At 46.5% G+C, this 71,772-nt stretch overlaps 5 protein-coding genes across 5 annotated transcripts; all 5 read right to left on the reverse strand.

The window, feature by feature from the left end:
• Nucleotides 1-5,381: 5,381 nt before the first annotated feature.
• Nucleotides 5,382-6,347, reverse strand: LOC135873518 (olfactory receptor 51G2-like). The gene has a single exon (XM_065398073.1). The coding sequence runs from the start codon at nucleotides 6,345-6,347 to the stop codon at nucleotides 5,382-5,384; it is 966 nt and encodes a 321-aa protein (XP_065254145.1).
• A 19,360-nt stretch (nucleotides 6,348-25,707) lies between these two features.
• LOC135873519 (olfactory receptor 51G2-like) lies at nucleotides 25,708-26,673 on the reverse strand. Its single transcript, XM_065398090.1, has one exon. It carries the CDS (start codon nucleotides 26,671-26,673, stop codon nucleotides 25,708-25,710), a length of 966 nt encoding a protein of 321 aa, XP_065254162.1.
• A 10,906-nt stretch (nucleotides 26,674-37,579) lies between these two features.
• On the reverse strand, nucleotides 37,580-38,545 carry LOC135873520 (olfactory receptor 51G2-like). Its single transcript, XM_065398106.1, has one exon. It carries the CDS (start codon nucleotides 38,543-38,545, stop codon nucleotides 37,580-37,582), a length of 966 nt encoding a protein of 321 aa, XP_065254178.1.
• Nucleotides 38,546-46,909: 8,364 nt separating this feature from the next.
• LOC135873070 (olfactory receptor 52D1-like) lies at nucleotides 46,910-47,848 on the reverse strand. Its single transcript, XM_065397543.1, has one exon. It carries the CDS (start codon nucleotides 47,846-47,848, stop codon nucleotides 46,910-46,912), a length of 939 nt encoding a protein of 312 aa, XP_065253615.1.
• Nucleotides 47,849-57,064: 9,216 nt separating this feature from the next.
• LOC135882691 (olfactory receptor 52P1-like) lies at nucleotides 57,065-58,039 on the reverse strand. The gene has a single exon (XM_065409680.1). The coding sequence runs from the start codon at nucleotides 58,001-58,003 to the stop codon at nucleotides 57,065-57,067; it is 939 nt and encodes a 312-aa protein (XP_065265752.1). The 5' UTR covers nucleotides 58,004-58,039.
• Nucleotides 58,040-71,772: the final 13,733 nt, after the last annotated feature.

A 71,772-nucleotide genomic window follows, 5' to 3' on the forward strand; every position in this document is an offset into this window, starting at 1 on the left:
GAGTTTCTGGTAATCTCAGCATGCTGAGCTGCCAGCTGCCCCCTCTGCAGCCACTAGCCCGAGAGAAGAAGGATGGTTCAGATGTTAAAGTGCTAACCTGGGACTCAGAAGAACTGGCTTCAATTCCAGGAGCTTCCACAGAGTTCTTCTGTGACCTTGGTCAACTCACTTAGTTCCTCGATGCCTTAGCAACATGTATTTTAATACGGCTCAATGTAGAGGTTTACATCTAGGAACAAGGGGTGCAGGCCATCCTTACCGGATGGGGGACCCAATCCTGGGAATCAGTGACTCTGAAAAAGACTTGGGGGTCATAATCGGCTGAACATGAGCTCCCAGTGTGGCACTACTGACGAGAAAGCTAGAGCAATCCGGGATGTTCAACCAGGGAAATCTCGAGCAGGAGCAGGGAGGTTATTTTACCTCTGTCTTTGGCCCTGGTGCGACCACTGCTGGGATTCTGTGTCCAGTTCTGGTGGCTACAGTTCAAGAAGGATGATGATGAATTGTAGAGGGGTCAGAGAAGAGCCCAGAGAATGATTAAATGCTTAGAAAACCTGCCTCATAGTGATAGACTCATGGATCTCAATCTATTTAGCTTAACGAAGAGAAGGTTAAGGGGTGACTTCATCGCAGTCTGTAAGTACCTGAATGGGGAACAAAAGTTTAACAATGGGCCCTTTGGTCTAGCAGAGAATGTTATAACAGGATCCAATGGTTGGAAGCTGAAGCTAGATAAATTCAGACTGGAAGTAAGGTGGAATTTTTTGGACAATGAGGGTAATTAACCACTGGAACAATTTACCAAGGGCCGTGGTAGATTTTCCAGCACTGACAATTGTTAAATTAAGGCAGGATGTTGTTCTAACAGCTCTGCTATAGGAGTTATTGTGGGGCAGGTCTCTGGCCTATGCTATACAGGGGGTCAGACTAGATGATCACAATGGTGCCTTCTGGTCTTGGGATCTGCCCAGTGGTGTTAGTAGCACGGCCCTGCCGCACGGGGTGTTCTACTGATAAACATGTTACAGATTGTGAGGCGCTCGGATGCTGCAATAACTGGGGCCAGAGCTAAGTGCCTCAGAGAGATTTCAACTCTGTGTTCCTCATAAGGGTGATTTGGGGCACTGGGTGGAGAACCTGAACTCCTCCCCCACCCAGCTGAAGTAACTGATGTGCTGGGACTACCTCTGAGCCCATTTTCCCTGGCAGCTTGGGACTTCAGTACCCTGCCTTGTTGAGCCAGACACACTAGCCTGCTGCAAACCCAGACCGAGGTCTGAACCACATCCCCCAAAGCTGCAGGCTTAACTGAAAACAGATACCCAGTTTCCAATGGGGTCCAAACCCCAAATAAATCCATTTTACTCTGTATAAAGCATATACAGGGTAAACTCATAAGTTGTTCGCCCTCTATAACACTGATAGAGAGATATGTACAGCTGTTTGCTACCCAGGAATTAATTACTTGCTCTGGGTTAATTAATAACTAAAAAGTGATTGTATTAAATATAAAAAGTAGAATTTAAGTGCTTCCAAGTAATAAGAGACAGAATGAAGTAAGTTACCAAGCAAAATAAAATAAAACATGCAAGTCTAAGCCTAATACAGTAGGAAACTAAATGCAGGTAAATATCACCCTCAGAGATCTTCTAATAAGCTTCTTTTACAGACTAAACTTCCTCCTCGTCTGCGTCCAGCAATCACTTACACCCCCATAGTTACTGTCCATTGTTCCAGTTTCTTTCAGGCATCTCTTTGGGGTGGAGAGGGTATCTTTTGAGCCTGCTGAAGAAAAAATGGAGGTTTTTTTCACGGCCTTTTATATTCTCTTTCTTGTGCAACATCCCAGCCACAAGATGGGGTCTCTAGCCACCGGCGCAAGTCACATGTGTATTAAAGATTCGGCTTTTTGCAGGCCAACACCATTGTTTACATGTTAGTTTGAATGTTCCCAGGAAAGCTCAGATGTGGATTGGTGTCTCCCAAAGTCCATTGTTAGTTAAGTATTCCCAATTACTTGAATAACCCCTTCACACTATGTTGACCAAATTTGTCTTATATGTTTCTTACAGCAAACACTTTAAATACAAGCATAGAGCCAACACTCATAACTTCAAATATAAAAATGATGAATGCATACAAATAGGATGAATATATTCAGTTGATAATAACCTTTGCAAAGATATGTTACATGGCATATCTAGCAAAAACATATTCCAGTTATGTCATATTTACACTCATAAGCATATTTCTATAAAGCATTATGGGGTGCAATGTAACACCATCAGAACAATGCAGCGACCCTGTTTGCTAAGCAGCATATGTGGTGTTGAGCAACCAACAGCAGTGATCTGAGATCTGATCTAGCTGCCCATCTCCTTCTGGGTGGAATTTAAGGTATTGGTACTGACCTCCGTAGGACCTGGTAGCTACGAGATCATCTGTCTTTCTCTCCCTCCCCAGGCGATATTCTCCTTGTGATCGGAAGGAGTGCTTGAGTTGGAGACCCCTCTGTTTAAAAGTTGAAGGGTTTCCAACTCAACTTTGGAATCCAAATGGTCCCTCTGTTGCAAAGGAGCTGGAACAAGGCTGGGTACCTGGCCCACTGCCACCAGACCTTGGAGATAGGTCTCATTCCTAGACAGGCACCCAAACTGCAAAATACATGGGCACTAATCAGCACTCTCAGGAGAGAGAGAGCGAGAGCAAGAGAGGGCATTATTAGTCATTTTGATAGTCAGCCAATCAATGATTAGAAGCTATGCCATGTGGACTTATATGACCATTCGCTCAATAATCCTTTTGGCTAACAAATGCACTTGTAGGTTGGTTTCCAAACAAACAAAAGGATTCACTCTGCCTGAGAAGTGTTTGGAACTAGTTATTCACCTAGCCTGGCAAGAATGGGCTCTCAGTGGAAAGACGAAACCATACAGATCTAACATTCTCTGGGTAACCGGGGAGGGCTGGAAAGGACCACAGCAATGGACATATGACAGTGGTGACTTCAATGGGTCTTTCTAACAAATCTGTTATATTTCAACCACAAGTTATTGAGCTTGAGGCAGGAATTGCTAGATGTAATTCAACGACCTGTTACACAGGAGGTTAGCTTAGATCATTACGTCACTTCTAGCCTTTTAATCTATAAAGATGAGGATGGCAGACTGTGCAGAACAGATTAACAGAAGGCTTCATGGTATGCAGATTTCATTAATGAAGGGCATATTAAGGAAGGATTTCAACAAATAAGTAAATATTAATAACAATTATTTACAATTAAAAGCAAGGTAAAAATGCTGAAAAATTCTATTTTATTATGGTGGCATCAATAGTGAAGCCATAGTTAAAGTTGAGTCAAGTTTTGCCCTTAGAGCAAGGATTCAACTTCTGTATCTATGAAAAATATGGTGTAGCGTCAGTCAACACCAAGGGGAGTGATAGCTCAGTGGTTTGAGCATTGGCCTCCTAAACCCAGGGTTGTGAGTTCAATCCTTGAGGGGGCTACTTAGGGATGTGGGGCAAAATCAGTACTTGGTCCTGATTGTGAAGGCAGGGGGCTGGACTCGATGACCTTTCAAGGTCCCTTCCAGTTCTAGGAGATATCTCCATTAATTTAAAACACTTATTCTCTGAGTGCAGAATGAGTTTTCAGAGAATTTACAAGTCAACCTGCTAAGTAGTTTAGGAATGAATGCATGTAGTCTTCCTCCCTTAAAACTCCTTCTTCCTTATATGTATTCCACTGAACAACCTAATTCCCTGTATAAAACAGGATACACTTTATTCATGAAGGAGAAGCTTTAAGGGTACAGGACTGCAGTTTTGCTACCTGGGATTTTTTTTGGCGAACAATAAAATATTTCCTTTTGGGGGGCTGTGACCATGGTCGCTGGAGGAGATAAACTGAGAATGCTCAATCAGGGCAAACTGCAAGGAATAGGGCAGACAATTCCCAAAACTGATGGCTTATTCTTATAAATGATTCACCAAAACAGTAACCAAACAGCTTCTATAATACCTTACTGGATACCAAGAAGTCAAAATACAGTTCTCTTTAATCAATCTAGCCTTTGGTTCCCTCCGAGACAGCCAAGACCATCTAGTGAGGGTTATTTAAAATCTCATTCACCATCTGTAAAGTTCTACCACTCTCAAGAGATTGGACACATTACACACCAGGTCAAATACACACTTACAGCCAATTATTATTAACTAATCTAAGATTTATTTAAAAGGAAAAGGAAGAGAGTTATTGTGTTAAAAGATCATTATACATACACATATGAATCCAGTTCATATGTCAGTTTCAAAGCAGAGATGGTGAGGCTGCCTATTTGTAGAAATTCTTCTGGAATTAATGGAAAAAGTCATAGTCTAATAGGCAGTCCATATGCAGAGTTTTTTCAAATTCTTCCATAAGAATTGCAGGGCTAATCCAGAAGTCCTCCATCTTGTCACTTGAATTTCCCCTGACAAAGTTTAAGCGGATCTGAGATAGTAAGGATCAAGCCCCAAAGTCCCTTTATAACTGAAGTTCAGCTGATTAGCCTCTTGTCCGCAAATGATCACAGAGGGCCTTCCTTGCATGAAGAATAGGTAATGTACATTCTTGCTTTGAAATAAATCTCTATTTCCTATGTATACACTGATAACTATTAGCATTGATTAGCATAAGGCAATTAACCATTGAAGAGATTCACAGGTAGTTTATTACAAACTTCAAAGAGAAATAAAAACAATGATATTATTACACCATAAGTTTCATCTAAATGTTTATATCCCCTTTTGACCTCTGAATCAAGAGAATAGGTAATGAAACATTACTGATAGAAACTGAAATTTAGCACCTACAAGCTAATTTGGTCACATTGTTGAACTTCTAATAAGATATAGGTAAACCAAAACAAATACAATTTGTATCTACTTCTGATTCTCTAACAATACAGGCCTATATTTCAAGAACTCTAGTTTATTTACCATGGCTTTGCTAGCTATCTACAAGGAATGGCTCTGTTTACCATTTCAATACTTTTCTCTGTCCTTAACGGTTGCTTTTAGTTCAACTGGACTGCTGGTTGCTTAACCAGGGGGGAGAGATAGCTCTGTGGTTTGAGCATTGGTTTGCTCAACCCAGGGTTGTAAGTTCAATCTTTGAGGGGGCCACTTAGGGATGTGGGGCAAAATCAGTACTTTGTCCTGCTACTGAAGGCAGGGGGCTGGACTTGATAACCGTTCAAGGTCCTTTCCAGTTCTAGGAGATAGGATATCTCCATTAATTTTCTTTTTTTTTTAAATCCTCGCTGGCTCAGCGTGACAGAGGCATTTGGACACCATGGGCCATATTGTTCCTAGATATACAGATTAGACAGACCAAATCAGTGCCCCCATTGAAGTCTGTTAGTGGAATAGTTTTGAAAGATATTCATGATCCGTTTACGAATCTCTTTGGTTTTTATGCTGTATACAATGGGATTTAGCACTGGGGGGAAGAGGAGGTGGAGATAAGACAGAAGAATTTCAGTCTGAGGAAGAGCCTTTTTCTTGAACCTGTGAATCATAGACAAACTGATCAGCGGGGTGTAGAAAAGCAGGGTGACACAGATGTGGGAGACACAGGTGTTCAGAGCCTTGAGACGCTCTTGCCAGGATGTGATACTCAGTACGGTCTGAAGGATCATGATGTAAGACAGGACAATGAGCACTGAGTCTAATCCCAGAGAAGAAAGGACAATAAACAAACCATAGAAGCTGCTGGGCGTAGTATCTGCACAGGCCATTTTCATCACATCTGGATGCAAACAATACGAAAAAGAGAGAGGTTGGATCTTACTGTACGGCAACCTCTTGAGAAGAATGACAGATGGGATATGCAGACCACCACCCCTGATTATTATCACCAGCCCTATGTTTCCTATCCTAGCACTGGTTAAAGTCGAAGCATATCTCAGCGGGTGGCGTATTGCAACAAAGCGGTCAAATGCCATGGCTAATAGTACAGAAGATTCCATGAGGAGGAAAGTGTGAATAAAGAAAAGTTGGGCCAGGCAGACATCAATGCCAATTTCTCTGGTGTTAAACACGAAGACGCTGAGCATTGTTGGCAAGGTGGAAACAGATAAGCCAAGGTCGGTGACAGACAACATAGAAAGGAACAAGTACATGGGCTGATGGAGATTCTTCTGTGTCTTTATCACAAACAGAATCAGACCGTTTCCTAAAATTGCAGTGAGGTACATGGAACAGAAAGGGATGGAGATCCAGGGGCCATCAGCTTCCAGCCCTGGGATACCTGCCAGGAGGAATGTTGCAGGACTCATGTTGGTTTCATTGCAGGTTGGCATGATGCACGGGGGAGGTTCTGGTCAGTTTATTAAACCACATTCCCTACAATTAAAAACAACATTATTAAAAATACGTGACACCATGTCAGAAAATATGGCCCATCCTGCCACTGCTCTTCAGACATGTTGGAGTCAGTACTTTGATTAAAAACCCTTGCGGTACTCACAGATCCCCAGATCAGTTATAAAATTCCATTACTAATAATAGCCTGTTCTTATATAGAGCTTTGCATTCATAAATCTCAAAGTGATTTACAAAAGAGCACAAGTATCAATGGGTCTGATTCAAAGCCCATTGACACTCCTAGGAAGGAGGATGTAGATCCTCATTTAACTGAGGGGGAAACTAAAGCACAGAACAGGTAAGCAACTTGTGCAAGGCCACACAGGAGATCAATGACAGAATTCAGGTCTCCCAGCTCTCAGCTGAATGCCCCTTCACTAGACTAGACCACACCGTCTCCTCTAGATGGAGCTTGGCATATGAAGACTTGTATGAACTCATTATTAAAGGGAACATCAGAAAAGCAGAGTGGACCTGAACCCAAACCTTGGATCAGAACACCCGTGCATTCTGGAACAAGGTTTCAGTCTGGATCCAGATCTCAACTGTTTAGCTTGGGTCCACCATAAAAAAATTAATGGGTTACCTATTTGACAGGAGAAAAATTATGTGCCTTGTGAATGGCCCATGGGCTGAGAAGTGTTCATACAAACTACTCAGTGATGACTGACAGTGAGTGTCCAAAGACACACAAGGAGGCTGTGTCAGAACAGGGAACAAAATCCAGCTTTGCTTTGTTTTAGCTATAAACGCCAGCCTGCCCCTGCTGTTGTACATTATGTTAGTATTGGAGGGGAAGGGGACCAAAAGAAAAGGAGCCTCTGAAGACTGTGAATGTTAGCTGTGTACTATCTTCATTCTAGATGCAACGGAGGCACATGACTTAACGAGGAGAGGCTGAGGGAACTTGGGTTATTTAGTCTGCAGAAGAGAAGAGTGAGGGGGGACTTGATAGCAGCCTTTCACTACCTGAAGGGGGGTTCCAAAGAGGATGGAGCTAGGTTGTTTTCAGTGGTGGCAGATGACAGAACAAGAAGCAATGGTCTCAAGTTGCAGTGGGGGAGGTCTAGGCTGGATATTAGGAAACACTATTTCACTCTGAGGGTGGTGAAACACTGGAATGGGTCCCCTAGGGAGGTGGTGGAATCTCCTTCCTTGGAGGTTTTTAAGGCCCGGCTTGACAAAGCCCTGTCAGGGATGATTTAGTTGGTGTTGGTCCTGCTTTGAGCCGGGGGTTGGACTAGATGACCTCCTGAAGTCCCTTCCAACCCTAATCCTCTATGATTCTATGCCTCCTTTGCTCACACTGGGTGAAATCCACCCCTGTGCAGACAGCCAGCATTCCTCAAACTGGAATTTTGCCATATGCAAAGTTTACTGTGAAAAACCCTATCCTCAGTTATGTGCAGGACTCGTAGGGACATCAACTGGCTCAACTGGCCCTTACCCAGAAAAACCCTCATTGAAGTGAAGTTTTGTTGGAACAAAGACAAAGAGCTCAATTTTCCCGCATATGGTATCCAAGCAGACACTCCAGGGAGTGTTATATTATAAGCAAGCACCATGCCCCCAGAAGCTGCAGGAAATGCAGAGAGTGCAAGTCACCCTTTCAGCGGTTACAGCACACTGTCCCATTAGCTAGAAACTACAGGCAGGTCAGTCAGTATTTACCACTCCAGGGTTAATTGCACCCCTTCCAGTTAAATGTCTGGTGCTAGTGACTGTCAGTCAAGTTATGCGTCTAAATAGACCTCAGTTTGGATGTGCTATGGCCATTCCTAGGTTTCTTGTTACCATACACTGCCCCAGGCAAGTCAATGGTACTTACAAAAAGAAGCCACAGGGAGTTAAAAACACAAGCTGGCTTCCACTGGAATTTGTGTTCCTCACTCATGGAAAATTCCACGCTACATGGGCAATTTTTGCACCACTGGGCCCTCAGATTGCAAGCACCACAAGGCAGGGACCTGTCCTCCTAGGGCTTTGGGTCTTCTATAAAATAACTAATAATGATGCTGATAATAAAAATGTGCAATTCTCATTGTTTAGAGATTAAACATTTCAAGCAGTTGAGACTGCCTATTAATATAAGTGAAATCGATGCAATATGAACAGCGCACTTACCAAAGCCACGAAAATAGAAGCTGGAGAGTGTTCATCATCTACTCCTGAGGAAGCAGAGCTTGAACGCTCTGCTCAGAAACATTCCCTCTTTCTGTCAGGCACGCAGTGTGGAAACATTTATAGTGCAGCGGGTAAAAGCCCTTGAGGATCAGTTAATCAATTGGGAATCTCCATTGATCTTATTGTTACAAGTTTTAGCTCGACCAGCACAAATGGAAAATACCTAAAAGGTAAACGATTTGAAGTATTTCTGCACCGACTGGTGCAGTTTCCGGGATTAAGGGGTGTCATAACTATAAAGGGAAGGGTAACAGCTCTCCTGTGTACAGTTCTATAAAATTCCTCCTGGCCAGAGACTCCAAAATCCTTTTACCTGTAAAGGGTTAAGAAGCTCAGGTAACCTGGCTGACACCTGACCCAAAGGACCAATAAGGGGACAAAATACTTTCAAATCTTGGGGAGGGGGGGAAGGCTTTTGTTTGTGCTCTTTGTTTTGGGGGTTGTTCGCTCTTGGGACTAAGAGGGACCAGACATCAATCCAGGCTCTCCACATCTTTCTGAACAAGTCTCTCATATTTCAAACTTGTAAGTGTAAGCAGAGTCAGGATGAGCTCTACCCTGACATCTGGTGGTGAATGATGGCGAGTGTGGAAAAGAACTCCAGGGGCTGATCTTGTTTGAATAGGCACACCCACTCGCCTGGCATGAAACAACAGCAACTGAAAGTGGTTACTTTGGCTGGTGTGGGATCCCCAGTTTCTCTGTTATTGGGGCAGGAAGAATAACGTTTTGTTACCCTGATTCTGTGAATCAAGGCCAGTGGAACTGTTGTATGACAGAAGGACTGAGTGAGTCCTTCACCATTACCTAAGTAGCACTTGCTTGACAAGGGGCATGGGTTACAAAACCCAGTGAATGGAGAGAGGATGGGGACAGGTATTTGTACCTGATGGTATGGGCCCACCTCTGAGGGTTTGAAACACCAAGTGCACTACCTTTTCTCTCCACTGTTGAATGTCAGAGCTAACTTTGATTCCATTAGGAGTCTAGTTACAGGCTGCTGAGCTGAATTCACTTTGGGCCAATGGTGCACTAGCAGTGGGGCTCCCCTACTATGAGCTGAAATCACAAAAGAGCTAAAGTTATTAAGAGCCGAGATCACTGTGTGCTGTGTTAACTAGTGGGGGGAGCCTGAAGCTATATTGCTAAGCAGATGGCGGAGCAATTTGTGGGGACGACTGGAGGAACAGCGAGCGGTGTGGAGCCTTGTGGGGCCAGTTGGGCAGCCCAAGGAATGGCGAGCAGAGCTGTTTGTGGGGATGGCTGGAGCGGCTCACAGGTTGGTGAGCGGAGCAGCTTGTAGAGCGAAGCAGTTTGTGGGACGGCAGGAAGTGGACTGGCTCGTGGTGAAGGCTGCGGCGGAACCCCATGGAGAGACGGCCGGCTGGCCTCGGATCACGTAAGGTGCCCCTTAACACTCTGCATGCCCCCCCCCTTTTACTCTGGGGCTGCACTGACCAAGGACAGAGACTTTGGGGTTTGTTGGACTTTTGGGACTTTGGGTGGGTGCTGGACCCAAGAGACTTTGGGGGTGTTGGACTTTGGGGACTCTGGGTGATTTTTGGGATGCTGGATTCAAGAACCAAAGGGAAAGGACACAACCCAATTTGCTGGGGTGGGTTTTTTGCTCCTGGTTTGTGTTAGGAATCCTGTTTGTGGTGTTTTTTAAATTTAATGCTGATGTCGTTTACCTCATGTTATTAAACATTTTCTGCTACACTCAGACTCCGTGCTTGTGAGAGGGGAAGTATTGCCTCCTAGAGGCGCCCGGGGAGTGGTAGGTAATTGTCCCAGGTCACTGGGTGGGGGCTCGAGCCGGTTTTGCGTTGCGTTATTGAAACGGATCCCCTAGATACAGAACCCGGCCCTTGTTGCTGCCAACTTAGATGGTAAACAGCCAGGCAAGGCGTGTTAGTTTATCTTTGTTTTCTCAACTTGTAAATGTACCTTTTGCTAGAGTGTTTATCTCTGTTTGCTGTACTTTGAACCTAAGGCTAGAGGGGGGTCCTCTGAGCTCTTTAAGTTTGATTACCCTGTAAAGTTATTTTCCATCCTGATTTTACAGAGATGATTTTTACCTTTTTCTTTAATTAATAGCCTTCTTTTTAAGAACCTGATTGATTTTCCCTTGTTTTTAGATCCAAGGGGGTTGGATCTTGATCCACCAAGAGTTGGTGAAGAGTCTCTCAAGGCTACCCAGGGAAGGGAATTAGCTTTGGGAGTGGTGGCAGTGGACCAGATCTAAGCTGGTAGTTAAGCTTAGAAGTTTTCATGCAGGCCCCCACATCTGTACCCTAAAGTTCAGAGTGGGGAAGCAGCCTTGACAAGGGGTAACCCAATTCACAAGATGTTTCGCAATATTCAGCAATCGTCCATCCCAAAGCTGGTGTAAATGGTATAACTGCATGTGTCAGGGGACTGGCGCTGACTTGCTTTTGGTCAGGATTTGACCCTGATTTTTGTTTCCTCAAAGAGAATTTAATTCTTGGGAAAGGTGCCAGACTGACAGACCTGGAGATGCCTGTGCTTTAATCAGCCAAAATTCCACACGTACTATTGTGGATTGACACCACCAAGTGTGGACCATATGGCACATGGGCGAGTGAACTTGTAATCTTTCCATTAACTGGATTTGAAACAATTTATTGTATTGTGCAATTTAAACAAAGCAGCCAGATCTCCCCACAGTTCCAGGGAATCTCCCACAGCCCCCGGTGTATTGTGCAGCCACAACATACATCCCCTTAGGAACCCACAATGCAAACCGCACATCCATCCATTCTCCTCCATAGTCCATCAAGCCCCCCTCCGACCATGAAGTCATTATGCAGCCCCTTCTCCAGCCCAGTAATCCTCTCTCCTCATCAATGCCATTCCTCCCCACAGGATCCCCTCCTCACCTTGTCACCCATTTCCCCACTCCAGGCCCCAAAGACTTCATCCTGCCCTCCCAGCCCCTCGGTTCTGCCCTGCTGCCCCCCGTCCTCCTTTGTCTCTGTGTTGTCACCTTCCCGGAAGGTTCCATTCCGGCCACCAGTTCTCCTACTTCTGGCCTCTTCTACCTCTTCCCTGTCCTGACTCCAACTCCTCCCGCCGCATCTTTCCCCCAGATCCCCATGACCAGCTCCCCTCAACTTATCATCAGCCCTGTCCCCCATATCACCTTCATTGAGGGTACAAGGGGGTCTTCCCCCCACCCTGCCCCTCACACACCATCAGCCCCTCCATATTCCCTGCCCTGAGAAGACAATGGGGCCTGCCATTTTCCCTGCCCCTCACAGGCCATCGGCCCTTCCATTTCACCCCGGTATAGATGTTCGGGCTCAGGCTGCAGACTGATCTCTGGGACTCTGCAACTTCCCAGGGTCCTAGAGCCCAGGCTCCAGCCCAAGCCTGAACGTCTATACCACAATTAAATGGCTACCTAGGCTAAGCCCTGCAAGCCAGAGTCAGTTGACATGGGCCAGCCAGGGGTATCTAACTGCAGTGTGGACAGACCATTAGCCCTGGTCTACACTATGAGTTTATGTCGAATTTAGCAGAGTTAGATCGATTTAACCCTGCACCTGTCCACACAACAAATCCATTTTTGTCGACTTAAAGGGCTCTTAAAATCGATTTCTGTACTCCTCCCTGACGAGGGAATTAGCGCTGAAATTGACTTTGCTGGGTTGAATTTGGGGTAGTGTGGACGCAATTCGATGGTATTGATCTCCGGGTGCTATCCCAGAGTGCTCCATTGTGACCGCTCTGGCCAGCACTCTCAACTCAGATGCACTGGCCAAGTAGACAGGAAAAGCCCCGAGAACTTTTGAATCTCATTTACTGTTTGGCCAGTGTGGCGAGATGATCAGCACAGGTGACCATGGAGTCCCAGAATCGCAAAAGAGCTCCAGCATGGACCGAATGGGACATACTGGATCTGATCTCTGTATGGGGAGACGAATCCATGCAATCAGAACTCCGTTCCAAAAGATGAAATTCCTGAATATTTGAAAAAATCTCCAAGGGCATGAAGGACAGAGGCTATAACAGGGACGCACAGCAGTGCCGCGTGAAACTTAAGGAGCTCAGGCAAGCCTACCAAAGAACCAGAGAGGCAAACGGCCACTCCGGGTCAGAGCCCCAGACATGCCGCTTCTATGATGAGCTGCATGCCATTCTAGGGGGTGCCCCTACAACTACCCCATCCCTATACGTGGACTCCGTCAATGGATTCTCACGCAACAGGGATGCAGATTTTGGGGATGAGGAAGATGATGAGGAGGAGGAGGTTGAAGATAGCGCACAGCAAGCAAGTGGAGAAATCATTTTCCCCAACAGCCAGGAACTGTTTATCACCCTGGAGCCAGTACCCTCCCAACCCACCCAAGGCGGGCTCCTGGACCTTGAAGGCAGAGAAGGGACCTCTGGTGAGTGTACCTTTGTAAATATAATACATGGTTTAAAAGCAAGCGTGTTTAATGATTAATTTGCCCTGAAGACTTGGGATGCATTGGTGGCCAGTAACAGACTACTGGAAAAGTCTGTTAATGTGTATGGGGATGGAGCGGAAATCCTCTAGGGACATCTCAATGAAGCTGTCCTGCATGTACTCCCAAAAGCTTTGCAAAAGGTTTCTGGGCAGTGCAGCCTTATTCCATCCTCCATGGTAGGATACTTTACCACGCCAGGCCAGTAGCACGTAGTTTGGAATCATTGCATGACAAAGCCTGGCAGCAAATGGTCCCGGTGTTTGCTGGCATTCAAGCAACATCCGTTCTTTATCTCTCTGTGTTATCCTCAGGAGAGTGATATCATTCATGGTCACCTGGTTGAAATAGGGGAATTTTATTAAGGGGACATTCAGAGGTGGCCGTTCCTGCTGGGCTGTTTGCCTGTGGCTGAACAGAAATCATCACCGCTGTTAGCCATGTCACCGGTGGGGAGGGGGTGAAGTGATCATCCCAAAGAATTGTGTGTGTGTGGGGGGGGGTTAGTTGGATTTGTGCTGCATGTTAACCCCAAAACCACAGCCCCTTCTTTTAAATGGCCAACCCATTTTAAATAGCCAACCCAATGGGTGCTTTGTATGGGAAATGAGGGTGCTGCTGTTTGAAACCATTCCCACATGTTATGAAGCTTAAAGAAGCCAAAAGATTGTGGCTTACCATGTCTGCTTGCAAGCTGAATTATGTTGCCCGCCAGCCCTGCATGTGTGATCTCTCACACCAAACCGGCAGGCCCTCAATATAAGAGGCAAAATGCGACCTTGTAAAGAAAGCACCCATGCTATGTAATGTTAACAGCTTGGTTCACCATGAAAGAGTCTATCCATTATTCTCTAAAATGTACATGTAAATGGCCATGTACATTGGCCAAACCGGACAGTCTCTACGCAAAAGAATTAATGGACACAAATCTGACATCAGGAATCATAATACTCAAAAACCAGTGGGAGAACACTTTAACCTGTCTGGCCATTCTTTGACAGACCTGCGGGTGGCTATCTTAAAACAGAAAAACTTCAAAAACAGACTCCAACGAGAGACTGCTGAGCTGGAATTGATATGCAAACTAGACACAATCAACTCAGGGCTAAATAGGGATTGGGAATGGCTGAGCCATTACAAACATTGAATCTATCTCCCCTTGTAAGTATTTTCACACTTGCTTCTTATCAAACTGTCTGTACTGAACCATCTTGATTATCACTTCAAAAGTTTTTTTTCTCTTACTTAATTGGCCTCTCAGAGTTGGTAAGACAACTCCCACCTGTTCATGCTCTCTGTATGTGTGTGTATATATATCTCCTCAATATATGGTTCACTCTATATGCATCCGAAGAAGTGGGTTGTAGCCCACGAAAGCTTATGCTCTAATAAATTTGTTAGTCTCTAAGGTGCCACAAGTACTCCTGTTATTTTTTCTCTAAAATGTGTCTTTTTAAATACTACTCTCCCTTTTTTTTCCTCCTGTGGCTGCAAATGTTTCAGTGCTCCCCGTATCATCTCCATCCCAGAGGCTAGTGAAGATTAGAAGGCGAAAAAACCGCACTCGTGACGAAATGTTCTCTGAGCTCATGCAGTCCTCCCACACTGAAAGAGCCCGAACGGGAGGTACTGGATCTGATCGCTGTATGGGGAGATGAATCTGTGCTATCAGAGTGCAGGAAAGCACAAAATGAACGTGAGGACAGGTGACGGGAGCAAGAGGAGAGATGGCAGGATCAAGATGATTGGTGGCTTCAGCGTGATGAGAGTAGGTAGGAAGCAATGCTTAGGCTACTGGAGGATCAAACTGATATTCTCTGGCATATTGCTGAGGTGCAGGAAAGGCAGCAGTACCACAGACTGCCGCTGCAGCCCCTGTGTAACCAACTGCCCTCCTACCCAAGTTCCATAGCCTCCTCACCCAGACGCCCAAGAACGCAGTGGGGGAGCCTCCGGCCACCCAACCACTCCACCCCAGAGGACTGATTAAGCAACAGAAAGCTGGCATTCAATAAGTTTTGAAGTGCAGTGTGGCCTTGTCCTTCCCTCCTCCACCACCCCACCCGGTGCTTCTCTCCTCCCCCACCCACCCGGGCTACCTTGTCAGTTATACCCCCATTTGTGAATTTGAAACAACAATGACTTTATTGCCTCTGCAAGTGGTGATCAAAGGCGGGAAGGGAGGGCAGATGGCTTACAGGGAAGTAGAGTGAACCAAGGGGGTGGGTTTTCATCAAGGAGAAACAAACAGAACTTTCACACCGTAGCCTGGCCAGTCATGAAACTGGTTTTCAAAGCTTCTCTGATGTGCAGCATGCCCTGCTGTGCTCTTCTAATCGCCCTGGTGTCTGGCTGAGCGTAATCAGCAGCCAGGCGATTTGCCTCAACCTCCAACCCCGCCATAAACGTCTCCCCCTTACTCTCACAGATATTGTGGATCACACAGCAAGCAGTAATAACGATGGGAATATTGGTTTCGCTGAGGTCTAACCGAGTCAATAAACTGTGCCAGCGCACTTTTAAATGTCCAAATGCACATTCTACCACCATTCTGCACTTGCTCAGCCTATAGTTTTTTGCCTCTGTCTTCACAAACAAGGTCAGCTCCCAGACTGCTGCACTGGGCAGCACAATCTGGGGAGAAGGTGACCAGCCCTCTGTGGAGAAAGAAGGGTTCATGACTATTTAGAAAAACTGGACGTGCACAAGTCCATGGGGCCGGATGCGCTGCATCCGAGGGTGCTAAAGGAGTTGGCGGATGAGATTGCAGAGCCATTAGCCATTATTTTTGAAAACTCATGGCGACCGGGGGAGGTCCCGGATGACTGGAAAAAGGCTAATGTAGTGCCCATCTTTAAAAAAGGGAAGAAGGAGGATCCGGGGAACTACAGGCCAGTCAGCCTCACCTCAGTCCCTGGAAAAATCATGGAGCAGGTCCTCAAGGAATCAATTATGAAACACTTAGAGTAGAGGAAAGTGATCAGGAACAGTCAGCATGGATTCACCAAGGGGAAGTCGTGCCTGACTAACCTGATTGCCTTCTATGATGAGATAACTGGCTCTGTGAATGAGGGGAAAGCAGTGGATGTGTTATTCCTTGACTTCAGCAAAGCTTTTGATACGGTCTCCCACAGTATTCTTGCTGCCAAGTTAAAGAAGTATGGGCTGGATGAATGGACTGTAAGGTGGATAGAAAGCTGGCTAGATTGTCGGGCTCAACGGGTACTGATCAATGGCTCCATGTCTAGTTGGCAGCCAGTTTCAAGCGGAGTGCCCCAAGGGTCGGTCCTGGGGCCGGTTTTGTTTAATATCTTTATTAATGATCTGGAGGATGGTGTGGACTGCACTCTCAGCAAGTTTGCCGATGACACTAAACTAGGAGGCATGGTAGATACACTAGAGGGTAGGGATCGGATACAGAGGGACCTAGACAAATTAGAGGATTGGGCCAAAAGAAACCTGATGAGGTTCAACAAGGACAAGTGCAGAGTCCTGCACCTAGGACGGAAGAATCCCATGCACAGCTACAGACTAGGGACCGAATGGCTAGGTAGCAGTTCTGCAGAAAAGGACCTAGGGGTCACAGTGGACGAGAAGCTGGATATGAGTCAACAGTGTGCTCTTGTTGCCAAGAAGGCTAACGGCATTTTGGGCTGTATAAGTAGGGGCATTGCCAGCAGATCGAGGGACGTGATCATTCCCCTTTATTCGACATTGGTGAGGCCTCATCTGGAGTACTGTGTCCAGTTTTGGGCCCCACACTACAAGAAGGATGTGGAAAAATTGGAAAGAGTCCAGCGGAGGGCAACAAAAATGATTAGGGGTCTGGAGCGCATGACTTATGAGGAGAGGCTGAGGGAACTGGGATTGTTTAGTCTCTAGAAGAGAAGAATGAGGGGGGATTTGATAGCAGCCTTCAACTACTTGAAGGGGGGTTCCAAAGAGGATGGAACTCGGCTGTTCTCAATGGTGGCAGATGACAGAACAAGGAGCAATGGTCTCAAGTTGCAGTGGGGGAGGTCTAGGTTGGATATTAGGAAACACTATTTCACTAGGAGGGTGGTGAAGCACTGGAATGCGTTACCTAGGGAGGTGGTGGAGTCTCCTTCCTTGGAGGTTTTTAAGGCCCGGCTTGACAAAGCCCTGGCTGGGATGATTTAGTTGGGAATTGGTCCTGCTTTGAGCAGGGGGTTGGACTAGATGACCTCCTGAGGTCCCTTCCAACCCTGATATTCTATGATTCTATGATTCTACTGTCCAGACTGCCTGTGTATGGCTTCATGAGCCATGGCATTAAGGGGTCGGCTGGGTCCCCAAGGATAACTATATGCATTTCAACATCCCCAACGGTTATTTTCTGGTCTGGAAAGTAAGTCCCTTACTGCAGCTGTTCACACAGACCAGAGTTCCTAAAGATGCACGTGTTATGTACCTTTCCCGGCCATCTCACGCTGATGTTGGTGAAACGTCCCCTTGTGATCCACCAGTGCTTGCAGCACCATTGAAAAGTACCCCTTTCAGTTTATGTATTGGCTGCCTTGGTGCTTCGGTCCCAAGACAGGGATATGCGTTCCGTCTATCGCCCCACCACAGTTAGGGAATCCCATTGCAGCAAAGCCATCCACTATGACCTGCACATTTCCCAGAGTCACTACCCTTAATAGAAGCAGCTCAGTGATCGTGTAGGCTACTTGGATCACAGCAGCCCCCACAGTAGATTTGCCCACTCCAAATTGATTCCCGACTGACCGGTAGCTGTCTGGCATTGCAAACTTCCAGAGGGCTATCGCCACTCACTTGTGAACTGTGAGGGCTGCTTTCTTGCGCTTCAGGGTTGGGGAAAAGCAACTCACAAAGTTCCATAAAAGTGCCCTTACGCATGCGAAAGTTTCACAGCCACTGGGAATCATCCCAGACCTGCACCACTATGCGATCCCACCAGTCTGTGCTTGTTTCCCGGGCCCAGAATCAGTGTTCCATGGCATGAACCTGCCCCATTACCACCATGCTGTCCAAATTGCCAGGGCCCATGCTTTGAGAGAAGTCTGTGTCCATGTCCTCATCACTCTCGTCACCGCGCTGCCATCGCCTCCTCGCCTGCTTTTGAAGCTTCCGGTGCTGCATACACTGCAGGATAATGCGCATGGTGTTTACAGTGCTCATAACTGCTGCGGTGATCTGAGTGGGCTCCATGCTTACTGTCGTATGGTGTTTGCGGAAAAAAGGCGCGAAACGATTGTCTGCCGTTGCTCTCGTGGAGGGAGGGGCAACTCATGACATGGCTTACAGGGTTGGCTTACAGGGAATTAAAATCAACAAAGGGGGCGGGTTTGCATCAAGGAGAAACACACACAACCATCACACAGAAGCCTGGCCAGTCATGAAACTGGTTTTCAAAGCCTCTTCTAATCTAATCGCAAACAGCCTAGTCAGCAAACAGTGCCAGCAAGCTTTTAAACATCCAAAGGCACATTCTGCCACCATTCTGCACTTTTTCAGCCTATAGTTGAACTGCTCCTTACTACTGTCCAGGCTTCATGAGCCATGGGAGCAAGGGCTAGGCTGGGGTAGGTGCGACCACGCTGTGCTGCCAGCTGGGAGAGCAGCCTGATGCAGAAGCCTCCAGCTCGCATGATATTCCAGGCAGGACTGAATCTCCATTAGATGGAACTTAAAGAGGAGAATGACCTGGAGTAATTCCCATTTTTGTCCAGGTGCCCCTGACCAACCTCACCGACGTCAGCCAGGAGCACCCAGGAGACGACGACGACGGTTAGCAGTCGTACTGCACCATCTGCTGCTGCAAAGGCAAGGAGCTGCTGCTGCTGCTGGGTAGCAATGCAGTACCGCGTCTGTCAGCAGCACCCAGGAGACATACGGTGATGGTGAGCTGAGCAGGCTCCATGTTTGCCATGGTATGTTGTCTGCACAGGTAACCCAGGAAAAAAGGTGAGAAACTATTTTTTGCCATTGCTTTCATGGAGGGAGGGGGGCCTGACAACATGTACCCAGAACCAACCGCGACAATGTTTTTGCCCCATCAGGCATTGTGAGCTCAACCCAGAATTCCAATGGGCGGTGGAGACTGCGGGAACTGTGGGATAGCTACCACAGTGCAACGCTCTGAAAGTCAACGCTAGCCTTGGTACTGTGGATGCAATCCGCCGACTTAATGTGCTTAGTGGGGACACACACAATTGACTGTATAAAATCAATTTCTAAAAAATCGACTTCTATAAAATCGACCTAATTTCGTAGTGTAGACATACCCTTAGAGGAGCTGGACTCCGCCTTGCCAGTGACCTAGCAGCTATCCCTCAGCTGGTCCTAATCTGACCACTTAATTATAATGAAGGTGAAGATTATGCCACAGAAGTCATGGAATCTGTGACTTCCGTGACCTCCATGACATTTTCCACTTCAGGCCCAGGATGGCAGGGCTGGAGCTGTCAGCCGGCAGGGGCCCTGGATCTCTGAGGCATCACAGACAATGGGAGCCCCCAGCTCTAAGCTGCCATGGGGGGACCTGGAGCTCTGAGCTTCTGCAGCAGTAGGGGGACCCAGAGCTCTGAGATGCTAGACCCAGAGGCTCTCAGACACTGTAGGAGGCCCCAGAGAGCTTAGCCACCGGCCCTGGAGTTCTGAGCCACGACATCAGGGAGGTGATATCCCCATAGATCTGAGCAGCCACGGTCTCTGGGGGACCCTGGAGCTACCAGCTACCAGGGACCCTGGAGCTGTCAGCCGTAATGGAAGTGGGTGTTGGACAATGTTCCCTCTAATTTTTTCCACCCATGTGTGGAATAAATTTTGTTATGTGCACCAAGGTAAGGTGCAGATGTGCGCCACCAGTAGAAAAATAAAACCTAGATATAATATATATTTTTTAAAAGTTACCAGTAGGGATAATTACTCCAGCCAGGACAAGTTGGGCATTTTCGAACTCGCTACTCAAAGAATTAAATTTAAGTGTAAGAGAGAAATAAAAATGATGAAATGCATAGACCAGTAAAAAAACTAAAATAACACACTTTGAAAGAATAAAATTACAGAGAATATATGTGCATTGCAGGAAGTCCCAAGAAGTAACAACAACAACAGTGTTGGGAGGGGTGTGACACAGAAAGTGTGTGTGAGTGTGAGAGAGAGGGAGAGAGACAGAGACAGAGACTGAGTGTGTGTGTCTGTGAGACACACAGAGACTGTGTGTGTGTGACACTGAGACAGTGTGTGTGTGTGACACACAGCCTGCATGTGAGACAGACCCTGTGTGTGTGACACAGAAACTGTATGTGTGTGTGTGTCTGTGAGACACACAGAGACTGTGTGTGTGTGTGACTCAGAAACAGTGTGTGTGTGTGTGTGTGACACAGAGACTGTGTGTGTGCTGGCTGCTGGGGGACACAGGTGCTGGACCCCTCTCCCTCCCCTCCTGCAGCAGGGCTCGGGCTCAGCCCCATTTTGTCACAGTTACTTTTAGTGAAAGTCAGGGACAGGTAACGGGCTTGCGTAATTTTTTTGTTGTTGCCCGTGATCCATCCATGACTTTTACTAAAAATAACCATGACAAAATCTTAGCCTTAATTACAATTAGTGATCTCAGCTGTGAGCGGCCCGAGAGGACTACACAGGGAGACAAGAGAACTCAGGCAGCTGACCCAGTAGTGAGAAGCAAGAGGAACTCCTTCACTCTGGGAAGGGCTGGGCAAAGGCAGGCTGGAGTGAACCACAAGGAGCAGGTCAGGTTAGTGTACGCAGAGACAGTGCCTATAAGAAGCAGGGAGATCCATGAGAGAAGCTGCCCAAGTCGCCAGGGAGGGAAGGCAGTGGGGAAACTGCTGGTAAGAAGCAACATAGAAAAATTTGGAAGGGGCTTGGAGTAGGGGCAAAGAATAAAGACGTTTCTTATAGGAACTGTATAGGAAGTGATGTGTAGGGAAGTGAAGCCAGAAATGAGGGGTTCACTGTGCGGGTGGGTGCTCCAGGCTGGGGTAGGGGGTTGGGGTGTGTGTGGGGGTGAGGGGTCTGACTGGGGGTGCAGACTTTGGGGTGAGGCTGGGGATGAGGAGTTTGGGGTGTAGGAGCATGCTCCAGGCTGGGACTGAGGGGTACAGGGGTGAGCGGTGCAGGCTCTGGGAGACGCTTACCTCAGGTGGCTACAGGAAGCAGCAGCATGTCCCTCTGCTGGCTCCTAAAGGGAGGTGCAACCAGGCATCTGTGCGCGCTGCCCCGTCCGCAGACACCACCTCTGCAGCTCCCATTGGCCGTGGTTCGCTTGGGGTGGGGGTAGCATGTGGAGCTCCAGGCTGCCCTTATGCATAGGAGCCGGAGACGGGACATGCCACTGTTTTCGGGAGTCGCGCAGCATGGAGGCTAGTAGGGAGCCTGCCAGCACTCCTGTGCGGCACCGCCAACCGAACAGTCAACGGCCCAGTTGGCGGTGCTGACCGGAGCCACCAGGATCCCTTTTTGACCAGGCGTTCTGGTAAAAAATTGGACACCTGGTCAGAGATAGCACGTACACAATGGAGGCTGACTCACCGCACAGCAAAGAATCTTTTCAGTAAGCTACAAGAAGTTATAAAAGGGGGAAGTGACATCATCTCTTTGTCTTCACTCCCCTCACAACTCAACACCTGGAAACATATTTAGAGAACAAAGACTGAACTGGGGAGATGGTCCCAGGTTGAAGAGAATTTCCAGCCTGAGAATGGAAGATCTGTGACCTGCTTGTATTATTTATCAGAGTGAGACACTGCTTGATTCAAATCCTGTCTAGTGTATAGAACTCAGATTGTGTTTTTACTTTTATTTCTTAGGTAATCAGCTTTGATCTCTTCTTATAATCACTTAAAATCTATCTCTCTGTAGTTAATAAATCTGTTTTATATTTTATCTAAACCAGTGTATTTTGCGTGAAGAGCTTGGGGAAATCTGCTCAGGAACAGGGGCTGGTGCATTGTCCTCTCCACATTGAGGGAAGGTTGGACTAGGTAATAAACTTACAATGCTCAGGCGTCTGACCACAGCAAGACGGTACAACTCTGAGGTCCTAGGCTGGGGAACTGGGGGAATTGGCTGGAGTCTCTCTATTGTTCATGAGTGGCTGGCAAAAGAATTCATGTAACTCAGCTGGGTGTGTCCCTGGCTGTGGAGAAGTTTGCAGCTTGTCACAGCATCACAGTGTGAGAAGGTTGGTAAGACAGAGGGCTCAGTGGTATCCCAGTTCCAGGTGGCATCCTGAGCAAGTCTGTCACATCCGTTCGAGGGAACCCATCACAACAATGCAGCGATTTGTTTGCTAAGCAGTATATATGGTGTTGAGCAACCAACATCAGTGATCTGAGATCTGCTCTAGCTGCCGATCTGCTTCTGGGTGGAATTTAAGGTATTGGTATTGATCTACGTAACTCATGGTAGCTACAAGATCATCTGTCTTTCTCTCTCTCTCCCCAGGTGATATTCTCCTTGTGATTGGCAGAAGTGCTTGAGTTGGAGACCCCTCTGTTTAAAAGTTGAAGGGTTCCAACTTGACTTTGGAACCCAAATGCCCCCTCTGTTGCAAAGGAACTGGAACAAGGCTGTGTACCTGGCCCACTGCCTCCAGAACTTGGAGATAGGTCTCGTTCCTAGACAGGCTCCCAAACTCCAAAATACATGTGCACTAATCAGCACTCTCAGGAGAGAGAGTGAGAGCAAGAGAGGGCATTATTAGTCATTTTGATAGTCAACCAATCAATGATTAGAAGCTAAGCCATGTGGGCTTATATGACCAGTCGTTTACTGTAGTGGGGCGACGACTCTCAGGCACGGCGCCTCCTTCTGATCAACTGGGAATTAGCTCTTTTCCAGCATATGGAGTGCCCTCTGCAGGCCGGTGTCTCAACTGCCGCTGGCCCCGTGTCCCTCCCAGACCCCAGTGCCCTTTTCCGTGGGGTTCTGCCCCACCGCAGTACCCCCACGCTCTGGGTCTCCTCTCCTAGGGGAACCCCCAATACTCTAAATCCACCTTGCCTCACTGGCTACTGCCAGTCATCATCTAGCCCCCGCTCACTTGGGCAGACTGCAGTCTGCAGTCTGTAATGGCCACTCATCATTGGCAAGGGGTTAGGACCACCTGCTTTTGCCTATTCCCAGGCTGTATCTCTGCAGCCCGAGTACCTTTGTAGGCCTTCACCAAGGCCTGCATCCTGGGGGTTTACCAGGCTGGAGCTCCCCAGCTCCCTTGCCCTATTCCCCAGCCCTGCTCCACCTTAGGTACCTTGCTCCCAGGCAGCTAGCCCTTCCCACTCCAGGGCCAGAGTGAGACTCCTTCACCTCCTGGCCCCCAGCCCTCTTATAAGGCCAGCTGGGCCCTGATTGAGCTGGCCACAGCTGTGGCTGCTTCCCGAATCAGCCTAACTTGGCTGCTTTTCCCCTGTTCTCCAGGAGTGGGGCAGATGCCCCACTACATTCACCAAATACTTTTGGCTAACAAATACACTTGTAGGTTGGTTTCCAAACAAACAAAAGGGTTCACTCTGCTGGAGAAGTGTTTGGAACTAGTTTTTCACCTAGCCTGGCAGGAATGGGCTCTCAGTGGAAAGACGAAACAATCTAACATTCTCTGGGCAACCGGGGAGGGCTGGAAAAGACCACTGCAATGGGCATATGACCGTGGTGACTTCAGTGGGTCTTTCTAACAAATCTGTTATATTTCAACCACAAGTTATTGGGCTTGAGGCAGGAATTGCTAGGTGTAATTCAATGACCTGTTACACAGGATGTTAGATTAGATCATTATGTCCCTTCTAGTGTTTTAATCTATGAAGATGAGTATGGCAGACTGTGTGGAACAGATTAACAGAAGGCTTCATGGTATGCAGATTTCATTAATAAAGGACATATTAAGGAAGGATTTCAACAAATAAGTAAATATTAATAACAATTATTTACAATTAAGAGCAAGGTAAAAATGCTGAAAAATTCTATTTTATTATGGTGGCATCAGTAGTGAAGCCATAGTTAAAGTTGAGTTAAGTTTTGCCCTTAGAGCAAGGATTCAATTTATGTATCTATGAAAAATGTTGTGTAGCCTCAGCCAACACTGTAACACTTACTTTCTGAGTGCAGAATGAGTTTTCAGAGAATTTGCAAGTCAACCTGCTAAGTAGTTTAGGAATGAATGCATGTAGTCTTCCTCCCTTAAAACTCCTTCTTCCTTATATGTATTCCACTGAACAACTTAATTCCCTGTACAAAACAGGATACACTTTATTCATGAAGGAGAAGCTTTAAGGGTACAGGACTGCAGTTTTGCTAACTGGGATTTTTTTTGGCGAACAATACAATATTTCCTTTTGGGGGGCTGTGACCATGGTCGCTGGAGGGGATATACAGAGAATGCTCAATCAAGGCAAACTGCAAGGAATAGGGCAGACAATTCCCAAAACTGATGGCTTATTCTTATAAATGATTCACCAAAACAGTAACCAAACAGCTTCTATAATACCTTATTGGATACCAAGAAGTCAAAATACAGTTCTCTTTAATCAATGTAGCCTTTGGTTCCCACCAAGACAGCCAAGTCCATCTAGTGAGGGTTATTTAAAATCTCATTCACCATCTGTAAAGTTCTACCACTCTCAAGAGATCGGACACATTACACACCAGGTCAAATACACACTTACAGCCAATTCTTATTAACTAATCTAAGATTTATTTAAAAGGAAAAGGAAGAGAGTTATTGTGTTAAAAGATCATTATACATACACATATGAATCCAGTTCATACACCAGTTTCAAAGCAGAAATGGTGAGGCTGCCGATTTGTAGAAATCCTTCTGGAATTCATGGAAAAAGTCATAGTCCAATAGGCAGTCCATTTGCAGAGTTTTTTCAAATTCTTCCATAAGAATTGCAGGGCTAATCCAGAAGTCCTCCATCTTGTCACTTGAATTTCCCCTGACAAAGTTTAAGCAGATCTGAGATAGTAAGGATCAGGCCCCAAGGTCCCTTTATAACTGAAGTTCAGCAGATTAGCCTCTTGTCCACAAATGATCACAGAGGGCCTTCCTTGCACGAAGAATAGGTAATGTGCATTGTTGCTTTGAAATAAATCTCTATTTCTTATGTATACACTGATAACTATTAGCATTGATTAGCATAAGGCCATTAACCATTGAAATGCTTCACAGTTAGTTTATTACAAACTTCAAAGAGAAATAAAAACAATGATATTATTACACCATAAGTTTCATCTAAATGTTTATATCCCCTTTTGATCTCTGAATCAAGAGAATAGGTAATGAAACATTACTGATAGGATCTGAAATTTAGCACCTATAAGCTAATTTGGTCACATTGTTGAACTTCTAATAAGATATAGGTAAACCCAGACAAATACAATTTGTATCTACTTCTGATTCTCTAACAATACAGGCCTATATTTCAAGAACTCTAGTTTATTTACCATGGCTTTGCTAGCTATCTACAAGGAATGGCCCTGTTTATCATTTCAATATTTTTTTAATATGTCTTTAAAGTTGCTTTTAGTTCAACCGGCCTGCTGGTTGCTTAATCCTCGCCGGTTCAGCGTGACAGATGCACTTGGACACCATGGGCCATATTGGCTCCTAGATAGACAGACTAGACAGACCAAATCAGTGCCCCCATTGGAGTCTGTTAGTGGAATAGTTTTGAAAGATCTTCATGATCCGTTTACGAATCTCTTTGGTTTTTATGCTGTATGCAATGGGATTGAGCACCGGGGGGAGGAGGAGGTGGAGATAAGACAGAAGAATTTGACTCTGAGGAAGAGCCTTTTTCTCGAACCTGTGAATCATAGACAAACTGATCAGCGGGGTGTAGAAAAGCAGGGTGACACAGATGTGGGAGACACAGGTGTTCAGAGCCTTGAGACGCTCTTGCCAGGATGTGATACTCAGTACAGTCTGAAGGATCATGATGTAAGACAGGACAATGAGCACTGAGTCTAAACCCAGAGAAGAAAGGAGAACAAACAAACCATAGAAGCTGCTGGGTGTAGTATCTGCACAGGCCATCTTCATCACATCTGGATACAAACAATATGAATGAGAGAGAGGTTGGATCTTGCTGTAGGGCAACCTCTTGAGAAGAATGACAGATGGGATATGCAGACCACTACCCCTGATTATTATCGCCAGCCCTATGTTTCCTATCCTTGCACTGGTTAAAGTCGAAGTATATCTCAGCGGGTGGCGTATTGCAACAAAGCGATCAAATGCCATAGCTAATAGTACAGAGGATTCCATGACGGAGAAAGTGTGAATAGAGAAAAGTTGGGCCAGGCAGACATCAATGTCAATTTCTCTGGCGTTAAACAGGAAGACGCTGAAAGTTGTTGGCAAAGTGGAAACAGACAAGCCAAGGTCAGTGACAGATAACATAGAAAGGAACAAGTACATGGGCTCATGGAGATTCTGCTGTGTCTTTATCACAAACAGAATCAGACCGTTTCCTAAAATTGCAATGAGGTACATGGAACAGAAAGGGATGGAGACCCAGGGGCCATCAGCTTCCAGCCCTGGGATGCCTGCCAGGAGGAATGTTGCAGGACTCATGTTGGTTTCATTGCAGGTTGGCATGATGCACTGGGGAGGTTCTGGTCAGTTTATTAAACCACATCCCCTACAATTAAAAGCAACATTATTAAAAATACGTGACACCATGACAGAAAATATGGCCCATCCTCCCACTGCTCTTCAGACAGGTTGGAGTCAGTACTTTGATTAAAAACCCTTGTGGTACTCACAGATCCCCATCTCAGTTATAAAATTCCATTACTAATAATACCCTGTTCTTATATAGAGTTTTGCATTCATAAATCTCAAAGTGATTTACAAAAGAGCACAAGTATCAATGAGTCTGATTCAAAGCCCATTGACACTCATAGGAAGGAGGATGTAGATCCTCATTTAACTGAGGGGGAAACTAAAGCACAGAACAGGTAATCAACTTGTGCAAGGCCATACAGGAGATCAGTGACAGAATTCAGGTCTCCCAGCTCTCAGATGAGTGCCCCTTCATTAGACTGGACCACACCCTATCCCCTAGATGGAGCTTGGCATATGAAGACTTGTATGAACTCATTATTAAATGGCACATAAGAAAAGCAGAGTGGACCTGAACCAAAACATTGGATCAGAACACCCGTGCATTTTGGAACAAGGTTTCAGTCTGGATCCAGATCTCAACTGTTTAGCTTGGGTCCACCATCAAAAAGTAAATGGGTTACCTATTTGACAGGAGAAAAATTATATGTTTTGTGAATTGCCTATGGGCTGAGAAGCGTTCATACAAACTACTCAGTGATGACTGACAGTGACTTGCCCAAAGCCACACAAGGAGGCTGTGGCTGAACAGGGAACAAAATCCAGCTCTGCTATGTTTTAGCTATAAATGCCAGCCTGCCCCTACTGTTGTACATTATGTTAGTATTGGAGGGGAAGAGGACTAAAAGAAAAGGAGCAGCTGAAGACTGTGAATGTTAGCTGTGTATTATCTTCATTCTAGATGTCTCCTTTGCTCACACTGGGTGAAATCCACCCCTGTGCAGAGTGCCAGCATTCCTCAACCTGGAATTTTGCCATGTGCAAAGTTTACTGTGAAAACCCTATCCTCAGTTATGTGCATGACTCCTAGGGACATAAACCAGCTCAACTGGCCCTTACCCAGCAAAACCCTCATTGAAGTTAAGTTTTGTTGGAGCAAAGACAAAGAGTTCGATTTTCCCACGTATGGTATCCTAGCAGACACTCCGGGAGGTGTTATATTCCAAGCAAGCACCATGCCTCCAGAATCTGCACGAAGTGCAAGTCACCCTTTCAGAGGTTACAGCACACTCTCCCATTAGCTAGAAACTACAGGCAGGTTAGTCAGTATTTGCCACTCCAGGGTTAATTGCACCCCTTGCTGTTAAGTGTCTGGTGCTAGTGACTGTCAGTCAAGTTATGGGTCTAGATAGACCTCAGTTTGGATGTGCTATGGCCATTCCTAGGTTCCTTGTTACCATACACAGCACCAGGCAAGTCAATGGTACTTACAAAAAAGTGCCATAGGGGGTTAAAAACACAAGCTGGCTTCCACTGGGATTTGTGTTCTTCATTCATGGAAAATTCCAAGCTACATGGGCAATTTTTGCACCACTGGGCCTTCAGATTGCAAGCACCACAAGGCAGGGACCTGTCCTCCTAGGGCTTTGGGTTTTCTATAAAATAACTAATAATGACGCTGATAATAAAAATGTGCAATTCTCATTGTTTAGAGATTAAACATTTCAAGCAGTTGAGACTGCCTATTAATATAAGTGCAATAGATTCAATATGAACAGTGCACTTACCAAAGCCACGAAAATAGAAGCTGGAGAGTGTTCATCATTTACTCCTGAGGAAGCAGAGCTTAAACGCTCTGCTCACAAACATTCCCTCTTTCTGTCAGGCACGCAGTGTGGAAACATTTATAGCGCAGCGGGTAAAAGCCCTTGAGGATCAGTTAATCAATTGGGAATCACCGTTGATCTTATTGTTACACGTTTTAGCTCGACCAGCACAAATGGAAAATACCTAAAAGGTAAATGATTTGAAATATTTCTGCACCGACTGGTGCAGCTTCTGGGATTAAGGGGTAACCCAATTCACAAGATGTTTCGCAATATTCAGCAATCGTCCATCCCAGAGCTGGTGTAAATGGTATAACTGCATGTGTCAGGGGACTGGTGTTGACTTGCTTTCGGTCAGGATTTGACCCTGATTTTTTTTTCCTCAAAGAGAATTTAGTTCTTGTGAAAGGTGCCAGACTGACAGACCTGGAGATGCCTGTGCTTTAACAAGCCAAAATTCCACACGTACTATTGTGGATCGACACCACCAAGTGTGGACCATATGGCACATGGGTGGGTGAACTTGTAATCTTTCCATTAACTGGATTTGAAACAATTTATTGTATTGTGCAATTTAAACAAAGCAGCCAGATCTCCCCACAGTTCCAGGGAATCTCCCACAGCCCCCGGTGTATTGTGCAGCCACAACATACATCCCCTTAGGAACCCACAATGCAAACCGCACATCCATCCATTCTCCTCCATAGTCCATCAAGCCCCCCTCCGACCATGAAGTCATTATGCAGCCCCTTCTCCAGCCCAGTAATCCTCTCTTCTCATCAATGCCATTCCTCCACACAGGATCCCCTCCTCACCTTGTCACCCATTTCCCCACTCCAGGCCCCAAAGACTTCATCCTGCCCTCCCAGCCCCTCGGTTCTGCCCTGCAGCCCCCCGTCCTCCTTTGTCTCTGTGTGGTCACCTTCCCGCAAGGTTCCATTCCGGCCACCAGTTCTCCTACTTCTGGCCTCTTCCACCTCCTCCCCATCCTGACTCCAACTGCTCCCCCCACCAGATTTTTTCCCCAGATCCCCATGACCAGCTCCCCTCAACTTCCCATCAGCCCCATCCCCCTTTGCACACCATCATCCCCTCCATATCCCCTGCCCTGAGGGGATAAAGGGGGCTGCCATTTGCCCTGCCCCTTACAGGCCATCGGCCCCTCCATTTCACTCTTTTGGGCAGTTGTTCAGGGAGAAATTCTGTCTTCCCTCAGCTCATCTCCCTTGGAGCTGATGGTTGCTTTCCTCCCTGGTCTGCCACAAAATGAGCAGCTCCCCTGTCTTTCTGCCTTTCTCAAGCACTTTTCCTCAGACTTGATTTGTCTGCCCCATTTTCCTGATAATTTACTTGCTGAACATTTGGCTTCTTTGAACTCTATTTGAAATGTAGCTACAAGTTCAGTGACATTGGGAAGTAATACTGCTGCTTTGTATAGGTCTCTGTCTTTGGATTGTAGCAGTTTTGAAACAGCATTTACCATTTCCAGAATCTTTCTTTGGAGCACAATAATAAAAACAAAACTAAAAATTTCCATTAATTTCTTTAATGCTGAAGGCTCGTAAACTTCAACAGCACTTTTGCTCAGGAGAATTATTTCCGTGGGTGCCTTCATTGTGTCTAAATACTGAATCTGAGAGGAAGGAGTGTTTCATACTGGTTGTTGATCAATTGTGTAGTCAATTGCTTGACCAGGCTTTCATTTGTAATGAAATATGTTCAAGAGGCCAAATAAATAATATCAGGTTTACTTCTCTAACCCCATAATAAAATAATACAAGAAAAAGGTGCATATGATACCAGTTTTTTGGAAGCTGTCTTGTGCAGTGATGTTGCATTCCCCTTACTCAGAAAGTGTGCTCCCCAAAGTTACACATTTCAGCTTTTATCATTTATATGAAGATTTCACAAGTTACACATCTCTTTAAATGTCACTGAAATCCCACCCATCAGTTTGTCCCAGTTCCCTAAATTAAGTGGGGAACTGTAGCCCATAAGGCCAGTTTGCTAGCTTGCTACAATGTGTTATTGGTTTGACTGATTATATTATTTTCTTGGGTTTTGTTTATGCTGAATTCCAGTATATGTTATTCATAATAGTTATAATAAGTCTGGAACAGACCAGTAACTGCAGGGTACACCACAGTACATGGAAGTCATAAGTTAGGACAAGGGTAACAGTTTTGGGGATGAGATAATCGATATTACTATGTATGAATACACCTCTACCCCAATATAACGTAACCTGATATAACACAAATTCGGATATAACGCGGTAAAGCAGCACTCCGGGGGTGGGGGTGCGGTCTGCGCACTCCGGTGGATCAAAGCAAGTTCGATATAATGCAGTTTCACCTATAACACGGTAAGATTTTTTGGCTCCCGAGGACAGCGTTATATCGGGGTAGAGGTGTATATGTCGTAATATGTTAATCTATAGAGTAAGTGTACCCGAAGATTTATCTGGGTAAGGAAATAAGGCATGGTAGGCTGGTAGGCATGGTAGGCTGGGCCCTGATTGTGGTAATGCCAGGACCCTATAAGAGGGCAAACAGCCATGCAGGTGGGTAGCTCTTTCCTATCTTCTATCAGCTCAGCTTTGCAATACAGCTTAGCTGCTCAACACTCAAACCTAATCCCTACCAATTTGGGAAGCCTATACCATCAAATTCATCAGGCATGCCAGAGACAAGGCTGGTCCTTTGTCTCGCACTACCAGGTCTTCTTGGACCTAATTTCATAGTGTAGACATACCCTTAGAGGAGCTGGACGCCGCCTTGCCTGTGACCTAGCAGCTATCCCTCAGCTGGTCCTGATCTGACCACTTAATTATAATGAAGGTGAAGATTATGTCACAGAAGTCATGGAATCCGTGACTTCCGTGACCTCCATGACATTTTCCGCTTCAGGCCCAGGGTGGCGGGGCAGGAGCTGTCAGCCGGCGGGGGCCCTGGAGCTCTGAGGCATCACAGACAATGGGAGCCCCCAGCTCTAAGCTGCCATGGGGGGACCTGGAGCTCTGAGCTTCTGCGGCAGTAGGGGGACCCAGAGCTCTGAGATGCTAGACCCAGAGGCTCTCAGACACTGTAGGAGGCCCCAGAGAGCTTAGCCACCGGCCCTGGAGTTCTGAGCCACGACATCAGGGAGGTGATCCCCATAGATCTGAGCAGCCACGGTCTCTGGGGGACCCTGGAGCTACCAGCTACCAGGGACCCTGGAGCCGTCAGCTGTAGTGGGTGCTGGACAATGTTCCCTCTAATTTTTTCCACCCATGTGTGGAATAAATTTTGTTATGTGCACCAAGGTAAGGTGTAGATGTGCGCCACCAGTAGAAATATAAAACCTAGATATAATATATATATTTTAAAAGTTACCAGTAGGGATAATTACTCCAGCCAGGACAAGTTAGGCATTTTTGAACTCGCTACTCAAAGAATTAAATTTAAGTGTAAGAGAGAAATAAAAATGATGAAATGCATAGACCAGTAAAAAAACTAAAATAACACACTTTGAAAGAATAAAATTACAGAGAATATATGTGCTTTGCAGGAAGTCCCAAGAAGTAACAACAACAACAGTGTTGGGAGGGGTGTGACACAGAAAGTGTGTGTAAGTGTGAGAGAGAGGGAGAGAGACAGAGACAGAGACTGAGTGTGTGTGTCTGTGAGACACACAGAGACTGTGTGTGTGTGACACTGAGACAGTGTGTGTGTGTGACACACAGCCTGCATGTGAGACAGACCCTGTGTGTGTGACACAGAAACTGTATGTGTGTGTGTGTCTGTGAGACACACAGAGACTGTCTGTGTGTGACTCAGAAACAGTGTGTGTGTGTGTGTGTGTGTGACACAGAGACTGTGTGTGTGCTGGCTGCTGGGGGACACAGGTGCTGGACCCCCCTCCCTCCCCTCCTGCAGCAGGGCTCGGGCTCAGCCCCATTTTGTCACAGTTACTTTTAGTGAAAGTCAGGGACAGGTAACGGGCTTCCGTAAATTTTTTGTTGTTGCCCGTGATCCGTCCATGACTTTTACTAAAAATAACCATGACAAAATCTTAGCCTTAATTACAATTAGTGATCTCAGCTGTGAGCGGCCCGAGAGGACTACACAGGGAGACAAGAGAACTCAGGCAGCTGACCCAGTAGTGAGAAGCAAGAGGAACTCCTTCACTCTGGGAAGGGCTGGGCAAAGGCAGGCTGGAGTGAACCACAAGGAGCAGGTCAGGTTAGTGTACCCAGAGACAGTGCCTATAAGAAGCAGGGAGATCCATGAGGGAAGCTGCCCAAGTCGCCAGGGAGGGAAGGCAGTGGGGAAACTGCTGGAAAGAAGCAACATAGAAAAATTTGGAAGGGGCTTGGAGTAGGGGCAAAGAATAAAGACGTTTCTTATAGGAACTGTATAGGAAGTGATGTGTAGGGAAGTGCAGCCAGAAATGAGGGGTTCACTGTGCGGGTGGTTGCTCCAGGGTGGGGTAGGGGGTTGGGGTGTGTGTGTGGGGGTGAGGGGTCTGACTGGGGGTGCAGACTCTGGGGTGAGGCTGGGGATGAGGAGTTTGGGGTGTAGGAGCATGCTCCAGGCTGGGACTGAGGGGTTCAGGGGTGAGCGGTGCAGGCTCTCGGAGACGCTTACCTCAGGTGGCTACAGGAAGCAGCAGCATGTCCCTCTGCTGGCTCCTACACGGAGGTGCAACCAGGCAGCTGTGCATGCTGCCCCGTCCGCAGACACCACCTCCGCAGCTCCCATTGGCCGTGGTTCGCTTGGGGTGGGGGTAGCATGCGGAGCTCCAGGCTGCCCTTACGCATAGGAGCCGGAGACGGGACATGCCACTGTTTTCGGGAGTCGCGCAGCATGGAGGCTAGCAGGGAGCCTGCCAGCACTCCTGTGCGGCACCGCCAACCGGACAGTCAACGGCCCAGTCGGCGGTGCTGACCGGAGCCACCAGGATCCCTTTTCGACCAGGCGTTCTGGTAAAAAATTGGACACCTGGTCAGAGATAGCACGTACACAATGGAGGCTGACTCACCGCACAGCAAAGAATCTTTTCAGTAAGCTACAAGAAGTTATAAAAGGGGGAAGTGACATCATCTCTTTGTCTTCACTCCCCTCACAACTCAACACCTGGAAACATATCTAGAGAACAAAGACTGAACTGGGGAGGTGGTCCCAGGTTGAAGAGAATTTCCAGCCTGAAAATGGAAGATCTGTGACCTGCTTGTATTATTTATCAGAGTGAGACACTGCTTGATTCAAATCCTGTCTAGTGTATAGAACTCAGATTGTGTTTTTACTTTTATTTCTTAGGTAATCAGCTTTGATCTCTTCTTATAATCACTTAAAATCTATCTTTCTGTAGTTAATAAATCTGTTTTATATTTGATCTAAACCAGTGTATTTTGCGTGAAGAGCTTGAGGAAATCTGCTCAGGAACAGGGGCTGGTGCATTGTCCTCTCCACATTGAGGGAAGGTTGGACTAGGTAATAAACTTACAATGCTCAGGCTTCTGACCACAGCAAGACGGTACAACTCTGGGGTCCTAGGCTGGGGAACTGGGGGAATTGGCTGGAGTCTCTCTATTGTTCATGAGTGGCTGGGAAAAGAATTCATGTAACTCAGCTGGGTGTGTCCCTGGCTGTGGAGAAGTTTGCAGCTTGTCCCAGTATCACAGTGTGAGAAGGTTGGTAAGACAGAGGGCTCAATGGTACCCCAGTTCCAGGTGGCATCCTGAGCACGTCTGTCACACCAGTTCGAGGGAACCCATCACAACAATGCAGCGATTTGTTTGCTAAGCAGTATATATGGTGTTGAGCAACCAACATCAGTGATCTGAGATCTGCTCTAGCTGCCGATCTGCTTCTGGGTGGAACTTAAGGTATTGGCATTGATCTACGTAACTCATGGTAGCTACAAGATCATCTGTCTTTCTCTCTCTCCCCAGGTGATATTCTCCTTGTGATTGGCAGAAATGCTTGAGTTGGAGACCCCTCTGTTTAAAAGTTGAAGGGTTCCAACTTGACTTTGGAACCCAAATGCCCCCTCTGTTGCAAAGGAACTGGAACAAGGCTGTGTACCTGGCCCACTGCCCCCAGAACTTGGAGATAGGTCTCGTTCCTAGACAGGCTCCCAAACTCCAAAATACATGTGCACTAATCAGCAATCTCAGGAGAGAGAGTGAGAGCAAGAGAGGGCATTATTAGTCATTTTGATAGTCAACCAATCAATGATTAGAAGCTAAGCCATGTGGGCTTATATGACCAGTCGTTTACTGTAGTGGGGCGACGACTCACAGGCACAACGCCTACTGCTGGTCAACTGGGAATTAGCTCTTTTCCAGCATATGGAGTGCCCTCTGCAGGCCGGTGTCTCACCTGCCGCTGGCCCCGTGTCCCTCCCAGACCCCAGTGCCCTTTTCCGTGGGGTTCTGCCCCACCGCAGTACCCCCACGCTCTGGGTCTCCCCTCCTAGGGGAACCCCCAATACTCTAAATCCACCTTGCCTCACTGGCTACTGCCAGTCATCATCTAGCCCCCACTCACTTGGGCAGACTGCAGTCTGCAGTCTGTAATGGCCACTCATCATTGGCAAGGGGTTAGGACCACCTGCTTTTGCCTATTCCCAGGCTGTATCTCTGCAGCCCAAGTACCTTTGTAGGCCTTCACCAAGGCCTGCAGCCTGGGGGTTTACCAGGCTGGAGCTCCCCAGCTCCCTTGCCCTATTCCCCAGCCCTGCTCCACCTTAGGTACCTTGCTCCCAGGCAGCTAACCCTTCCCACTCCAGGACTAGAGTGAGACTCCTTCAGCTCCTGGCCCCCAGCCCTCTTATAAGGCCAGCTGGGCCCTGATTGAGCTGGCCACAGCTGTGGCTGCTTCCCCAATCAGCCTAACTTGGCTGCTTTTCCCCTGTTCTCCAGGAGTGGGGCAGATGCCCCACTACATTCACCAAATACTTTTGGCTAACAAATACACTTGTCGGTTGGTTTCCAAACAAACAAAAGGGTTCACTCTGCTGGAGAAGTGTTTGGAACTAGTTTTTCACCTAGCCTGGCAGGAATGGGCTCTCAGTGGAAAGACGAAACAATCTAACATTCTCTGGGCAACCGGGGAGGGCTGGAAAAGACCACTGCAATGGGCATATGACCATGGTGACTTCAGTGGGTCTTTCTAACAAATCTGTTATATTTCAACCAGGAGTTATTGGGCTTGAGGCAGGAATTGCTAGGTGTAATTCAATGACCTGTTACACAGGATGTTAGATTAGATCATTACATCCCTTCTAGCCTTTTAATCTATGAAGATGAGTATGGCAGACTGTGCGGAACAGATTAACAGAAGGCTTCATGGTATGCAGATTTCATTAATAAAGGACATATTAAGGAAGGATTTCAACAAATAAGTAAATATTAATAATAATTATTTACAATTAAGAGCAAGGTAAAAATGCTGAAAAATTCTATTTTATTATGGTGGCATCAATAGTGAAGCCATAGTTAAAGTTGAGTCAAGTTTTACCCTTAGAGCAAGGATTCAATTTATTTATCTATGAAAAATATGGTGTAGCCTCAGCCAACACTGTAACACTTACTTTCTGAGTGCAGAACGAGTTTTCAGAGAATTTGCAAGTCAACCTGCTAAGTAGTTTAGGAATGAATGCATGTAGTCTTCCTCCCTTAAAACTCCTTCTTCCTTATATGTATTCCACTGAACAACTTAATTCCCTGTACAAAACAGGATACACTTTATTCATGAAGGAGAAGCTTTAAGGGTACAGGACTGCAGTTTTGCTAACTGGGATTTTTTTTGGCGAACAATGCAATATTTCCTTTTGGGGGGCTGTGACCATGGTCGCTGGAGGGGATATACTGAGAATGCTCAATCAAGGCAAACTGCAAGGAATAGGGCAGACAATTCCCAAAACTGATGGCTTATTCTTATAAATGATTCACCAACCAGTAGCCAAACAGCTTCTATAATACCTTACTGGATACCAAGAAGTCAAAATACAGTTCTCTTTAATCAGTCAGGCCTTTGGCTCCGACGGAGACAGCCAAGTCCATCTAGTGAGGGTTATTTAAAATCTTATTCACCATCTGTAAAGTTCTACCACTCTCAAGAGATCGGACACATTACACACCAGGTCAAATACACACAGCCAATTCTTATTTACTAATCTAAGATTTATTTAAAAGGAAAAGGAAGAGAGTTATTGTGTTAAACGATCATTATACATACATATATGAATCCAGTTCATAGGTCAGTTTCAAAGCAGAGATGGTGAGGCTGCCGATTGTAGAAATCCTTCTGGAATTAATGGAAAAAGTCATAGTCCAATAGGCAGTCCATATGCAGAGTTTTTTCAAATTCTTCCATAGGAATTGCAGGGCTAATCCAGAAGTCCTCCATCTTGTCACTTGAATTTCCCCTGACAAAGTTTAAGCAGATCTGAGATAGTAAGGATCAGGCCCCAAAGTCCCTTTATAACTGAAGTTCAGCGGATTAGCCTCTTGTCCGCAAATGATCACAGAGGGCCTTCCTTGCATGAAGATTAGGTAATGTGCATTGTTGCTTTGAAATAAATCTCTATTTCCTATGTATACACTGATAACTATTAGCATTGATTAGCATAAGGCCATTAACCATTGAAATGCTTCACAGTTAGTTTATTACAAACTTCAAAGAGAAATAAAGACAATGATATTATTACACCATAAGTTTCATCTAACTGTTAATATCCCCTTTTGATCTCAGAATCAAGAGAATAGGTAATGAAACATTACTTACAGGAACTGAAATTTAACATCTACAAGCTAATTTGGTCACATTGTTGCAATTCTAATACGATATAGGTAAACCCAGACAAATAGAATTAGTATCTACTTTTGATTCTCTAACAACACAGACCTTTATTTCAAGAATTCTAGTTTATTTACCATGGCTTTGCTGGCTATCTATGAGGAATGGCACTGTTTACCATTTCAATACATTTTAATATATCTTGAAAGGTTACTTTTAGTTCAACCGGCCTGCTGGTTGCTTAATCCTCACTGGCTCAGCATGACACAGGCACTTAGACACCAGGGGCCATATTGCCTTCTAGATAGACAGATTAGACAGACCAAATCAGTGCCCCCATTGGAGTCTGTTAGTGGAATAGTTTTGAAAGATCTTCATGATCCGTTTACGAATCTCTTTTGTTTTTATGCTGTATACAATGGGATTTAACACAGGGGGAAAGAGGAGGTGGAGATAAGAAAGAAGAATTTGACTCTGAGGAAGAGCTTTTTTCTTGAACCTGTGAATCATAGACAAACTGATCAGTGGGGTGTAGAAAAGCAGGGTGACACAGATGTGGGAGACACAGGTGTTCAGAGCCTTGAGACGCTCTTGCCAGGATGTGATACTCAGTACAGTCTGAAGGATCATGATGTAAGACAGGACAATGAGCACTGAGTCTAATCCCAGAGAAGAAAGGACAACAAACAAACCATAGAAGCTGTTGGGCGTAGTGTCTGCGCAGGCCATCTTCATCACATCTGGATGCAAACAATACGAATAAGAGAGAGGTTGGATCTTGCTGTACGGCAACCTCTTGAGAAGAATGACAGCTGGGATATGCAGACCACTACCCCTGATTATTATCGCCAGCCCTATGTATCCTATCCTTGCACTGGTTAAAGTCGAAGCGTATCTCAGCGGGTGGCGTATTGCAACAAAGCGGTCAAATGCCATGGCTAATAGTACAGAGGATTCCATGATGGAGAAAGTGTGAATAAAGAAAAGTTGGGCCAGGCAGACATCAATTCCAATTTCTCTGGTATTAAACACGAAGACGCTGAGCATTGTTGGCAAGGTGGAAACAGATAAGCCAAGGTCGGTGACAGACAACATAGAAAGGAACAAGTACATGGGCTGATGGAGATTCTGCTGTGTCTTTATCACAAACAGAATCAGACTGTTTCCTAAAATTGCAGTGAGGTACATGGAACAGAAAGGGATGGAGATCCAGGAGCCATCAGCTTCCAGCCCTGGGATGCCTGCCAGGAGGAATGTTGCAGGACTCATGTTGGTTTCATTGCAGGTTGGCATGATGCTCTGGGGAGGTTCTGGTCAGTTTATTAAACCACATCCCCTACAATTAAAAGCAACATTATTAAAAATACGTGACACCATGACAGAAAATATGGCCCATCCTCCCACTGCTCTTCAGACAGGTTGGAGTCAGTACTTTGATTAAAAACCCTTGTGGTACTCACAGATCCCCAGATCAGTTATAAAATTCCTTTACTAATAATATCCTCAGAGGGTCCTGTGGCACCTTTAAGACTAATAGATGTATTGGAGCATAAGCTTTCGTGGGTGAATGCCCACTTCGTCAGACGCATGCATCTGACGAAGTGGGCATTCACCCACGAAAGCTTATGCTCCAATACATCTGTTAGTCTTAAAGGTGCCACCGGACCCTCTGTTGCTTTTTACAGATCCAGACTAACACGGCTACCCCTCTGGTACTTAATAATATCCTGTTCTTATATAGAGCTTTGCATTTATAAATCTCAAAGTGATTTACAAAAGAGCACAAGTATCAATGGGTCTGATTCAAAGCCCATTGACACTCATAGGAAGGAGGATGTAGATCCTCATTTAACTGAGGGGGAAACTAAAGCACAGAACAGGTAAGCAACTTGTGCAAGGCCACACAGGAGATCAGTGACAGAACTCAGGTCCCCCTGCTCTCAGACGAGTGCCCCTTAGAATATCAGGGTTGGAAGGGACCTCATCTAGTCCAACCCCATGCTCAAAGCAGGACCAATCCCCAGACAGATTTTCAGTGCCAGCTTTAGGGCAATTCAGCCAATTCCCCAGAATTGGGCCCCACAATATCCTGAAGGAGCTGCCGCCGAAGTCCCGCCACTGTCTTCAGCAGCAGCTCAATTAGTTCCTGCTGTCTTTGGCTGCGGTCCTTCCTCCACGGCAGCAATAAGAGCTGCTGCCAAAGACAGCAGTGGGACCTCCTTCGAATCAGGCCCCGCGGTGCCTAAAGCCAGCCCTGCACATTTTTACCCCAGATCCCTAAATGGCCCCCTCAAGGATTGAGCTCACAACCCTGGGTTTAGCAGGCTAATGCTCAAACCACTGAGCTATCTCTCCCCCTTCACTAGATTGGACTACACCCTCTCCCCTAGATGGAGCTTGGCATATGAAGACTTTTATGAACTCATTATTAAATGGCACATAAGAAAAGCAGAGTGGACCTGAACCAAAACCTTGGATCAGAACACCCATGCATTCTCGAAAAAAGTTTCAGTCTGGATCCAGATATCAACTGTTTAGCTTGGGTCCACCATCAAAAAGTAAATGGTTTACCTATTTGAGAGGAGAAAAATTATATGTTTTGTGAAGGGCCCATGGGCTGAGAAGCGTTCATACAAACTATTCAGTGATGACTGACAGTGACTTGCCCAAAGCCACACAAGAAGGCTGTGGCAGAACAGGGAACAAAATCTAGCTCTGCTATGTTTTAGCTATAAACGCCAGCCTGCCCCTGCTGTTGTACATTATGTTAGTATTGGAGGGGAAGGGGACCAAAATAAAAGGAGCCGCTGAAGACTGTGAATGTTAGCTGTGTACTATCTTCATTCTAGATGTCTCCTTTGCTCACACTGGGTGAGATCCACCCCTGTGCAGAGTGCCAGCATTCCTCAACCTGGAATTTTGCCATGTGCAAAGTTTACTGTGAAAAACCCTATCCTCAGTTATGTGCATGACTCCTAGGGACATCAACTGGCTCAACTGGCCCTTACCCAGCAAAACCCTCATTGAAGTTAAGTTTTGTTGGAGCAAAGACAAAGAACTCGATTTTCCCACGTATGGTATCCTAGCAGACACTCCAGGGAGTGTTATATTATAAGCAAGCACCATGCCCCCAGAAGCTGCAGGAAATGCAAAGAGTGCTAGTCACCCTTTCAAAGGTTACATCACACACTCCCATTGGCTAGAAACTACAGGCAGGTTAGTCAGTATTTGCCACTCCAAGGTTAATTGCACCCCTTGCTGTTAAGTGTCTGGTGCTAGTGACTGTCAGTCAGGTTATGGGTCTAGATAGACCTCAGTTTGGATGTGCTATGGCCATTCCTAGGTTCCTTGTTACCATACACTGCCCCAGGCAAGTCAATGGTACTTACGAAAAAGTGCCACATGGAGTTAAAAACACAAGCTGGCTTCCACTGGGATTTGTGTTCTTCACTCATGGAAAATTCCACGCTACATGGGTAATGTTTGCACCACTGGGCCCTCAGATTGCAAGCACCACAAGGCAGGGACCTGTCCTCCTAGGGCTTTGGATCTTCTATAAAATAACTAATAATGATGCTGATAATAAAAATGTGCAATTCTCATTGTTTAGAGATTAAACATTTCAAGCAGTTGAGACTGCCTATTAATATAAGTGAAATAGATTCAATATGATCAGCGCACTTACCAAAGCCACGAAAATAGAAGCTGGAGAGTGTTCATCATCTACTCCTGAGGAAGCAGAGCTTGAACACTCTGGGCAGTAGCATTCCCGCTTTCTGTCAGGCACGCAGTGTGGAAATGTTTATAGTGCAGTGGGAAAAAGCTCTTGAGGATCAGTTAATCAATTGGGAATCTCCGTTGATCGCATTGTGACACGTTTTAGCTCTACTAGCACAAATGGAAAATACTTAAAAGGTAAATGATTTGAAGTATTTCTGCACCGACTGGTGCAGCTTCCGGGATTAAGGGGTAACCCAATTCACAAGATGTTTCACAATATTCAGCAATCGTCCATCCCAGAGCTGGTGTAAATGGTGTCACTGCATGTGTGAGCAGACTGGCACTGACTTGCTTTCAGTCAGGATTTGACCCTGATTTTTTTTTTCCTCAAAGAGAATTTAGTTCTTGTGAAAGGTGCCAGACTGACAGACCTGGAGATGCCCGTGCTTTAACGAGACAAAATTCCACACATACTATTGTGAATCAACACCACCAAGTGTGTACTGTACGGCACATGGGCGAGTGAACTTGTAATCTTTCCATTAACTGGATTTGAAACAATTTATTGTATTGTGCAACTTAAACAAAGCAGCCAGATCTCCCCACAGTTCCAGAGAATCTCCCACAGCCCCCTGGTGTATTCTGCAGTCACAACATACATCCTCCTAGGAACCCACAATGCAAACGGCACATCCATCCATTCTCCTCCATAGTCCATCAAGCCCCCCTCTGCCCAGGAACTTATTTTTCAGCCCCTTCTCCAGCCCAGTAATCCTCTCTCCCCATCAATGCCATTCCTCCCCACAGGATCCCCTCCTCCCCCTGTCACCCATTTCCACACTCCAGGCCCCAAGGACTTCATCCTGCCCTCCCAGCCCCTCGGTTCTGCCCTGCAGCCCCCCGTCCTCCTTTGTCTCTGTCTTTGTCACCTTCCCACATGGTTCCATTCCGGCCACCAGTTCTCCTACTCCTGGCCTCTTCCACCTCCTCCCTGTCCCGACTCCAACTGCTCCTCCCACCGCATCTTTCCCCCAGATTCCCATGACCAGCTCCCCTAAATTTCTCATTAGCCCCATCCTCCAGCCCCTCTCACACCATCAGCCCCTACATATCACCTTCACTGAGGGCACAAGGCGGCCTGTATCCTGCCCTGCCCCCATACACCATCAGCCCCTCCATATCCTCTGCCCTGAGAGGACAAGGGGGCCTGTCCCCCACTCTGCCCCTCACACACCATCAGCCCCTCCATATTCCCCGCCCTGAGAGGACAAGGGGAGCTGCCATTTGCCCTGCCCCTCACAGGCCATCGGCCCCTCCATTTCACTCTTTTTGGCAGTTGTTCAGGGTGAAATTCTGCCTTCCCTCAGCTCATCTTCCTTGGAGCTGCTGGTTGCTCTCCTCCCTGGTCTGCCACAAAATGAGCTGCTCCCCTGTCTTTCTGCCTTTCTCAAGCACTTTTCCTCAGACTTGATTTGTCTGCCCCATTTTCCTGATAATTTACTTGCTGAACATTTGGCTTCTTTGAACTCAATTTGAAATGTAGCTACAAGTTCAGTGGCTTTGGGAAGTTCAGTGCTGCTTTGGATAGGTCTGTGTCTTTGGATTGTAGCAGTTTTGAAACAGCATTTACCGTTTCCAGAATCTTTCTTTGGCGCACAATGAGAAAAACAAAACTAAAATTTCCCATTAATTTCTTTAATACTGAAGGCTCGTAAACTTCAACAGCACTTTTGCTCAGGAGAATTATTTCCGTGGGTCCCTTCCTTGTGTCTAAATACTGAATCTGAGAGGAAGGAGTGATTCATACTGGTTGTTGATCAATTGTGTAGTCAATGCTTGACCAAGCTTTCATTTGTAATGAAATATGTTCAAGAGGCCAAATAAACAATATCAGGTTTACTTCTCTAATCCCATAATAAATAATACAAGAAAAAGGTGCATATGATACCAGTTTTTTGGAAGCTGTCTTGCGCAGTGATGTTGCATTCACCTTACACAGAAAGTGTGCTCCCCAAAGTTACACATTTCAGCTTTTATCATTTATATGAAGATTTCACAAGTTACACATCTCTTTAAATGTCACTGAAATCCCACCCATCAGTTTGTCCCAGTTCCCTAAATTAAGTGGGGAACTGTAGCCCATAAGGCCAGTTAGCTAGCTTGCTACAATGTGTTTTTTTTTCATTGGTTTGATTGATGATATTATTTTCTTGGGTTTTGTTTATGCTGAATTCCAGTATATGTTATTCATAATAGCTGGCTGTAATGCAATGAACCTACAGGCCTGTATCCTGTATGATTAGCTAGAGGAAGTCCATTTATCCTCTTACATAGTGACACAAGTCAGATATCAGGAATGGCAATATACAAAAACCTGTAGGAGAACACTTCAACCTCCCTGGACACACAATAGCAGATGTAAAGGTAGCCATCCTGCAGCAAAAAAACTTCAGGACCAAACTCCAAAGAGAAACTGTTGAGCTTCAGTTCATTTGCAAATTTGACACCATCAGATCAGGATTAAACAAAGACTGTGAATGGCTATCCAACTACAGAAGCAGTTTCTCCTCCCTTGGTGTTCACACTTCAACTGCTAGCAGAGGACCTCACCCTCCCTGATTGAACTAACCTCATTATCTCCAGACTGATTCTTGCCGGCATATTTATACCTGCCTCTGGAAATTTCCACTACATGCGTCTGACGAAGTGGGCATTCACCCACGAAAGCTTATGCTCCAATATATCTGTTAGTCTTAAAGGTGCCACAGGACCCTCTGTTGCTTTTTACAGATCTAGATTAACATGGCTACCCCTCTGATAGTATAAGAGTTTGTAACCTTTGGCATAGATAAATGGCCACCAGTTACCCCTCTTGACTTTGGGGAACTGAATAGGGAACCGAACAAAGAATTGAATATGTTTACCATAGAGCAGACCAGTAACTGCAGGGTACACCACAGTACATGGAAGTCATAAGTTGGGACAAGGGTAACGGTTTGGGGGATGAGATAATCGATATTACTATGTATGAATATATGTCATAATATGTTAATCTATAGAGTAAGTGTACCTGAAGCTTTATTTGGGTGAGGAAATAAGATTTGGGCATGGTAGGCTGGGCCCTGATTGTGATAATGCCAGGACCCTACAAGAGGGCAAAAAACCATACAGGCGGGTGGCTCTTTCCTATCTTCTATCAGCTCAGCTTTGCAATACAGCTTAGCTGCTCAACACTCAAACCTAATCCCTACCAACTTGGGAAGCCTAGACCATCAAATTCATCAGGCATGCCAGAGACAAGGCTGGTCCTTTGTCTCGCACTACCAGGTCTTCTTGGAAGGGTGTGAGTATGCAAGTTTAAATAGTCTTTTGGAATAGAGATGATACCAGCAGGGGTCATAGAATTGTATTACTTCTTTGTGACACTGTGTTTTATATTGTTTATTATTCTTTTCGTTTTAATAAAGATCTTAACAATTTGGTATTGTCCTCAGTATATTTGCCACACAATCTGAGGGTCCTCTCACGTTGAAATCTCTGTGTTCTCTAATCCTGTAGCCTGAATTGGGACAAGAACCTACATATCTTCTGGTCAGATCATTGACAAGTCGTAATAAACTAGCCCATAAATTCAGGTCAACAGAACTATTGTGAAGAACTTTCCTGGCTTGTACATTACCCCAGGGGAACTGGCTAGTGAAACGGTCTGAGTCCCCACTCCCACTCCTTTACCCAGAGGCCTGCCTGACCTCAAGGACTCCCCTTCCACTCTCCTGTGTGGCAGAGTCCTCATAATGGTGACACGGCTGGGTCCAGGATTCCTGGGAGACTGAACCCCCAGTCTCATTGTGGTTACTTAGGACAGGTGCTAGGGTGTCCCCACTCCGGGATACTCTCTTCACACCAGACACTTCCCTGACCCACTGATCATTACATTAAGTTCAAACCAAATATAATTTATTAAACAGCAACTGTAAGAAAAATAAGGAAAAAATGGGAAAGGTTCAAGGAAACAAGGGACCCCGCTCAGTGGGCACAGGAACATCACAAACAGCTGTTTATGGGATGTAAGGAAAGATCACAGTCTGTTCCTCACACATTCCAGGTCTCCTGCCCAGGCATTGGCCACTCTGTTATGATACTGCAGGTAAGGCACCTGCTCTGGCAGTGGCCACACACCCTCAGGGTCTAGGTGGCAGGACCCTTCTCCCCAGCATCTGCACTCCTATCAGATTCACGTCCCCCCCTTCTGAGTCCAGCCTTCAAGGCCCTCTTGTCTGGTGACGTCGCCCTGTGATGGGTCCTCTGCCCATGGCCCCAGCTTGCTCTCACCAGTTGCTCATTGTGCTCGACTGCCGACTTACTTGTGGCACGGCCGGCGTCCACTATCCTGTCTCTGTCCCCACAACTCCCTACTATAGTACTGGTACTAGTATCACGACTAAGGGTTGGCAAATGTTCCAAACAACCACAGAGAATGACAGTGCTAAAATAGCCCAAAAGGAGCCCCAAAAAAGTGGAGTATAAAAACAACAATAAAATTATTATGATATTTATTTTAATGGCATTCAATGATGGTAGTCAATGTCCATATTTTGTGTTGACTCTAAAAGACAACATTTGATCCTCTCTATCTTCATCAGAAATAGAATGCCTCTGCTGCTGATCATACATCAGCAGAAACCAGTGCAATCGTTAATTTTGCTGGTGAAAACAGTTCCCAAGAGAATTTGTGTCGTTACATATACACCTAACATGAAGAATGTTTTCTAAAAGTTTCTCTTGCATCTTCTTATGCAGTTTTGGTTTTATCAAGTTCATCTGAGAAACAGTCTTTCAACTGCAGTGTTGCAAAAAGGTAGGAAAAGCAATGAAAGAGCAAACAAGCCAAGTTCAATAAAGCCTTTGTCCCCAGCGGCATCCATATGTTTGACAACTTCAACCCAAAACTACTCAACTTCGTTGTCCTGAATATGCGGCCAGTGAACCATAGGCAAAACTCTCCCCTGCTGCTCCAATTGTCCAAGGTATGCACAAACCAATGGCAAAAATGAGATATTAGCCAGTCTAGCTCGTGCAGGGCTGAGTGCAGTAGAAGGACTTAGTAGTGCATGTGATTCAATCACCTGGATGTTTGGTGATAATCCCTGTTTCACCTGTTTCAGAAACTCCAACATGAAATCTCAACACCTACTCTTGACATCTTTGACAACGGGAATGGTTAGTGTGTGTTTTGAAAGGACTAGCTGAAAGCGACTTCAAAATTGACTGTGCAAAGCAGTAAGTAATATGACTCAAAGGCGATATCATAGTTTAACACAGCTGTCCAGTTCTCTAAAACAAACTGTTTCACAACTCTCACCAACAAGCTCTAGTAGAATGTTCTCAATTCCTGCAGAAACTTTCCTGTATTACACTTTCCAACTGAAATATTTGTTTTATCCTCCAAGCTTACTGAAGAATTGGAAGTCGAAAAATCAGGTAAATTTTGTACACCGGATCACTGTATATATAATAAAAAATTTCAGCACTGTAGTTTCTTGCTTTGTCTTTGGCTATCTAAAAGCGTAGCTTCAGTTTGTCAAACTGATCGAGAATCCTCTTCAGACAGGGACTAATGGAAACACAACTTCTGTCAGAAAACTGCAGTATCTTCTGGTGGTCTGGAAGTCACGGAAAGGCCAAGAGACAGGGTGTGTGGGGTTTGATGGGTGACACTGAAAGAGGTCAGGGGATGGTCAGAGAGAGGGAACTCAGCAACTGAGAGAGCTGTGCTTGGTCATGGCGTAATAACACATTAGATATGAGGAACTTCTCAGACTGTGGAAATCCGCAATGCTGAGCTCAGCCTAACTACAACAGAGCACTCTTGATTAATGAGGAGATGTCCTTTCCCCCTCTTGCCACACAGGGTTTAACGTCAGTGGCCCCCGGCGATCACCTTCTGCAGGTGTATTTGCCCACTTTGTCACGAAGCTCTTTGGTTTTGACCCCATAAATGATAGGGTTGAGCATGGGAGTGACAAGGAGATAGAAGTTAGACAAGGTGACGTGAACATGGGAAATGATTCCCTGACTGAACCTCTGAGTCATGTAGGAGAAGAGGCAGGGAGAATAAGACATCAGCATCACACAGATGTGGGCTGTGCAGGTGTTGAGGGCTTTCTGGTGGACTTCCTTGGAGGAGATTCTGAGGACAGCCCTGATGATCAGACCATAGGACAGGGCAATGAGTGTCAGGTCTAACACAATGACTACAAATGCTGTCACCAAGCCGTACATCCTTGTGACTGTGGAGTCCCCACATGACATCTTTGCCACAGCTATGTGCTCACAATATATGTGGGGGATAATGCGGTTGGCACAGAATGGCAGCCTACTCAGGAGCAGGGGCATAGGCAGAATGATGAGAACAGCTCTTATCAAACCCAAGAGCCCTAGCTTAGCTATTCGTGCATTAGTGAGGATGGTGGTGTATCTCAGAGGGTTACATATGGCAACATAGCGATCGAAGGCCATTGTCACGAGAACGGCTGACTGTATAACAATAACCGTATGAAGGAAGAACATCTGGGTGAGGCAGCCACCCATAGTAATCTGTTTCAAATTGAACCAAAATATACACAGTGCCTTCAGTATGACAGAGGTAGACATGCTGATATCTGTGAGCGCCAGCATGCAGACCAGCAGGTACATCGGCTTGTGCAGGGTCTGCTCTTTGCCTACAACAAACAGAAGCATGACATTTCCCAACAGGCCAATAATGAAGAACGTAGAGAAAGGGATGGAAATCCAGACATGGGCAGCTTCGAAGCCAGGGATGCCCATTAGGATGAATGTTGAAGGGCCAGAGGGGGTGAGGTTGAAAGCTGCCATGAAGTGGTCGATGCGTCTATCTGGCTCAGAAATGCTCAAGGTGCCTGTGAAGGGAGAGAAGCACAGCAAGGGGGTTACACACTTTATAACAAATAGTACGGTAAATATTTTATAGTTATTACCAATTTAGAAATGGGGGGTGAGCAGTGAGGTGACAACATTTACAGATGGCACCAGATTATTTAGGTCATAGTCAAGTCCAGAGAAGCCTTCAGAGGGAGCTAACCAAGCCAGGTGAATGATGGCATAATGGAAGATGAACTTGGATGTCAATAACTGCAACATGTATGCCATTGGATGGAAAAACTCCGCAAACACCTTAGGAGGTTCTAATTGAACTGTATGAATTCAGGACAGAACATGGTACAAAGCTTTTTGAGCCCCTACTCACAGTGCAATCCTGGACAGAAGCTAAGCAAAACATTGGTATCCATGAGGAGTGGAATGGGGAACCATACAGAAAATACAATGCATGAGATCAGTCTGTTAATGTTTCACCTTCCTCTGGACTTCTTTGTGTAGTACTGGACACCCTTCTCACACAGGATATTGCAGAACTAGAGGTGTTCAGGGAATGATCAAAGAGAGAGGTTGAAAAGACTGGGATTGTTACCTTACAAAGCAGATGAATTAGAGGGGATATGAGAAAAGTCTATAAATTACTGACTGGTAGAGAATAGATCAAGAATGTGTTCTCCCTGTCTCATAATACAAGATCAAGAGGACATTCAATTAAACTGAAATGTGGCAAATTCAAAACTGATTAAAAAAGAATGCTTTCTTCACTCAATGCCTAATTAGATTGAGGAACTCATTGCCTCAAGACATAGTTGAGACCATGAGCTAATCAAGGATCAGGAAGGGTTTGGACATTTACATGTATAGTGAGATTATCCAGTTACAATAGTTATAGCTGTGGAAGCAAAGAAAGAACTGACAGGAAGGAACTGCAATGCATGACAGTTTGTTAGCAAGAGTTAGGCTAACTGCAATCCTAATAACGCGAGATTTGTAGACGCGAGGATTGTGTAAAGCGGGTGGGAAAGAACTGTGTGAGAAGTTGTTGCGATTTTGTGTAAATAAGGTGTAAAAAATATTGTATGTAGGCTAAAGTCAAAACAAGTAAGAAAATAAAATATCCAAATGGCCTATGTATAAACAGGGCCGGCTCTAGGATTTTTGCCGCCCAAGGCAAAAACAATTTTGGCCGCCCCCCCCCCCCCCGTTTTTTAATTACCCCACCCCCGGCCCCGCCTTAACTCCACCCCTTCCCTGCCTCCTCCCCCCAGGCTCTCAAGCCTAGGAGGGAGGGGGAGAAGCGGCGCCCGCGCCGCGGCCACTCGGAGTCTCCCCCTCCCTCCCAGGTTTGAGAGCTTGGGGGGGGGAGACTCCGAGTGGCCGCGGCGCGGGCGCCGCTTCTCCCCCTCCCTCCCAGGCTCTCAAGCCTGGGAGGGAGGGAGGGAGGGGGAGCAGCGGCCGCTCGGGATCTCCCCCTCCCTCCCAGGCTCTCAAACCTAGCCATGCCACCCCTAAAAATGTGCCGCCCCAAGCACCAGCTTGTTTTGCTGGTGCCTAGAGCCGGCCCTGTGTATAAACAAAATGCAGCTGTTGCTTGTTATTGTCTGTAATGAAAGGTATAAAGGTTTGCTGTAATTGTTTACCTGTAAAAAAAACCTGTTTAGCTCTCTCCCTCTGCGCAATTGTGAGAGTTAATAAAGCATTTGACTTGCTGTACCCAAACAAATAGTGAGAACTCTGTTTTTCTCCGACAATTTGGGGGCTCGTCCGGGATGGCAACGCCCGCAGAGGCACCGGCAGCTGCTACGGATCGTTCCCCTTCGAACCCCATGGCACCACAATAGAGGTAAGAGACCTTTTGAAATCTCTATTGGGGTGTCGGAGAAGGACTGTCCGTGGGGCCGTCTGTCCCTGTTGGGCTCACGCCATCCGAACTTATTGACTGTGCAGCAAGGTCAGATGCTGAGCGGCGTAGGGGAATTGTTGCCGCCCCTGTATGCATATGCAAGGTGCAAAGGTATGCACCGGTGTTGAGGGGTTGTTACTGCCTCAGCAGGAGGGGTTTTTACCACCTCAAGTGATGCATAGAGGTACTTGGGAATAGTACCTGGAGGTACTTGGGAATAGTACCTGAAGTAAGGCCTTGGTGTGGTGTGGGGTGTGTGTGTGTGTGTGTGTGTGTGTGTGTGTGTGTGTGTGTGTGTGTACACACCAGTGTAAATTGAGTGTTACCGGAAGACGCCCAGAGTACTCTGCGAAGTCTTTTGGCTCGTGACCAGAACTACTCTAACGCAAGCCCGGTAACTAGAGGATCTTTTAGGAGATCCGACCCACGGTAAGCTAACTCGGCCTGGCATCGTCCGGCGAGGAGGCTACCTGGGTCTAGGAGTGTGTGAACCCATTTTCCCTCCCCTTTTCCTCTCCGTGTGAGCCACTGACAGTCTGATCATCTCACTGGATGCAACAGAGTAAGCGGCGCCGTCTCTCTGAGACTAGCCAACGCTCTTTGCTATTGATATTTTGCTATTTGATATTTTATTTTCTTACTTGTTTTGACTTTAGCCTACATACAATATTTTTTACACCTTATTTACACAAGGTCGCAACAACTTCTCACACAGTTCTTTCTCACCCGCTTTACACAATCCTCGCTTCTACAAATCTCGCGTTATTAGGATTGCAGTTAGCCTGACTCTTGCTAACGAACTGTCATGCATTGCAGTTCCTTCCTGTCAGTTCTTTCTTTGCTTCCACAACCCCCCCTTTTGTACTACTAGTACAACAAACATTTTTAAATTTTTATTTGCATTAAGTTTTGGAATTTAGATTTTACATTAGATGCTTTAATTTTAGGGGTTTTGATTGGATGTAATGACAATGCATGATTAGCATGAACATGAAAGGTATTACTATTATTACGTTTTTTACAACAACAATAACAATTTTAAGCTAACTAATAGCAACACAAGCAATAACATTTTTATAGCAATAATATGATGGGGTTGTTGTACAGTTTTAGTTATAAAACACAATACATTATACTTAGTATATAAAGTGGATACTTTATAAGCAGTATGAAAGGCATACTTTTTAACTTGATATATATTTTGAAGCATGTGAATTTGCCCTTGTACTTTAGAGATTTTTTGAACCTTAGGTAACAGTGAAAACAAATTTTGAAATTTATTAGGTATTAAACTAGTTTAATTAAAGGGTATTTGGAACCTAAGGGCTACTTGCAAAACTTTATTTGCAGGCCCAGTAAATAATATGATTGCCTGCAGTGGTAGTGAGATTAAAATGCATGTTTTGCAATGTGGTGTCATTAACATACACACAGCTGTTATTAACTTGAAAAAGTAAGTGTCCTGTTAGGGTAGTTTCTTGTTCCCTACCCTCCCAGCAAACGTAGTTATAAACAGTGACAACTTTTTTTGGCTTTAGTTTACGGATACACTGAAGCTGTGGGGGTTTTAACGGCCAAAAAGTTTATTGACTCCCTAACCCCATTCAAATGTCTGGTGTAATTCCAGGAGCACTGACTAAAAATTGATTGGGCATACCAGGTGGTTTAATTTCCTAGATGTCTCGGTGAATTACCCAATCCCACATGCATCCTCCCCATGGACCCAGCAGGATACGGTATGTGGGAGCCCACACCCCCTCAACCGGTCCATATGCTTGGAAGGAGCACTGAGAACGTCCGCACCTCCACCCAGAAAGTCTCCAAGTATGTCTTTATGGCCACAGATTAGATGGTACTTCTGATGTGTTTGTAAGGGCAGTGGGCCAAGCCTGATGCTCTAGATTATTCCGAATGGCCATCAGCTGGTCATTTAGGAAATTTAGTAACCAACTGTCCTGCAGTCCCGGGCAGTTCTTTTAAAGGAGCCTGGAGTGTCTGTGTTACGCTTTTAGTAAAGTAACGGGCACCTTCCTCAGAAGGACCAGAGTCGGGAGAGCTACTGGGAAGATCAGAATCATCCCTTTGTGGTGATGAGGAGGATTCTGTCCTAGGAGAAGAAAGAACAATTTGTGTAGCTGATACGCGTGGTGGGGAAACTGACACTGCTGGGTGAGGTTTGTTAGCAGGCACAACCGGCAGGGGGGAAGGAGGAGGCAGGGGTTCTGCTCCTGAATGTTACTGAAAAAATCTACAATGTCCTCAGCAGTTTCCTCCTCACTTTCAGCCTTAACTAATTGGGGATAAAGAGGAGCAGAAGGAATTGCTCGAGCAGGAAGACAGCCGGATGCCTTACATTTAAGTTGTAAATTGTATACTTGGATTTTTAATTTTTCCTGGGAGTCCTTTAGACTCCGCACCCGAGACTCGTGGAGTCTCTTTGTTGCTTCCTCCCACCAACAGACAAATTGCTCCCACTGCGTATCAGAGGCTTTTGGCGAAGCCAGGGTTTTTTTAAGATATGTAAGTTTATCTAAATCGAAGGTACCTTCTAGTGGGCATTGTTTAGATGGATTTGCACGCGTGTAAAGATTCCAACTATCTAAATACCTGCAGGTTGTCGGACCATAATGCACGTACATGAAATAAGCTGGGGTACCCTTAGGGGGTGAAAGAGAATGCTTAGATTGTCCCCCACCCATTTTCCAATCACACACACAGGGAGGAGGATGCCCTGTCCGCGCTAGCGGCTTATAAACTAAGGATCCAATGGCTGGAAGTTGAACTTAAAGAAATTCTGACTGGAAATAGAGTGTACATTTTTAAATGATGAGAGTAATGCACCATTGGAACAATTTTCCAAGGGTCTTGGCAGATTCTTCATCGCTGAGAATTTTTAACTATTTTAATATTTGTAATTACAATGTTACCAGGTAAATTCAGACAATACTGAACAGTTCAAGTCGCTCTGCTGCTGAATTCCTGCCCAGATAGTTCTTGACATGAACCCTGGAACCTTTCCTGAACCCTCAGTACTAACTTTAATACAGAAAGAGGCAACTCACCGAAATCCCGCTCAGCAGTGAGGAAATCTCCTCAAGGCGACAGGAAAGCAGGGCCCTGAGAATGAGTGTATGAATCTCATGTGTCTGTCACTCGCTGTGCTGGACAGCGACCTTTATGATTACCCTGAAAAGTCCCTGAGGACTCTCAGGTTGGCCAGGAAACCTGGACAATTCCCTCAGCTCCATGAGCAGCAGGAGGAGCAGAAAATAGACCCTAGAGAACTTCAGCTTGAGAGCCTCCCCCGTGAGTGAAGAAATGATTCTCTGATCCCAGAGGCTCAGATTGTCAGAACAAACTGAGTCTTCCAAACTGTTCAGCCTGTTGACAGATGTTTGGCTGTGTGCATTTGTTCTTTCTGCCTGCTGTATTGACTCTGGCCAGATAGCCCATACAGCAGGCTACAGTTGAACTGCCCAATAAATCCACAGACTCGGTTTTCAGTGAAGGAACTTGATCAGATTTATTGGCAACGAGGCATAGTGCTAATGCCTGAGATCAGTGGTTACAGGAACACTAACACATGTATGCCAAAACTATGGACCGGCTCAGAGAATGGCAGGACTGTCTATTCTCCCCTCATTCAGCGAAAGACATCGCCTCTGAGATACATCTTTATACGTGGATGCAAACAAGTGATGTATTACTCCTGATGTATTGGGGTGCCACCATCTCATGTATTGAGGTGCCACCCATTGACGTATCCAGGGGCTGTCCATTACCTTGTACGTGTTAGTTTCATCAAACATCTCTATCCATTATGCTGTTATCCTGACCTTATCCTTAAGATAGGTCAGAGTCTTCCCTATATCTTTGGGGAATTGATTTGGCAGCGAGGTGTTCTGGTACCACCTTTCTGGAATGTGTTTTGTGACAGTGCGGACTCACCCCTGCGGCGCCTCCTGTTAGTCGTCCATGGGAATTAGCTCTTCCAGCGTCCTGGAGCGCCCTCTGCAGGCTGGTGATCTGCTTTGCCACTTGGACCCCGTGTCCCTCCCGGACCCGGTGCCCCTTTATCTGGGGGCAGCCCCCTGGCAGTAACCCCTTTCTCTTTGGGTTTCCCCTCCCCAGGGAACCCCCACCCACTAACCCCACCTCACCTCAGTGTAAGGCTACTGCCAGTCACCATCTAGCCCCACTTCCTGGGGCAGACTGCAGTATAAGCCACTCATCATAGGCAAGGTTGGGTCTGGACCTGCTGCCCCTCTCTGGAACCCAGTGCCTCTCTGGGGCCTTGGACGAGGCCCTGCAGCCTGGGGAGTTGCCAGCCTGGAGGTCCCCAGCCCCTCTATCCTTTCCCCAGCCTTGCCTCACTCTAGGCACCCTGAGCTTCCCAGCAGCCAGGCCCTTCTCTCTCTGAAGGCAAAGAGAGACTGCTCGGGCTTCTGTCTCGCAGCCTTTTATAGGGACCAGCTGGGCCTGATTGGGGCATGGCATACATATTCTTGTGCCTAGCACTACTTAGGAATGTATGTTTCTGCAATATCAGTCCTGCTCCTGCCAGATTCTTTAAGCCGGGCCTGCCCCTTGCTCATAACTTAACTTTGCTTTAGAGCTGCAAAATTTTGACTATTTTAACCCAGGTCTCAGGCCTCACACCAGGCCTCTGCTACAAGGGATTATTTTTCAGGCCCTCTTCCTCAGCCTAGCAATTGATGGTGGCCTTCTTTTCTTTGTGTAATGTACTGCCATCTGCACTATGTGTGGGAATGCTGCCATAAGCTATGGGACCAAAAACCATTTTCAAATGATCGTAGCAGCATAGTGCTGCACACCGCCCGTGCAGTAGTAATATTTAGTCGATTAGCCTCTGAGAAATCACTCCCACCCTGAGGCCAAATGATGTGACCCTAAATTAATACAGGCCAAAGGGCATGGAAAAGGATTTCTTTCCCAGGATACTGCCATCGACAGTATTTGCCAGTATCCCTTTGTGAGCTCTGAAGTGGATATCTATCTGGCAACTCCCAAACGTTCTAGTAGTTCATCGACTCTCTGCATCGGGGAGTAGAGCGTCAAAGTTCAATACCGTTTTGGTGTCTCAGAAATCAATGCAGAAACAGGTTGTGCTATCGTGTGTCAGAACTAGTACCATGGGGACTTCTCCACTCACAGTGTGATTCCTTCACCACTCCCAGGGCCAAAATCACCCGGAGTTCATCTCACATGATATCCCACATTTTACAAGGGATAGGCCACAGAGTTTCCGTGATCTGTTGCCCTGGGGCCATTTCAGTATGGTGGTATTTTAGGTAGGTGTGCCCTGCTGCGGTGAGAACACAGCTGTAAAGGAATCAAACAACTGCTACATCTGGATCTTTTGTTTGGCTACCATCTCTCCCCCATGCTTGCAGACGTTTCCAGGAGTTCTCTTGTGTGGGGAGGGAGGCCCCTAGATGATGTCTCACCCCACCTTATATAGAATTAACATATAGTGGGAATCCTTTGTTCCAAAAACAGTTCCCAGTCCACTACAGGTAACCAAAATGGCGTTCAGTGTCATGTGGTCTGGTCACATTCCTTTGCATGTCCTGCTGAGTCATAGAAGTGATTATCCATAGGCTGCCTGGAGCGTTCTTAGGAAGGCTTGCCAGGTGGGGGATAAGCTTCTCCTAAGGCCTATTGTTTCCCCTAATTGCCGGTTACCCTGAATAGGTCCTTCACAACCCGTTGTCTAGACTGGAAGCATTTTGCCTAGTGGGTGTCATCCAGGTGTAACTACATTTGAAATACAGATACATAGTCAATATTCATAACTTCACATACAAAAATGATACATGCACACAAATAAGATAATCATTTTCAGCAAATCATAACTTTTCCAATGACACCTGACAAGACATATCTTGTACAAAATGTATGATAATTATGTCATAATTATATCATAATCATACACTATGAAGAATATGGGGCAAAGTGTCACAAGGTGATAGTCAAGTCCAGAGAAATCCTCTGAGGGAACTAACCAAGCCAGGTGAATGGGCAACATGTCACAATGAGGTCATGAGGAGGATCTCCTCCTAGGCTTTTAAAAGATTCAAATGATAGCAGTAAAGCACATTAGAAAACAGAATATCAACTATACATACAAAATGATGAGATCTAAATTAGCTGTTACCACTCAAGAAAGAGATCTTGTGGTCATCACAGAGAGTTCTCTGAAAACATCTGCTCAATATGCCACAGTCAAAAAAGTTAACAGAATGTTAGGAACTATTAGGAAAGGGACTGATAAGAAGACAGAAAATATAATAATGCCCCTATATAAATACCACACTATGAATACTGCATGCAGTTCTGGTCACCTCATCTCAAAAAAAGATCTATTAGAAATGGAAAGGGTGCAGAGAAGGGCAACAAAAATAATTATGGGTATGGAACAGCTTCCATGTGAGGAGAGATTAAAAAGACTGACTTTTCAGCTTGGAAAAGAGACAACTAAGAGGGGATATTATAGAGTTCTATAAAATCGTGACTGGTGTGTAGAAAGTAAATATGGAAGCTTTGTTTACTCCTTCACATAACACAAGAACCAGGGGTCACTCAAGGAAATGAATAGGCAGCAGGTTAAAAACAAGGAAAAGGAAGTACTACACACAACACACAGTCAACCTGTGGAACTCATTGCCAGGGCATGTTGCACTGGTGAGCCCACATATTGAGTCCAGTTTTGGGCCCCCCACTACAGAAAGAATGTGGACAAATTGGAGAGAGTCCAGTGGCAATGAAAATGATTAAGAAACTGGGGCACATGACTTATGAGGAGAGGCTGAGGGAATTGGGCTTATTTAGTCTGCAGAAGAGAAGAGTGAGGGGGGATTTGATAGCTGCTTTCAACTACCTGCGGTGTCAGAGCTGGGAAGGGGGACACGGGGTAAAGGCTCTGTGGCATTAGAGCTACGAACAAAACTCTGGGTAATGGACTCTACCAGCGTGTAGAGCTATGGATATGCTTGCTTGGAACTAACCCCAATAAACATCACATTGCCTGCACTTTGGACTTCTGGTCTTCTGCATGACAAGAACCAGGGGATGGGTGAAGGGAAAGCCCTCTACAGGAGAGAGCACTGTTTGGTGATGAAGTGATAAGCCATTAGATGTAAGGAACTTCTCAGACCATGAACTTCCACAATACTCAGCTCAGACAAACTGGGACAGAGCACACTTGATTAATGAGGCGGCATCCTTTCCCCATTTTGTCACATAGGTTTAAAGTCAGTGGCCCCCAGCGATCACCTTTTGCAGGTGTATTTGCCCACTTTCTCACGAAGCTCTTTGGTTTTGACCCCATAAATGATAGGGTTGAGCATGGGAGGGATGAGGAAGAAGAGGTCGGCCAAGATAATGTGAACATGGGGAGCGATGCCCTGACCAAACCGGTGTGTCAGAGTGGAGAAGAGGAAAAGAATACAAGATGTCAGCATCACACATATGTGGGTTGTGCAGGTGTTGAGGGCTTTCGGGTGAGCCTTCTTGGAGGAGATTCTGAGGATGGCCCTGATGATCAGACCATAGGACAGGGCAACAAGCGTCAGATCTAACCCGATGACAACAAATGCCATCACCAAGCCGTACATCCTGTTGACTGTGATGTCCCCACACGACATCTTTGCCACAGCCATGTGCTCGCAGTACGTGTGGGAGATAATGCGGTTGGCACAGAATGGCAGCCTGCTCAGGAGCAGGGGCATGGGCAGAATGAAGAGAAAAGCTCTTATCAAACCCAAGAGCCCTAGCTTAGCTATTCGTGTGTTGGTGAGGATAGTGGCATATCTCAGAGGGCTACATATGGCAACGTAGCGATCGAAGGCCATTGTCACGAGGACGGCTGAGTGCATAACAGAAACTGCATGAAGGAAGAATGTCTGGGTGAGGCAGCCACCCATAGTAATTCCTTTCAAATTGAACCAAAATATACACAGTGCCTTCGGCACGACAGAGGTAGATATGCCGATATCTGTGAGCGCCAGCATGCAGAGCAGCAGGTACATTGGCTTGTGCAGGGTCTGCTCTTTGCCTACAACAAACAGAACAGTGAAATTTCCCAAAAGGCCGATAATGTAGAATGTAGAGAAAGGGATGGAAATCCACATATGCACATCTTCCAGGCCAGGGATGCCCATTAGGATAAATGCTGAAGGGTCAGAGGGGGTGAAGTTGAAAGATGCCATGAGATGGTTGATGCGTCGATCAGGCTCAGAAATGCTCAAGGTGCCTGTGAAGGGAGAAAAGCACAGCAAGGGGGTTACACATTTTATAACAAATAGTACAGTAAATATTTTATAGTTATTAACAATCTAGAAAGGGGCTGAGCAGTGACTGGCAACATTTACAGATGGCGCCAGATTATTTAGGTGATAGTCAAGTCCAGAGAAGTCCTCTGAGGGAGCTAACCAAGCCAGGTGAATGGGCAGCATGATGGCATATGAACTTTAATGTGAACAACTGCAACGTATATGCCGATTGGAGGGAAAATCTTGAACTTCTCAAACACATTACAAGGTTCTAATTTAACTTTATGAACTCCGGACACAGACCTGGGTGTCATAGTACAGAGTTCTGTGAAACCCTGCTCACAGTGCAAGCAGAAACTAAGCAAAACATTGGGATCCAGAAGGAGTTGGATGGGGAATCACAGAAAATGCAATGCCATAAGATCTGTCAGTCAATGCTTTACCCTTCTCTGGACTCCTCTGTGTAGTACTGGGCACTCTTCTCACACAGGACATTGCAGAACTAGAGGAGTTCAGGGAATGATCAAGGGCCTGGGAAAATTCTCATATGGAGACAGAGATTGTTACCTTACAAAAGGGAGGAATAGGAGCCGGTATGAGAACAGTCTATAAATTACTTGTAGAGAGTAGATCGGGAATGTATTCTGCCTGTCTCATAACACAAGATCAAGAGGACATTCAATTAAACTGAAATGTCGTAAATTCAAAACAGATTAAAAAAAGAATACTTTCTTCACTCAATGCCTAATTTGACTGAGGAACTCATTACCACAAGAGATAATTGAGGCCATGAGCTAAGCAAGAATCAGTAAGGTTTGGACATTTACATGGATAGTGAGACTATCCAGTTATAATACTTACAGCTAAATAAATATTTTTGAAAGCCTATACACCCATGTTTTTCAGGGCACAGAACAATCTCTAGCTGTTAGGCATTAGGGTGACACACTCATGATGGTCAGGTCATCCCTCCCCATCCACCCACTGCTGGGTTTCTTACACCTACTGCAGCACCTAGGACTGTCACTGTCAGAGAGAGGACACTGGACTAGATGGAGCATAGGTCTGATCCACGATGCAATTCCTATATTGGAAAAGACCCAGGTATCCCTCATGGAAACAGACATTATCCTGCTCGGCTATGACTTTGTGCTCAACAGAATGGACACTAGGGGCACAAGAGTTTTGGTATTTAGGGATACAGGTTCCTCCCTCTCCGGGTCCATATATTATTTAAATGGTGAAAGTAATTAAACATCGGGACAATTTACCGAGGGTCTTGGCAGATTCTTCATCACTGAGAATTTTTATATCAAGGTTGGATGTTTCTCTAAAAGTTCTGCTCTATAAATAATTTTGGAGAAATTCTCAGGCCTGTGTTATACAAACTAGATGATCACAGTGGTACCTTCTGGCCTTTGAATCTATGAACATGTCCCCAGGAGTACCCGAGCTTACTGAAGGCATTTTTTCTATTCATGACCATGTTGAATTTAGCCCTATGGGGAGAAATTCTTATTTGACTGTGGCACCTTGGAAATGTTACACTAGGTGTGTATTTCACGAGGCTGAGGGATGCCATGAGGCACTGCATGGATGAACGTTTTAGGTGAGAAAAATAATGACTTGACCCCATGAAATCTCTGCACTGAGGAATGAACGTACAAGCATCACCGTGAATGGCTAACAGAGATGGCTAGAAAATGGTCACAGAGCATCCTGGGTTTAACGTCTGTTTCCCAGTTGCCCACTGTTTCAGACAGCTGCCGGCGGCTACTGCACATGGCAGCTGTATTTACCTAGGCCCTCCCATGTCCCAGAGTTGCCCGCTCTCATTATACAATGTGCAAACTTCTCAGCTTGCTAGTTATTCCTGTGTAGCAGTCCCTAAAGCTGCACACAGTGTGTTTGGGTGTAACAAGAGCAGCAGCACAGGTGTCCTGGCATTTGCCTCCCTCTGTGAGATTTCTCACAGGTGAGACAGTCACTGATCTCCCCCCCACCAAGGGAGCAGGTGTGATGGGAGACACTCAACCCCTTCAAAGGACGAGCTGTGGGGAGCATGGGGCAGCTCGGCGGTTGTGGGAGCCAGGGGTGACTGGGGAGCATGGAGAAGACTCTGGTGACCAGCATGCTGTTGGAATCGGGGCAGCCTGGGATGGGGAAGGAGAGTACGGACAGGGGGTCAGAATATGATGGGAGATAGGACCAGATGAGAAGCAAAGATCAATGGTACTTTCCACCAGTGAAATGCCTGAAGTTATGTAATTAGCATTCAACAACAATTGGAAATACCCAGGCTGCAGTTCTGTGGCTTTCCAGGGCAGAGACCCTGAGACGCCCCAAACGCACTCGGGGCCAGAAAAGGTCCCAGCACTGGTCTTGGACCAACAATCACAAAGAAAAAATCAATTTCAGCAGCGCTGCCTGCCTGTCCGTGTACATGCCGCTTTATGCCACCACAACCACCAGCGCTGCCCGCCTGTCTGTATACACCCCGTCTTTCCCCACAACCCCCAGCACTGCCCACCTGTACATGTACACCCCTCTCTCCAGCCCAATAACCTTCAGTGCTACCCGCCTGTCTGTATACACCCCCTGTCTTTCCCCACAACCCCCAGCACTGCCCACCTGTACATGTACACCCCTCTCTCCAGCCCAATAACCTTCAGTGCTGCCCGCCTGTCTGTATACACCCCCTGTCTTTCCCCACAACCCCCAGCACTGCCCACCTGTACATGTACACCACTCTCTCCAGCCCAATAACCTTCAGTGCTACCCGCCTGTCTGTGTGCATCCCCCTGCCTGCCCCACAACCCCAAGCGCTGCCCACCTGTCCATGTATGTCCCCCACCCTTACAACTTCCAGTCCTGTCACACCATGATACCCCTCACTGAGGACCAAATCCTGGTGCCAGACCCCACAGCGACAGCTCACAGAAATACCTCCACAGGCTATGTTAAACTCAGTGTCCTCCTGCACTGGGGAAAAGGGGGAGCTCAGCCTGAACTGCCTTTCCAGGGATGAAGGGAACCCGCGCAGCCTGTGCAGGGAAGGAGAGAGAGACAGACCTAGTGGGAGGGACGGAGGACCTGGAGACTAAAAGGAGCCAGTGTGAGTAACTCTTCCTTAAAATGACACACAGCTTTAACGTATTGCAGCCCCTTAGAAACCCAGACAGCCCTTCCTGAGGCTGCTTTTCCATGCTGGCAATTGCTGATGTTACCACGAGGCTGTAGCGGGACTGCTCATGGGAGGAGAGATGGTCCAAATGGGGGACTTTGTCAGAGACAATCTGTTACTGTGTGGTCCTCATTACATTACAGTCTGAGACACACACACACCCTTCCCCCCGCCCAAAGAGTTCTCATTATGCCTCTTTGGTCTGTGCATTAGGCAGGATGTGAATTCTCTATTTCACCCGGTTTCAGGACTCCACACCACTGTGATCTAGGTACTGCACGTCCCCCCACCCTCCCATAAAGACACACAGTCACTTTATTCCTGGACCTCCCCTAAGCCAGAGACATGTTTTTCTTTTTCCTGCTTTTTGGTGCTTGTTGTCCTCTCCAAAACCAGAGATGCAGGGGCACAAAGAGAGCAGACCCCTCTCCCCCCTGCCAAGTAATTGTTATCCTAATTGTTTTGAACCTCTAAGCCTGTGAGTTTGAGATTTCAGCAACTCTCCTGTCAGATCTTCTTTAGTCCAAATGAGCTCACCTGTCCTTAGATGCCACTGGATGACTCCAGTTGAAGTCACTGGAGGCTTGTGGCCGGTGTAAACCAGGCCAATTTTTTAACTCCCTACAAGTGGATTGAGGGTGAAGTCCTGGCCAAGTTGGGAGTTTTGCCATTGAACTCAACAGGACCAAGATTTCACTCTTAGTGTTTAACTTTCGGCTGCCAGCTGTGAAAATCACGGATTCAGGTCCTGCTGCAGAAAGTATTATTCTGTCATGGTGCTGAAAGAGTCTGAAGGAAACCCCCAGTTTAGGTGGTGTTCTGAGACCGTGCATGAGAGATGGAGATTCCAAAACACAGGGGCCCTGATTTTACTCTCAGGGAGGCCAGTGGCAATCTGGAGTGACCCACTGAAATCAGAAAGTGAGAGTAAAATCTGGCCAGTGTGTGACCCTCTCTCATTGTGAACCCTCTGTTAACACAGATACACACTTCAGAGGCTTTGCCTTCACTTCTTAACAGGACAGTGACATTTGGAAAACTTGAGCAAACCAGAGGAAAATACACACAGCCCAAAAAAGGGAAGCTACTGAGACAGATAGAAGGACACAGTAAGAGACAAGGAACTTATCTTAAAAACAAATATTTGTCTAAACTATTTACAATAATTGTTTTGTTCCAATTTTACCAGGTAAATCCCTCGGTGTTTCTGACAATACTAAACAGTTCAAGTTGCCGTGCTGGTGAATTCCTGCCCAGATGGTTCTTACTTTGAACTCTGGAACCCTTCCTGAGCCCTTAGCACTAACTTTATTGCAGAAACTGGCAACTCACCTAAATCCCACTCCGCAGAGAGAGGAAATCTCCTTACTGCAACAGGAAGGCAGAACCGTGAGAAGCAGCGTATGAATCTCATGTCTGACACTCGGCGTGCTGGACAGCGACCTTTATGATTCCCCTGTACAGTCCCTGTGGACTCCCAGTTTGGCCAGGACTCCCAGACAATTCCCTGGGCTCCATGAGCAGTGGGGGGAGCAGAAAATAGACGCTGGAGAACTTCAGCCTGCGAGTCTCCCCCAGGAGTGAGGAAATGATTCCCTGATAATAGGGGCTCAGATTGTCAGGGCAAACTGAGTCTCACAGACTTGATAGAGTGGTCCGGCACTACTGAAACCCTGGAGAGAAAAGGAAGAGCCAAGTTTTAGACGTATTCCCTTATATCAGCATTTCCCTGCTGCTGCCCATTGTCATAGAATCTGAGCATCTTCTCCTCCCCTCCTGGCTGACGAGCCCTGCGCTGAATCCCTGATAATGCAACATGCAATGGAAAGGCTCTCGCATATCCTTGTTTCAAACACAGAGTAATAGCCCCTCCCATCTGATAGCCTCTCTCTGACAGAGGGCAGCACCGATTGCCCCTGCTCAGTCATAAACCCCCCCCTAGTGCAATATCGTGTGATGGGCAGGACCAGCTTCCATAGCCCTGTCAGTGATCAGCATGTGCCCTGAAGCCTGGGGACTGCTAGAGTAACTGCACAGGCTGTAATTACAATAGGGAGGGTGGAGGGAGACGTTCAGAGGCACAGATGTGAGTTAGGTGCCCAGTATCCAGAGTTGGATATATATATGGCAGCTTCCAACCGTTCTAATAGTTCATCTATTCTCTGCATCGGGTAAGCATCAAATTTCAAAAATCAATGCAGAAACGGGTTGTGGTGTCCTGCATCGGCACTAGTACAATGGGACTTCTCTACTTACTGTGTGATTCCTTCACTACTCCCAGGGCCAAAATGACCTGGAGTTCATCTCACATGGTATCCCACATTTTATGAGGGATCAGCCACAGAGTTTCCCTGATCTGTTGCCCTGGTAGGTATGGTTGCCCAGTATGGTGGTATTTTAGGTAGATGTGCCCTGGAGGGGGGGGGTGAGAACACGGTGGTAAAGGAATCAAACAACTGCTACACCTGGATCTTTTGTTCGGTCTACAGTCCCTCCCCCATGCTTGCCTCACAGGTGCCTGGGGGCCTAATTTGGGCTACAGAGGGTACAAGGTTATGAGTAGCCCCTCCTAGGCTTTTAAAAGATTCAAATGATAGCAGTGAAGCACATTGGAGAATATAATCCCAACTATACATACAAAATTATGAGATCTAAATTAGCTGTTACCACTCAAGAAAGAGATCTTGGTGTCATCGTGGATAGTTCTCTGAAAACAGCAGCTCAATGTGCAGCAGCAGTCAAAAAAGCTAAAATATTAGGAACCATTAGGAAAGGGATTGATAATAAGACACTAAATATAATAATGCCACTGTATAAATCCCACACCATGAATACTGCATGCAGTTCTGGTTGCCGTTCTCAAAAAAGATATATCAGAAATGGAAAAGGTACAGAAAAGGGCAACAACAATGATTTAGGGTATGGAATAGCTTCCATATGAGGAGAGATGAAAAAGACTGGGAGTTTTCAGATTGGAAAAGAGACAACTACGAGGGGATATGATAGAGATCTATAAACTCGTGAATGGTGTGGAGAAAATGAATACAGAAGTGTTTTTTACTCCTTCACATAACACAAGTACTAGGGGGCACCAAATGAAATTAATAGGCAGCAGGTTTAAAACAAACAAAAAGAAGTATTTCTTCACACAACACACAGTCAGTTTGTGGAACTCATTGCCAGGGGATGTTGTGAAGGCCAAAATATAATGGAGTCCAAAAAAGAACTAGATAAGTTCATGGAAGATAGGTCCATCAATGGCTATTATCCAGATGTTCAGGGATGCAATCTCATGCTCTGTGTGTCCCTAGCCTCTGACTGCCAGATGCTGGGACTGGACGACAGGAGAGGGAACCCTTGATAATTGCCCTGTTCTGTTCTTTCCCTCTAAAGCACCTGGCATTGTCCCTTGTCAGAAGACAGGATACTGGACTAGATGGACCATTGGTCTGACCCAGAACGGCCATTCTTATCTGTGTTTCCTTTTTCTTCTCTGGATGTTGGACCTCATAATCAACGGGGCCCACATGCCTCACTACCTCAAATGGTCCTTACCATTGAACCAGGAATTTGAACAACAAGCTTGATAGTAACAGTAACACACAATCACCCAGTTTGAACACTCACAGCTGGACCTTTTGTTATAGGCCTTCTCTTGTACCTGTTGTGCGTTTAGCAAAATTTTCATAGCAAACACCCAAAAATTCTTGAGGCGATTTCTCAATTGAAGAATGTATTGGACTATTTTCATCACTGGGGTCTTTGTTCTTCCATGTTTCTCCAAGCAGGCCTGGAAAGCCTCAAGGTTGCTTCCCATACAGCAGTTCAAAGGGAGAAAACTTGGAGGCTCGAGGCACCTCTCCGATAGCAAAAAGGAGGTGGAAGAAGAGTTGGTCCCAGTATTTGGGATCCGAGGCTACAAACTTCTTTAACATCGCCATCAAAGTTATTTGAAATCACTCTACCAACCCATCAATTTGGGGATGGTAGATTGACATTCCTAATGTTGTTACCCTCAGTAGATCGCTCAGTTCTTTCATTGGTTGTAAGGTGAAGTTAGGTCCTTGATCAGTAAGGATTCTTGCTGTATTACCACCTGGGAGAAGAATTTCATAAGCTAATTTGTAATGGTAGGTGTGTAGCCCCCCACTTCCTGTTCACTGGCTTAGTATGAGGTTTTAAAGCTAGGGGAAGCCTGCCTTGCGACTTTTTACACAACTTTGGGAAACTGGGCCTGAGGCTCCTTTGTGTGCTCTGCGTTGTGCCAGTGTGTGTTCACCTGAGGCCAGACCCACTCAGACAAACCACCAGGAACAAGGCTTTATTCTGTAAAGAACATAGAACAGGATTAGAGTCCAGCAGCCTCCTCTCTGCTTGCCTGCTACATGCTCCCAGCTCAGTCAGTGCTGAGACCTGCTGCTGCGGGGGCAGAGGGTACATCCAGGCAGGAACCAGGAAGTTCTCCCAACATGCCACAATTTGTAGTCCACAATTGGTAGGTCCCAGGGCTGCTGTTGAAGCACTCTGGACCTTGGGTTACAGGTGCATTGGTGGAGTACAAGGGGATGGCTTTGGAGTATGCCGTGCATAGTCAAGGATAATGAGGACATGTTGATACCTCGTAGCACTTTTCTCTAGGGGTCCCACTAAGTCCATGCCTATCCTTTCAAATAGGTTATTAACATGGGGTAGCAGGATGAGAGGGGCTTTAGGTATTCCCCAGTATAATAGAGACAGAGAGTCTGGAGCACTGGGCCTGGTGCAAGATCTGAGAGCTGAACAAGAGGCTGTGAACCAGAGTCAGGCCATGTATTAAAGCAGATGCTCACAAGTTCACTGTCCAGCACATGGACTTGGCAAAGTTGTCTAGTGTACTAGGCCCTAAATATTTACCTAAATCTATTCCAGCTACTGCAGATACATCCCAGTCTAGCATAAGATAAGATGCTTTGACAAAATAATGAATAGGGATATTTTGTCTAAGATATCAGGAACAAGAGAAGGTAACAAACAGGTGTCATGAAACACAGAAGGTGGTATTTAAGTTGTTTATCCCAGTTGTTAATCTCAGTTTATACTTTTTGGGGTACCTTACTTTAACCCTTTGTGTGCCCTAGGGGACAGCAGAGACTCCTGCTGCTGACTGAGCCACTCCTTGCCACTGGGCACTCATGTGTTAATATACTTGTGACCACTGAGCTAGGACTGTGCCTTGAGGGCAATAAACCTGGCTGAGTGCCTTTGTTACCAAACCGTGCCTGTGGTCTTTCTTTACGAGTAACATTGAGGTCTGCAGAATGAGCAGGCTGCCTTGTCTGCTAATACTGATAACACTGGAGCTCCAAGGACAGAGGCACTGAGCAACCTGAACAGTGTTACCAAGACAATGACATTCCAACCTTCAGCACTTAACAGCAGCCAGCTGACACTCTGGGCAGGAGGCACAACAGTTGCTGACTTTCTCCAGATGGTGGAGTTGTTCACCCCGGGCTCAAAGTGTGGCCACTGCCTCAGTTGCTGGGGTTCCACCACTTCCCCATTCACAACAGCGAGTTGTTCATAGGTGTGGCTAAGCATAAGATTATGTCACTGAAGTCATGGATTCTGTGACTTTCAGAGACCTCCGTGACATTTTCTGCTTCAGCCCCAGGGTGCCAGAGCCACAGCTGTCAACCAACAGGGCCCCGGGCTGTCAGCTGCCACAGGTGGCTGGGGACCCCACAGCTCTTAGCCACTGTGAGCAGCAGGGGAACCTGGTGCTCCAAGGTGCCACGGGCGGCGGGGGGATCTGGAGCTCCGAGCTACTGCGGGCAGTGGGGGAACCTGGAGCTCTGAGTTGCTGCAGGTAGTCGGGGGACCCGGAGCTCCGAGCTGTTGGGGCTGCAGCAGGGGACACGGAGCTCTCAGCCACCGCGGCGGTGATATGTGCTGGACCCCCGCTTGGGCTCTCATCCCCCTGCTCGGGCTTCAGTCGTCCACCCTTAAACCCTCCCCCCATTATTTTTAGTAAAGGGAACAGACAGGTTACAGGCTTCCATGAATTTTTGTTTATTGCCCACGACCTGTCTGTGACTTTTACTGAAAATATCCGTGACAAAATCTTAACCGTAGGCATGACTGATCATCTGGTCTGCCACTCGTTCCTGAACAAAATTGTGTTGTGGGCCAGCGTAGCCACTCCCTAGTTGAATGCATTCTGGACACTGTTGAGGTCTGTGATTATTGCAGGCCCACTGACCTGGCCGGACGTGCCATCCACAGCACCATCTTTTTCCTCCCCTATTCCTACCAACTCTGTCCGTTCTATGCATACTCTCACCGAGGTGTCAGCCTCCATCTTGTCAGTCGGCCATTCCCCCCATTCCTTCAAGACTTCACCAAAGTGGTTCCAGTACCTCCCCAATGTGACCAGAAAGGCCAGATACTGGAAAGAAGTTCCCTAATAAGTTTATTAAGGTTTAGCACAACTAAGTTTCCACACAAGAATTCCTTTATTAGTCTAAATGGAACTTGGTGTTGATTACATCCAAAATACAATTACAAGCAGATACGCACTTATGTGTTATATCCTAGCAACCATACAGTGATATGCATTAGCTAAATATTCACCACAGGATCAGGCACGGGAAATACCTTCCCATCATGTCGTGACTCCAGAGGGGTAAGGAAAACCTCTGACAAAGGAACCTCTAAAAAAATTTGCTCTTTATACACTATAGCGCCATTTCTCAAACTGGGGTCCGCGGACCCCTAGGGCTCCCCGAGGGTATTCCAGGGGGTCTGCGGACCCTCTGATCAACTCCTCCCCCTCCCTCCCAGCGCCTCCTTCATGCTGGGGAACAGCTGTTTCCTGGCATCAAGGAGGTGCTGGGAGGGAAGGGGAGAAGCAGGGATCCTGGGTCTGCACTGCTCCCAGAAGTGGCTGGCACATCCCTATGGCCCCTGGCGGGGGGGGGGGCATGAGGTCTCTGCACACTGCCCTGCCTCAAGCGCTGACTCCACAGCTCCCATTGGCTGGTAACTGCAGCCAATTGGAGCTGCGGGACAGTGCCTGTGGGCATGGGCCAGCGCGCGGAGACCCCCTGCCCCCACTGCATAGGAGCCACTTCCAGAGGGATGTGCCAGTCCCTTTCTGGAGCTGCCTGAGTTAAGCATCGCCTGGCCGGAGCCTGCACCCCTCACCCAAACTCCCTCTCAGAGCAGGCACCCCACGCCCCACACCCCAAACCCCTGCCCCAGCCCAGAGCCTGCACCCAAACTCCCTTCCAGAGTCCACACCCCGCACCCCCTCCCGCACCCAAACTCCTTCCCTGAGCCCAAACCCCACAACTACTCCTGCACCCCAACCACCTATCCCAGTCTGGTGAAAGTGAGTGAGGGTGGGAGAGAGTGAGAAATGGAGGGGGGGGGTGGAGTGAGCAGGGGGTGGAGCCTCAGAGAAGGGGGGCAGAGGTGTGGCCTCGGGAAAGCGGTGGGGAAGGGGGCAGGGCAAGGGCTGAGCATGGCTGAACCCTGCCCTTTGGCCCAGTTAGCACACGACTAATGGCTAGGCCCCTCTTTTCAAGGTTTTCTTATCTCATTTGCCATATTTCTCCCTAACTACTGGACTAAGAATTTCTTTTTAAACAAACGTACGTAATTATTTACTGCACCTGGTTCCAATTACCCAGTTTTTCTTTCTTTTTATTATGTCAACCCAAACCTTATTCACCCACGAAAGCTCATGCTCCAATACGTCTGTTAGTCTATAAGGTGCCACAGGACTCTTTGCTGCTTTTACCGATCTAGACTAACACAGCTACCCCTTTGATACTTAACTAAGATAACACTGGTAATTCAAGGGTCACTACAAGCCAGCCCTGATGGAGCATTCCCAAAAGTGGGGGGGGGCAGGGACCCCGCCCCTCTGTGTCCCTACCTCTGCCCCTTGCACCTGAGGCCCTGGGCCCGGTTAAGTCGGAGCGGGCCGGGAGCCATGGACCTTCAAACTGCCCATGGTAGGGGGACCGAGAGCAGCCCCCTGCCTGTGGGCCTCCCACCCAGGGCAGGTGGAGGGTTTGCGGCTCCCCACAGCTGCCTGTGTGGCTCTTACCCTGACCCGGCTCCAGCCGGGGTATGGGGCCGCGGAGCCGCAGCCCGGCCATGGTAAGAGCCATGCAGCCAGGCAGCTGTTACCAACTGCAGACCCTCCACCTGCCCTGGGCGGGGGGGGGGCCCAGGGGTAGGGACACAGGCAGGGACTGCTCTCTGCCTCCCCCCCACCCTGGGCAGGTGGAGGGTCCATGGCGCAGCACCCCCTGCTGCCCGGGCTCCCCGGCCAGGCTCCAGCTGTCAGCCTGGCCAGGGGGGCAGGGCCTTGAGGGGAAGAGGATGGGCCGGGGGCCCGTGGCGAATAGTGGACGGACCAACGGACCATGACTCCCCCCCACCCCGACCCCCGCATTATGGCACCAATGCTACAAACTTAACACAAACTACCCCTTTCTTTCTCATGATGTCATTCGTTTTGGTCACATTTTGGGCCTATTGCTTATCAACAGGAGCAGGAATGGGGGTCACCGTGGGTAGGGGAGTAGCATGCTGTGCCCTGTCCCAGGGGTGTTCCCAGCACAGAGGCTCTGGTGTTTTAATGGCAGATTAACCATTAAGTAGGTGTTGCCTGCTGTGACCTCCTTGAAACCCATCTCCCTTTCTTTCAATCCCTGATCACCTATCCCCACCCTCAGGCTTTCTGTTTGTAACTGTTGCTGTTTCCACAGTTGTACTTCACAGAACACTAAAATTCCTGGGCCAAGGCCTTCGCTAGGCTGTTGGTCAAAGCGCAGCACATCAAGAATAAGGAAACTCCTTTCTCTGACTTTCTCTGACTTCAATGTGTGAGTGTGACATCAAGTTTCAGGCCCTTAACCTGAGAGATCTCTCTAATGGGGATAGACTCCCTCCCCCCCCCACACACATACTTCCACCCTGCTGCTCTGGTGGATTATAAATAGGCTTGGTAGAATTCAGTTTTTAGTTTCTTATAACTTTGATGGGTAATATCGACTGTTTGTTTTTAAGCTCTTTGGTATTTTTATAAATTTTAATTTTCACCAGTTGTGGGAAATTATGGTGGGGAGGTCAGATAATTTTGTAATGACAGTAGAAGTTGAGATTCAAAGAGTTCAAGCTTTTATACACAGAGAGACAAGGTGGGTGAGGTCATATCTTTGTTTGGGGCAATGTTGGTTGGGGAGTGAAAGAGACAAGCTTTTGAGCTCCACAGAACTCATAGGCCCTCAGACCTGGAGAAGAGCCCCGTGGAGCTCGATAGCTTGTCTCTTTCACCAACAGAAGTTGGTCCAATAAAAGATATCACCTCCCTCACTTTGTGGCTCTCATATCCTGGGACCAACAGAACTACAACAACTCCAAAAAACCACACGGTGTCAATTTCTTATGTCAAGAAATACAAAATAAATATCCTAAAACCAGAAATGATTTGTTGAGTTAACTATTCATTCACTAGTCCATTTGTAACAAGCCTAATTCAGAGTCTAAATCACAGGATTTTGACTCTAAGACTATGTCTACACTTTTGTCAGTACAACTTATGTTGCTCACGGGTGTGAAAAAAACACACCCCAGAGCAACATACGTTTCACCGACAGGCGCGCCAGTGTGGACAGCGCTATATTGGCAGGAGAGCTTCTCCCACCAACGTAGCTACCGCCGCTCGTTGGAGGTGGTTTAATTATGTCTCTGGGAGAGCTCTCTCATCGGCATTGAGTGGCTACACGAGCGATCATACATGGGCGCAGCTGCACCCGTACAGCTGTGCCGCTGTAAGCTCGCTAGTGTAGACATGGCCTAACAAGTTCTCAAGCAGCATTTTTCTTGCTTTCTCTCTCTGTAAATTTCAATTATGATCGATGAAAATATTTTTGTGGGTTTGTGTGTGTACAGTAAAATCAACAGCTAATTTCTAAGTTATCTGCAAAAAACCTAGAGTTTTCGGGTGCCGAAGTTATCTTAGCTAACAGCCTGTCCAAGTCTTCAATAAACATTGAATTAAAAATGAAAAGAATGAAAAATATTTTGGATAGAAAAAACTAACACCTCCCATCAGATCCTTATGGTGGAATTCAGCTAAGAGCTGAACACAAAAGGGGCTGTACAATGGGAATGTTTATCTGGTAGGTGCTTCAAAGCACCAACTAAGGATTTACAGATGCTCTTCTGGCTTCTGGACTGTGGTAAATGGATTGTCAAAAGGGACTATTTTGGGGAGGCACATGTGGGGCCCAATCCTGCATTCCTTGCACCCTCAAAACCACCATTAACTGATTTAATAGGGGTGCAGTGACAGCTGAAAGGCCCCTTGATGGAAAATCCTGACTGTTGGGTTACTTGTCTCTATTTGTCAGGTGCATAGTTCACATAGATGAGGTCATCTCTCTCATCTTCCTCAGACCATGTGCCCGATTCCCCTCCTGCTGGTACAGGGAGGTGAAATCACACCTCGGCTGCAGCACCCCAGAGA

This window comes from Emys orbicularis, chromosome 1 (genome assembly GCF_028017835.1).
Source record: "Emys orbicularis isolate rEmyOrb1 chromosome 1, rEmyOrb1.hap1, whole genome shotgun sequence".
Classification (NCBI taxonomy): domain Eukaryota; kingdom Metazoa; phylum Chordata; order Testudines; family Emydidae; genus Emys; species Emys orbicularis.

Coding starts and splice junctions, on each gene's coding strand:
- LOC135873518 (XM_065398073.1), bottom strand. CDS start 6,347: ATGCCAACCTGCAATGAAACCAACATGAGTCCTGCAACATTCCTCCTG.
- LOC135873519 (XM_065398090.1), bottom strand. CDS start 26,673: ATGCCAACCTGCAATGAAACCAACATGAGTCCTGCAACATTCCTCCTG.
- LOC135873520 (XM_065398106.1), bottom strand. CDS start 38,545: ATGCCAACCTGCAATGAAACCAACATGAGTCCTGCAACATTCCTCCTG.
- LOC135873070 (XM_065397543.1), bottom strand. CDS start 47,848: ATGGCAGCTTTCAACCTCACCCCCTCTGGCCCTTCAACATTCATCCTA.
- LOC135882691 (XM_065409680.1), bottom strand. CDS start 58,003: ATGGCATCTTTCAACTTCACCCCCTCTGACCCTTCAGCATTTATCCTA.